The sequence below is a fragment of the Glycine max genome, chromosome 4 (genome assembly GCF_000004515.6).
Source record: "Glycine max cultivar Williams 82 chromosome 4, Glycine_max_v4.0, whole genome shotgun sequence".
In the NCBI taxonomy this organism is placed as follows: domain Eukaryota; kingdom Viridiplantae; phylum Streptophyta; class Magnoliopsida; order Fabales; family Fabaceae; genus Glycine; species Glycine max.
Window position 1 is genome coordinate 48,107,684 of NC_016091.4, and position 71,937 is coordinate 48,179,620.

The 71,937-nt window shown below is 32.8% G+C and overlaps 8 protein-coding genes across 9 annotated transcripts; 4 read left to right on the forward strand and 4 right to left on the reverse strand.

The window, feature by feature from the left end:
• Positions 1-244: 244 nt before the first annotated feature.
• BZIP85 (bZIP transcription factor 85) lies at positions 245-3,742 on the reverse strand. The gene is made up of 4 exons (NM_001358765.1): positions 3,300-3,742; positions 3,085-3,217; positions 1,347-1,431; positions 245-964 (listed from the first exon to the last, which is right to left on the reverse strand). The coding sequence occupies exons 1-4, from the start codon at positions 3,596-3,598 to the stop codon at positions 591-593; spliced, it is 891 nt and encodes a 296-aa protein (NP_001345694.1). The 5' UTR covers positions 3,599-3,742; the 3' UTR covers positions 245-590.
• A 6,154-nt stretch (positions 3,743-9,896) lies between these two features.
• On the forward strand, positions 9,897-11,862 carry LOC100808245 (RING-H2 finger protein ATL74). Its single transcript, XM_014774902.3, has one exon. It carries the CDS (start codon positions 10,847-10,849, stop codon positions 11,441-11,443), a length of 597 nt encoding a protein of 198 aa, XP_014630388.1. The 5' UTR covers positions 9,897-10,846; the 3' UTR covers positions 11,444-11,862.
• Positions 11,863-16,446: 4,584 nt separating this feature from the next.
• Positions 16,447-18,401, reverse strand: CHI4B (chalcone isomerase 4B). The gene is made up of 5 exons (NM_001255112.2): positions 18,042-18,401; positions 17,823-17,906; positions 17,390-17,545; positions 16,847-17,073; positions 16,447-16,756 (listed from the first exon to the last, which is right to left on the reverse strand). Coding segments are annotated over exons 1-5 (630 nt in total). The 5' UTR covers positions 18,043-18,401; the 3' UTR covers positions 16,447-16,594.
• Positions 18,402-23,463: 5,062 nt separating this feature from the next.
• Positions 23,464-24,668, forward strand: LOC100809314 (uncharacterized). The gene is made up of 2 exons (XM_014774903.3): positions 23,464-23,610; positions 23,733-24,668. The coding sequence occupies exon 2, from the start codon at positions 23,761-23,763 to the stop codon at positions 24,484-24,486; it is 726 nt and encodes a 241-aa protein (XP_014630389.1). The 5' UTR covers positions 23,464-23,610; positions 23,733-23,760; the 3' UTR covers positions 24,487-24,668.
• A 2,065-nt stretch (positions 24,669-26,733) lies between these two features.
• On the reverse strand, positions 26,734-32,163 carry LOC100791099 (U-box domain-containing protein 62). Of its 2 annotated transcripts, XM_003522461.5 has the most exons (8): positions 31,453-32,163; positions 31,053-31,353; positions 29,984-30,065; positions 29,014-29,071; positions 28,633-28,721; positions 28,383-28,472; positions 28,227-28,297; positions 26,734-27,178 (listed from the first exon to the last, which is right to left on the reverse strand). In XM_003522461.5, the coding sequence occupies exons 1-8, from the start codon at positions 31,916-31,918 to the stop codon at positions 27,055-27,057; spliced, it is 1,281 nt and encodes a 426-aa protein (XP_003522509.1). In that variant the 5' UTR covers positions 31,919-32,163; the 3' UTR covers positions 26,734-27,054. The 2 variants fall into 2 exon arrangements, with proteins under 2 accessions (XP_003522509.1, XP_040870948.1); XM_041015014.1 differs by lacking the exon at positions 26,734-27,178 and having other exon boundaries at positions 28,222-28,297; positions 28,383-28,477; positions 31,453-32,152.
• A 2,941-nt stretch (positions 32,164-35,104) lies between these two features.
• On the forward strand, positions 35,105-35,941 carry LOC102659582 (uncharacterized). Its single transcript, XM_006579265.3, has one exon. The coding sequence runs from the start codon at positions 35,105-35,107 to the stop codon at positions 35,939-35,941; it is 837 nt and encodes a 278-aa protein (XP_006579328.1).
• A 7,221-nt stretch (positions 35,942-43,162) lies between these two features.
• LOC100791629 (probable LRR receptor-like serine/threonine-protein kinase IRK) lies at positions 43,163-47,821 on the reverse strand. Its single transcript, XM_003522462.5, has 2 exons — positions 45,702-47,821; positions 43,163-44,893 (listed from the first exon to the last, which is right to left on the reverse strand). Exons 1-2 carry the CDS (start codon positions 47,186-47,188, stop codon positions 43,444-43,446), a joined length of 2,937 nt encoding a protein of 978 aa, XP_003522510.2. The 5' UTR covers positions 47,189-47,821; the 3' UTR covers positions 43,163-43,443.
• Positions 47,822-58,683: 10,862 nt separating this feature from the next.
• LOC100809851 (probable methionyl-tRNA synthetase-like) lies at positions 58,684-67,456 on the forward strand. Its single transcript, NM_001253949.2, has 12 exons — positions 58,684-58,843; positions 59,362-59,457; positions 60,306-60,476; positions 60,803-60,868; positions 61,399-61,464; positions 62,630-62,746; positions 63,346-63,509; positions 63,643-63,733; positions 63,829-63,897; positions 64,010-64,101; positions 67,083-67,146; positions 67,246-67,456. Exons 1-12 carry the CDS (start codon positions 58,775-58,777, stop codon positions 67,348-67,350), a joined length of 1,170 nt encoding a protein of 389 aa, NP_001240878.1. The 5' UTR covers positions 58,684-58,774; the 3' UTR covers positions 67,351-67,456.
• Positions 67,457-71,937: the final 4,481 nt, after the last annotated feature.

Consider the following 71,937-nt stretch of genomic DNA (forward strand, 5'->3'; position numbering starts at 1 on the left):
AAAACTTTGGGAAAAGACAGAAGAGAAGATAGAAGGCACCATGACATGATAGCAAGAAGCGCTTGCCATTTATTTCTCGCCTAACACGATGCCAACGAGTAAACTATGTGGACATTTGAGGCCCTCATTCAAATAGCTTCTTTAAAATTGACAGGAGGGTAAGCCAACAAAACATGTCTAACTTCTGTTTCCACAAAAATATAAATATGATGGTCCATCCATGGCACAACATGTCCATATGTATGAATAGTTGCAATTAAAATTGATAACAAATGATTCTTTGTGCAACATGGTAGAAAACGAGAACTGTCAGAAACACCTGCTAGTTTGTCTTAAGTGCAAGAAGTGTACACACAAGAAGTAAAAAAGTTGTGTGCGTGGAAGGTGCAATTAAGTACAAATTCTCCCAGTAATGTAAAAAATGGACCAGAATGGATTATATAACTTGAAAGAACCTCTCACATTTTTATCTACATAAATTAATTTGTGCCAATAGAAAACAAAAAATCAATACCTTTAGGTCTCACTCATGTCAGTCTATGAACACTCCAATAAAAAGGCTGGTCACATGTTGGTCAGTCTAATTTGCATCAAAAGGCATTGTTAATATTATTAACAGAAATGGAGGGACAATCAGGCATCAGATTATGCAAAACCCCGTCGCCTATGTCCAGCCCCTGAAATTGGCCGATAGATTCACTTGACAACATTTCTGACAAATCATACGGAATGTCTAGATCAAACAGAGGCTCATCGGAAGTAGGCACATTAGATGAGAGTGAATGCAACTGTGGCATTTGCATGGCCTGAAGTTCACTCTGCCCATGTTGTGACTGATGTGAGAAGAATGGAGCCTGAGAATATGTAAGTGGATGCATTCCCAAACCATGGGCATTATGCATTACTATCTCGCCAGTTGCAATCTTGAGCCCATCAACTTCTTTCTTCAGTGCTTCATTTAGAGCTGTATATATTTTATAATTTTTTGAGACAGGAGGGTTGAAGTCATGGAAATGAGTTGTAAATAACAATATATTAGCTGAAGTTTAACAAAACAGAAACACTACTAGTAGGTTATTGATCACAAGGAACAATTCGATTTCTGGAATGATGCAGTCTAACAATTATAAAATGACATTTAGAAAAGCATCAAAAGTTGAAAACAATTTCCAATAACTTCTCTGTAGGTAAATAATTCTACTCCTGCTGATGCAAAAACCAGCAAAATTTCTCAGGATATATGTAATGTAACTGATATCAAAGATAATCAAGATATATGTAACTGATGTCAAAGATAAACATGTACAGTGACTAAAATCTGTAGATTTACTATGGTTGAAACATACCATCACATAAGTTAGCTTGTTGTTCCATGGCTTGTAACCTAAGCTTCAACTCTGTATTTTCAGTAGTCAGACCAGTTGTATCTCTCTGAAAAAGATGTTTCAGAAAGAATAAGTCTCAGGTAGCATAATATGAATGCCGCTGTTACATATATCCAAATCAACTTAATGAATTGGAAACAAAGTGCAATACAGGAAACAAAGGAATCTTTATTTAAAGAAAAAGTCGTCTCAAGAATCAAAAGTAAACCAATTTGCAAAGAAAAAATCACCAGAAAAAAATAGGGAATTTACTATTCCTGGCATTGACAAGGCAGCCTATTCAAACTTTAAAGCAAGCAAATAAAGCAAATCCTACAGGAATTGCATCCTGTAATATTACAAGACAATCATGTTGATGAGACAAAGATCTAGAATAGACATCTAAAAGCCTAGTGTTTCAATTTGAAAAAATAAAAAAGGTATCTTATATATATAAGAAATAAAAAAACCCAGGTGACATTTCACACAAAAAAAGTGAAAGAAAGAGAATATAAAAGAGTGTAGAACAATGCTTAGTGAACATTACAACCAAACACATTCCCTTGCATATGTATGAGGGGATCAAGATTGCCAATGGTTTTTACAAAATAGACATGATTTCATTCATCCAAATTATTTAATTCCGCATCCATGAATAATCTTAAGTATATTTATACTATCCAAATACAAACTGCACGGGAGATAAAACTAGGTGAGACCAGCTAGCTACCATGTAGACGCAAATGTTAGTGATAAGTGATGTGACATTATGTAACTGAATGTGGGATACTGGAATAATAAATAATACAAGAAGGATAAATACACAATCTTATCGACACTAAATAGGTCCTGCATGCATTTCACATGAGTGTACCAGAGAGAGTCACTAGCATTTCTCATGGCACAGTAATCAGTAATTATTTGCATTGATTCCCTCATTCCCTGACTTTAAAGAAAGGGAGTATGACTTTTCAAGCATTACATATTGATTGCGTGATATAAGAGTTCTTTCGCATGCAAATATGTAAGCATTTCTTCTGTGCATTAACAACATTCACATCTTAAAAATACAATAAATTCCAAAAAACAAAACACAAGGACAACCGATAAAAGTACCTGCATCACTATAAACAACCAAGGGGACGCTTTAAAGAACTTGTGGGAAGCTTATTTGAGCTTATGAAAATAATTTGAGAATCATAACTTCTTTTTAAATTATCAAAATAATATTCTATATGTGGTCAAAGTCAAAGATATATTTTTGATTGAATTCAGGGTACTCCAGGCAGAAATCAAGGGTTTAATAATTCAAAATACTAAAAATTCATTTAAGGAACTGATATCTTTTCCACAAACAGACCTGAACATCAAACCCTTGATCACATGCTTAAATGACAAAATTATCCGTCAATTATGTCACAACATGTTGGTTGGTCAAATATATGACATAAGCTCTCATGTGATTAAAGCTTATTAAATAGAATTCAATTCATATGCCCCATTAGTGTAATGTTTTTTTTCACATAAGCTTCCAACAAGAATTCATCTTATTGTCACATCATATAAGATGATGTGACCATATAGTTAATTGGATGTCGACGTAATAAAATTTGTTTAATTAAGTTGTATCCCGAAACACACCCTAAAATAGACAAAATGCAGCTAATAATATTTGTTGAACAACGTGATGCCTTATGAATGAAGCAATGCAGATATGAACCTGAAAAAGACTTAATCGGGCACAAAGAGCGGTTGCTTCGGTTTGAAGAGATTGAAATTTTCTCTCAAGCTGCAACACGTAACAGGCTTTCCTCTCTTTGGAGCGAGCCGCGGATTGGCGGTTAGCCAGAATCCTGCATCATCATCACACGAACGATTCAATCGAAAAGGTTAATTTGAGAATGCAAAGATGAGAATGGGGAAAGACGTACGTACCTCTTGGCTCGTTTGGGATCAGCGGTCCACAATTCAGCGAGCTTATCAGGGGACAAGGCCTTCTTGGCCTCAATGCCGTCGACCAAGGAGGAGTAAGAGGCGTCGGCGGAGTTGCTTCTCTGGTGAGCGGAGCGGGCGGTTTCGGGTTGCGGAGATTGGGGTATGGATCCGGAATCTTGGAGGAGCGGGGCCGGATATTGGAAATGATGCGACGGAGAGAGATCGACCTCGAGGTCGAAGTCGTCGCTGATCCGGAAATGCATCTCCGATTGAGATCGACGGTGGTGAGAAAACGACATCGTTTTGGGTTTTGGGGGAATGAATGAGTGACCTTCCGATGATGATGGGTTTCTCTCTGTGTTCTGTTCTCACACCGAACGGCGTCGTATAGGCTTGTCAATGTCAATTAGAAATTGAATTTTACGAGAATGAATCCTCCTCCATTCTGTCGTTTTCATCTGTGTTTTTCTTCTTCCGGTTTTATCGTTTGTCCCTTAGTCTTTCTAGTGCTTTTTACTACCCGCCCTATTTTTTTTGTTTTCATTTTTAAATTATACTTCATTTTTTAGGACCAATATACATTAGATAATATTGTATATGATATGAAATTAAATTTATGTTTATATAATTTATTTTTAAATATATCTTAATTGTAAATTTGTAATTGTTCACATCTTAATATGTATGCAAATCAAGTTAACTTGATATTGTCTTAATTAATCGAGTTGAGTAAATAAAATGTCTTTAACAAAAGTTTGAGGTGAATAGGGACAAGGATAAAGTTGTCCCACAAATACTTCTAAGACTTTGTTTTATTCCTACTCTTTCAAAACAAATTTATGCTTTAATGTCACTGGTTAGTTTTATTAGAATGTTAGTTAGGAAAATTTAAACTCATAATCTCTCTTATTCTCTTTCTTTTTTCAACCATTAAATCAATTTTTTAATTTTGTATAGTTAACATTTTAGTATTTAAAAAAATCATTCTAATTGATATTTTTTAGTTTTCTATAAAACTTTAATTCTTTTTTGACATAAAAGTTTTTGAGGAGTCTATCCATTTTTCAATAACCAACATTAATTCCTTATTTATGACAATGATTATCGAAAAAATATATTATAGGTGTGAAATATATTCTAATCAACATATTAGTAATTATCTAATGAAATTCTCAATCATATTTTCTGTTGATAATATTTAAACTTAATATTTTACTTAAAAGGTACCAGTACAATTGCACTCAAACCAATAATTGTTCGTATATATATATATATATATATATAAAATAAGGCCTACCTTACGTAGGCTAGGTCGTAAGTCATGAATCGGCCACCTAGTCTGTTATTATTACCTCTATTTATTGTGAATGATTGAAAGAAACGCGAGGAGCGTGTAAAACAAATGAATACGTGAGTGTTGAGTGAGGAAAAAAGAGAACAAGTGATAAATTGATTATTCAAATGTATGTGCTCGTGTCGAAAGTGCATATAGTGTTTTTTTTAGGTACCTGTGTGTTCGGCATAAAGGAAATATTACATATGGTAGATAGTTTGGAATCTTTTATGTAATGTGTGATGATCTTACAGTTTTCAAATAAGGAAAAAAGAAAGATTAAGAAAATGCATGATTATCAGTTTTATATCAATTTTCAATTAAACTTATACATTATATTTTTTTGGTAGTTGAAATTTGTAAATATGTTACTTTTTTCTTTAGTCTATATATATATTTTTAATTTTCATTCATGTAAAAAAAATCTTCTATATTTCTTTTAGTCTATCTACTATTATAATGATGACATGATATTGTTAGATAACACTTTTATTGACATTAAGAATGGGAAGAATCTTCTTTGGGACCTAACTCAATTGGGGCCGTGTATAATGTTAAGCAAATTAGACATCAGTCTAAAATAAAATAAAAAATATTTTTAGGTTTCTAAATTTTTTTTATTACTAATTATTAATAAATTTTAACTGATCAAAAAATTATGTATATAGATGTTGCTATAAATCATTTAAAAGGTCTTATCACTTATTTAAAACATTAAAGGGAAAACGGGTTTGCATTGGCTTTAGAATCCACAAAAAAAAGGTTATCAACATGGGTATAGAACCAAAATTTTGTAAAAAACGTAAAATTCATAGAAAACCTCATTTTGATGAAAATATTAGTAATGAAATCACACATTCACCTAAAAAATCTTTTTGTATTGAGTATTTTTTATACATATTAGATTAATCAATTAATTTTATTGAGACACGATTTGAACAATTTTTACAATATGAGACTATTTTTGGTTTTTTATTTGATTCCAAAAAAATTAAAGCTTTAGATGAGGATGAATTGAAAAAATATTGTATTAATCTTGAAAAGTTTTTAAGGTTTAATGAATACTCTGATATTGATAGTCTTGATTTATTTTCAAAATTGAAAGTACTAAGAGAAGTGTTAAGAAAAGAAATTAGCACATCAATAGAAGTATTGAGTTATATTAAAACTTTAAATTCTTTTCCAAATGTTTACATTGCATATAAAATTTTATTGACAATCCCTGTAACAATTGCTACTGCTGAAAGAAGTTTTTCAAAATTAAAATTACTTAAATCATATCCAAAATCAACAATATTGCAAGATAGATTGAATAGATTAGCTATTTTATCTATTGAAAGTGAAATGTTAGAATTTTTATACTTGATAAAAATATGTTTATTTCCTTAAAATTGTCAAAATATCCACAGAAAATTTAAATATTTATATTTATTCTCGTAAAAATTTTGTTTTGCCTAAAAAAACTTAATGTGTCTTATATATATATTTAGGAAACAATATTATCAAAATTATTATATCTAATTTTGACATTATAAATCTTAATTATTTTGGCCCCTCCAAATATTTTTGTCAAGCTCTGCCACCACTGACAAAGACGTTATTTTACTGACATGGAGCATGTTGAAGCCAATGACTTAATATTTTTTAATGGAATTTGATGCCAACAGACTAAAAATAAAAGGCTTAGAATTTATAGAAATATTTATTTTAAAATAATTATAGGGACAAAAAATATATTAAATTAATGACAAAAAAAAACTTAATTAAACCTTTAAAAAGAATTGACTTTTAAGAGTGGGTGAGGAGCACATGCGTATCCTAATCTCGGTAAGTCACTGCAGGCCGCAATTATGGGCTTAAATAAATTTTTCTTCTACACGATAGTTGCTATTTCCATTCTCCTTTTTTTCTAATACAATCCTCTTTTCTGATTTTATAACTTTTTATCCCGAAATACCCTGATTCCAGAAATTAATCAAAAGAAAAACAGGGTTCTTTCATCCGCATCTTAGTTGCTTTGCAATGCATGGATCACAAAGAAAAAACCCAACAAAGACTTACTCTCTTACTCCCTTTTTTCCAATCACTGTGCTTCTGGAACAAGATCACGATTTTGATTATTATGGGAATAGTAGTCATAATGGGAGCAGAGACAACTAAGGTAGGCATTATTTATTTATTAGGAGATTTTTGGTTTATATGAGAGATAAGAGATATAATTATTTGGATTTTCGTTTTCCAATTGTAAGCCAGTGAGTGATTGGGTGAGCTTGGACTTTAAATATAAGTGTACCGAGGATGCTTTCATGAATAGGCAGGGGAATTGAAAATCACAGTAATGTGAATGTGCATAAAAGGGATGTAGAGGTAAATTTGTTGAAGAAGAGGTGGTCTCAGAATAGTTACAAGGAGGAGAAGAGTAATTTTAATGGGACACATGATGGAGGAGTGATATCAATCAATGCTGGGAAAGAATATTCAAAATACAATGAGTTGAAGAGGGAAAAGGGGAGTGTGATTTTTGAAACCAGGATAAGTTAGGGTGGAAATTATAAAAATAAAATAAAAAGGGAAGTGTATTAATAAATAGGGAGTGCAAATAGCAATTGCCCTTCCATATTTCCTCAAGGTAGGCTCTCACGAGACACAACCTAGATAGTGAGGGCAATGTGGTTTGTCTTTTCAACCCAAACCCTATTGTGCCGGTCTATAAAAGCAAAGACACTTCAACGGGAAAGATTAATTGCATTAATGATGCAATCAAATCAAAAACCAATTAGTATGCTAAGTTGTCAATTACACAAGCTATACAACAATGTGTTTATCTAGACTCAAATTTCCCTTGACACGATTGTGTGAGAGAGACTAGAAATTTGGTAAAGTAGCCGAGAGAATATGTTGCTGCTGGCAATGATGGAACTTGTGTATAGGGTAAAGTCAAATCCTAAGGGACATGTGGCACTCTCTGAGAATGATGAGGAATCCGATGAAGGAACAATTTTCCTTCGCCATGGAGTGGACCCTTTTCTTGCCATTGGGGAGGACAATGGCCCATGATGTAGAAATCTCAACCCCATCACCTCTCCCCATCCCATGTGCCTACTTTTTCACCAAACTTACTAAGGATGCATTATGAAAACAAACGTAGAGAAAGTGAATTAAATTTCAAAGTAAACGAGTGAGTCATATATTATTTAACTGTTTATTTCTCTCATTTTACTTTCTTTTTTCTCTACAAAGGAACACACCTTAAGCTTCATTGTAGATAGATTTGCCATACAATACACACCCTCCTCACCGTGATAATTCATAAAGATATGTCCCTGTCTAATTTGGAGATTATTTATTTAATTACTTCGATAAAACACGACAAAGGAGTTTGTATACTTGCAGCTATGTTTTGGCCTCTTTCGCTATCATCTAATCCGTAACACTCAGCCATAATGCCGAAGAAAAGTATACTCATAGAAACTAGAAATATCAAACACTCCCATAAATTTATGGCGTACTGCGTTGTGTTTGCTATTTATGGATTTAAGATAAGAATAACAAAGTTTAATTAGATTTAATTTAATACAGATAGCAAGCCAAACTGATAAGCTTTTAACGTTTTTTGGGTTAATAATGAACTTGCCCAAAGCAGTTTTAGCAAACCACATAACATTCTTGTCGAACCAACATATAACATTGTTGGGAAAAAAATGATAGATGCCAAATTCTAAAAAAATGATAGATACCAAATTCTATTCAACACTTAGATAGAGAGAGAAAGAAAAATGTATGTAACAAGTGATATGATATGATAAAAAAAAATAGATGCTAACATGTGTATGATATATAAAGATGTCAATAGTTTATCACTAATGTTCATTTATATTATACATAAAAGAATTCGTTTCATAATTTTGTTATGTACATTATGATTTTTTGTCATGTGGATTTTGACGTTATCATTTGATAATAATTGAAATACTATTTACTTGCATCATTAATTATTTTTAAATTATCAAAATCATTATCTATTTTTTTTCCTTGCCTAAATGCTTAATAAATATAATCTCTTACTTTCCTTACCACCACATTACTCATCACATCTATTTTTTTTTCATATCCTTTTCTTCTTTCTCAAAATATATAAACTTAAAAAAAATTAAAATTATTTTTTTCTAAAATTAAAGATTGCAATTTTCTTCAACAATCAATCATATACAAATTTAATTTATACATTTTTATTCCGTGGATTTTGTTTATAAGTTAATTTATATTAAATACATACTTTTAAATACTTAAAAATAATTTTAAATATTTTTTAAAGAAAAAAATGTATTTATAGTCTCCTATACTTTCAGCCATAAAGGTCTTCATACTTTTGTATCAACCAATTTCTTCCTTAAATTTAATCATTCTTTTAACTTAAAAAAAATACGATTAGTTCTTACGAAAGAAAGACTAAATTTACCTTTAAAAAAAAGATTTGAAGATTACTTCTATCAATAGGAAAGTATAGGGACCTTGACAACATTAGACAAAAATGATAGGGACTAAAGGATATTTTCTCTTTTTTATATATTTTTAAAAAAATATTTTTATTTTCTTGACATATACACTAAGTTTAAAAGTTACTTATAGACTTTATTTCTGATAAAATGAAAATCACAAAATTTTATTTATAACAGAAATTTAATGATTATATTGTAGTATGAAATATTTATTCTAAATTAATTAATAATAATATTTTTTGTTAATTATATTATAATTATTAATACTCTTACACTTTGCCTCAATAATTTATACTTATTTTCTCACTCCAAATATATATATTTTTCTTGTATTTCATAAGATTTCTTTCAACATTCTTTATTAAATTAAAAAAAACATATAACTGAACACGTTTTATATTTTAATTATCTTGACTTTATTCTTACCATACGTGGTTGATACACCACAACTCATAATTAAAGGCCCCATAATCAGCAGTAGTTCTAAATCTCAATGTAACACTGAACGTTGGATGAGAAAACACAACAAACGAAGGGAACAGATTGGCTCAACTTTAAATTAATGGTTGAGTGGGGGAAGGATTTGGTGCTGAGAATAAGTGCTTCTTTAAATAAGCTAATTTTGATTAGGATGGATCAATTTAGGTACCATAATCAAAATTCCCAACCGCTTTTTCCCCCCTCTATCCCGTTTCTAAAATTAAAATCATTATTATCTGCATGCCATATAGTATCTCTTTTGCAATAAATAATAAATGCAAGGGGACAACAAAGAAGCTGTATTGCTTTCACTTCCTAACATAATATCTATGTCCCAGTTGCTTCTTCTGCAGCTCCTCAAACACTACAAACCACTTCAAGACAAAAACAACACCCCATAATAATAATAATATCAACACAACATAAACAGCCACACCTATTGTGTCACAAAATTTGAGTCTCATATTTTGTGCTCTTCAATAGTGTGAAGAAAAATTCCCACCACTCCTGTTGGGAAAACATCACAATTCACAAGCTGGTAAGACCAATTAAAATCTTCCGCAGCCTACATAGTCGTGGTTTACATGATGATGGCTTTGGTCTATTATGTGAATTTGAATGGACTGCAAATTAGTGATTTGAGAGTCAGAGATTGAGTTTTGCGTGGTTCAATAGTATAATAGTATCTATAACAAAGTTGTTGTGTTGGTTTTCAATTTTCATCCTCCAAAGTCTCAGATACTATTCAGAATTCGGTGTCCACCATCCCATCTGTGGTTTCCTTTTCCTTGTAACCAAAGAGATGCTTCTTTGAGAGCCTTTATCTAGTGGGATTCCTGACAGATATTGCCATAACTCAAAAAGGTTTAGGTCCTTCTCTATTTCTTCATTTTCTTGCTGATAAGAAAAAGAAGAAAAAAAAAATCAGAACTTTTGTTTCTTGCTTTAGTAGTAGTACACTTCTCTGACAAGCACCAAAATTCTTCTGTCCTCAACAACACTCAAGTAATCATCCAGTGCAAGAAGTGTTACATCACAGAAAGGTTTTGAGTTTTTACAAGCCAGAAGATGTTTCAAGCCTCTATGTGGGTCTATTTGCTTCTAAATTTCCACGCTCAATTCTCCAAGCTTTTCAAGCAGCAGAGATAGATACTTCAACTGATTCAAAAGGGTACAAGAATTCTGAGTTTAACAATTGCAATTCTTGGTGTTTTTGAAGTGGCTGACACAAGATAATGGCTCTTCACCACCGCTTGTTGCTTGTCGACACAAATTCAAGCTCACCTGCACCAAGCAGCATGAATAAGACAAGAGAGACTTTCACAGGCGATGCAAATTTTGACACCAACATGGTGATTATCTTGGCCGCGTTGCTTTGTGCACTTATATGTGCTTTGGGGCTCAACTCAATTGTGAGATGTGCTCTAAGATGCAGCCGCAGATTTGCTTTTGAGACCCCAGAGGAGACAGCGGCACGTTTGGTGGCGAAAGGCCTAAAAAAGAGTGCATTGCATCAGATCCCTATAGTTGTTTATGGTTCAGGTAGTGCTAGTATTGCAGCCACAGACTGTCCAATTTGCCTTGGAGAGTTTGTGGATGGGGAGAAAGTTAGAGTGTTGCCAAAATGTAACCATAGATTCCATGTAAGGTGCATAGATACATGGCTCCTCTCACACTCCTCTTGTCCTAACTGCAGACAATCTTTGCTTGAGCATACAACTATTTCTGGAGCTGTAGCTGTAGCTGCAGGAACCAGTCATCATGCGGGGAATGCCTTGGGAGGACGACATGAACATGAGTCTTTATCTGTGGCTGTGGAAGTGGTTGGCTAATTGCAAACTTAACCCTCCACCCTCAGAATTCACTAGAGAGAAGTAGCGGATGAATAAATGGAGACTAGTAGGTTTTAGCCTTGAGTTTGGAACTATTTCTTTTTTCTTGTTTACCTTGCATTTGTGTAATTGTATGAGAATTGAAGATATTGGGGTAGATATTAGTGTGCGAATAGTGCATGTTTGGATCATGGTTTCATAGACCTTTCTGTGTTTGTGCATGTTTTCCTGACATGCGAAATAGTGCTCAATCTTGAATGCTTGTTGTCTGTAAATAGATTGAAAAACAAGGTGCACAACTAGTTGGATACTTGGATCAATGGCATTGTCTCCAGAAAATAGAAGAGAGAAAAAAAAATCTTGTTAATGAATGACTAGTTCAAACTTGGATACTAGGATGGCATTGTTTCCATAAAGTAGAAAAGAAAAAAAAGTTTTGTTAATAATGACTAGTTCAAAGTTAGTTTAATTACTCCCTCCTCTCCCTCTTGACTAATTCCCTAAAGTCTTTCCTTATCTTCTGAATTTGGCTCAAGTGGGTTTCAGAAGTTAATGAAGTAGTTAATGCATATTTAAGTAGATATTATATTTTTAGTTCAAGATCAGCATTTGGATCATTGTAGAACTAACTAAATTTATGACTGAATCCGAATGGCATGTGATTTGGCAATCAATGTCAGAAAACCATCAATCAGACATCCCATGAAAGATCATTTATTTGCTCTGCATGTCAAAGCAAACACCAATGCTCTTTTCCCCTTCCATGTGAGTAGCATATGCTTTGATAAAGGGAAATTCACATGGTCCAAAATATTTCAATCGAAATAACCTTAATTACTACATTAAACCAAGTCCTGAATAAGCACCTCAAAAAGACAGTTAGAAATCTGATTCCAAATCTAAATCATAAACTTGTCAATAAGCAATAAGCATAAAAGCAGAAGTGAGAACTTATATCTTTCCACGTGGGAGGCATGTGCCAGACTCTCTAGTCAATTATTATTCAAAGTGTTTGCACAGATAGATAGTTGTTACACTTTCGAAATTACTTTATATTTGATATTTAAAAGAAAAGTTCAAAGTTTGTCTTCTGTCCATTTTAATGTAGATCACAATTCACAAGGCATAAAGAGAAACATCTCTTTTCTTTTCACTTTACTTATCTAGTCAAGCTTCCATACGCCAACATTCTTTGAAGTACAACATCCATTTCATGAGTCAGGATTCAAGAGTATTATGGCAACCAATATGTTGTCATGGTGATGCCATCAATACAATTGAAAATTTGAAATCTGTCTTTATTCTTTTATAGTACTCTTGTCAATCAAGCGAAGCTTTATTTAAATTCTCTCTCATTTTAACCCACCACTTATAGGCTGAAAGACTCGGGCATTTATCCCAATTCCCATGTGTAAATCTTCTTTAGTATCCACTAGAGATTGATGACAAGTATCATATCACTAGATGAGTAGGGGACATATTGCGGTCAAGTTCTCTGGTCTTATTTTGTTGGACTTCAAGGTTAGTAATTTGCAAATAAATAGAAAAGAGTCACCTTGAGCATGGTTTGAACAGAGGCTCCTATAATAACCCTTAGCCTTGGTGGTTATATACTATGAACTGGCTTAGAGAGAATGAAATAACAGGTTCACAACAAGTAAATTGTTTAAACTTGCACAGATTTAGATGTATACATTTTGTGTTTGTCTTCTGATGCTGTTTCATGATTGATCTATTGCTGAAGCAGTTGACAAGAGTTAATTTTTATGGTGAAATTTCACACATCTATGCCCTGGGGTAGAAGTGATAGTGAAGTTAGCTGAGATGAGTGAGGTCTAGTTTAAACTCAATCTGATAAAAAAATTGAACTCCAACTGAGCTGTAAGTAACTCAAGAACTGGTTTGACTTACTAGTTACTACCAACCTAACTTATGTTAGAGATTATAAATCTATTTATGTATGTTCAATTAATAGCTGAAACTTTTGTGCAGGGTTGGATCATTGCATGGTATTAGATCATCTATAATCAAGTGGCCTAGAGTTCAATCCTTGCTACTCCCACCATTCACATGCCATCACGTAAAAGTTTAAACTTTTGGGACAATTAGACTATAAAAATCTGTTGTTTATTTATTAGAATGAACTAAATATCCGCTCAAAATAGCCGGAAATTTGAGTTTCTCTAGATCAAATGAATGAGGTCAGAACTACAATACCTTTTATTGAACTGGAATTTGTAGGCTATCATAAAGCCTACATGGCTACATGGAATTATTTAACCTATGGTCTACTCCAACATTAAAATCCTTCTTGGTTTTATTATAAAACATGATGTATGAAAGTTTTACCTACAGAAATCTGATGAGTGGAAAGCAAATGAGAAGAAAAGAGAACCATTGGCCAAATTAGACATTAGATAAAGGAGACTTAATTTTGCCCATTTAGTCTTTTTCCTTTCCCTGTTTGATTTGAAGGGCAATTTGAGTACAAGAGCATATAAAACACCAACTAATCATGATTGTTCTTCTGTTCACATAATGGAATCTCAATATTTCTTTCTTCATCTCCTATAAATATCCTTTGTGGGCTTCTTAGGCCCACATTTTGAAAATAAAAATTCATTCAGCACTGCCCGTGGATTGCAATCAATGAATGGGAATTGAGGATACTCTGCAGCTTGAAATGGACTTTTTTTAAAGCATTATTCAAAGATGGACCACTCACCATCGTCTCTCTTACCCTCCTTTCGTACCTGTTTGATAATGAATTAATAATTGCTCTTTTTCTACTATATTCTTTTTCCTTCAATTTGAAGATTATGGGATAAGGTTTTTTTATTTTTGGCTTGATTTCCTTTGTTTCCTTTAGGCTTAAGTTGGAAAAGAGCGTCCTATGGCCTACGGCTGGATTAACCGTGTTGGTCCACTAAGCACACAATCTTACAGCTACAAATGTATTAAGTAGGTAAACTGTTTATATTACATGACTAAGACAGTTGCACCTTAAGGTAATATTTGTTTGCATATGTTCAAGTTGAGTACAAGACTGAAACACTTACATATACACACACAAATGCAAGACTAACCCTGAAGAAACGAGCGCCTCCAAGTAGAAAATTAAATGCTTCTTGATCTTGACCCCAGGTTTTCGATTTGGAAATTGAAAAAATATAAACTAGTACTATAATTTATAGTTAATATATTGTGTGCTGTACTACCTTTTTTTAGTCTTCCTCACTGCACAAAGATTGACATATATTTTTCTTTACGATATATTATTAATATCTTTTAGATTTAAAAATATTAATTTGTTCTCTTTATTTATTTAGAATGTTCAATTAATTCCTTCTATTTTTGAAAGTTTTAATTATGTCTTTTGATTTTTTTAAATCCCTCAATGTAATCCTTTAATTCTTCAATTTAGTCCTTTATTTTTTAAAAATACCTCAATATGATTCTTTCCATTAAAATTTTCAACTTAATGTCGTGAAGCTTAGTTGGACCAAAAGGATCACATTGAGACATTTCAAAGAAACAAATGATTGCATTGAGACATTTAAAAAAAATAAAGAATATGATTGAAAGCTGAAAAAAAATCTGATTGAACATTTTAAATAAGTAAAAGGATTAAATTAATAATTAAACCTTTTTTTATTGTTTAAGTGGCTCTTGTCTGAGATCTGATGGGGGCTAGTAGATGGTTTTCATTGTTTCATATCAAGGTAGTTTATGGAGGTGGTGACAACATCCAAAGATTTCGATGCTTAGGTTAGAAACTAAGGATGGACAAGGTTTCATGGAGGGCAAATTCGGGATATTTGAAAATAACTAGGTGCAGTTAGCAAAAAGTTGAGTGCAGGATATATATGGCAACAGGACGGGGATGGGTATTGCCTCCCCACTCTCCGACCCCGTCGGATTCTCTAACATATATTCATACCCGTCCTCGATATCCGACGGATTAAAATTTGTTACTCCATTCTCGTACCCGTCGGGTATCGAATATCCCCGACTCCCGTCCCCGTCCTTGGTTTAGATTTGTAAAAAAACTTTTTTTTTTTTGTAAAAAAAGTATATTGAAAATCTGATTTAAAAAAATTGATTGTTACATATTTGTTTTTAGCTACTTGTATTTGCAGTCCATTTGTCTACCAAAATCATCAAGAAAAGAATCTTAAATTATGTAAAAATTATAAAAAAAATTAACAAGTAATTAATAAAATGTTAATAATTTCATCATCGGGACGAGTATGTGAATGGGTATGGAATAGATAATGACATCCCTGACCCCGATTAAAAAAATCGGGTAATCCCTGAACCCGAACTCGTACCCGATCAACTCAAGTATTCCTCATCAAAATCAAGACGGGTTTGGACAGATACCCATGGGTACGGGTTTCATTGCCATGCCTAGTGCAGGAAGCAATTGCATCACCTGATCTTATAGCATGAACTTCTAGCCTGTTTAGTCCCTGGTCGTTTTGTAGCTCTTTCTTAGAGGGGTGAAGGCGTTTTCACAGGTTGTTTTTGTTTTTTTTTTTGTTATGTTCTCTGTGTGCGTGTACGTCACAAGTTGGACAATTACTTCTTGCATCTAATCAATAATGTAAAATTACATTCTAAAAATATATTTTCAGAATGTAAATTTTTACATTATGAAAAAATCTTTCCAGAATGTAATTTTACATTCTGAATTAGGCGTTCCAGAAAAGTACAGGAAGAAAATCTGGAGGTGCGGGAAGTAACTGCCCGTTGGGGGGTTACGGTTTTTTATTTCTTTTGGGCTTTATCTGAACTTGTTTCATGAATCTTTTGTGTGGGGTGGGGTTGGGCACATCTTGTGCATAAACCTTGCCCTTTTTAGCAATAAAGTTATCTCTGTTTGCCTAAAAAAAATGTGTTCACCATCAAAAGTAAAAACTCAAACTTGTAGTGTAGGCGTTGGTTTATTATGTATGTGTTCTAACAGCATGAAGAATAACCATACCTAGAGCACTTAAGAATTTGGCAAGTCATAATAAGATTAACATTATTCCGAAAAGTTCAAAAGCAGAAATCCGCAAACACGGGAGAAAATTCCATTTACTACACAACTTAGCAACACAAAACACAGATCCCCAAGATTACACAATAATACAAAGTTATGTATGTTCACTTGGACAACTCCTGCGAGAAAGTGCTAGCCAGAGATCGAATGGTTGAGGAAGACACCGCACTTGAGCCACCAAGGTACCATTTCTTAACTGCCTCTACCACATTGGCATTCTCTATCACATACTTGGAGTCTTCTTTCCCCTCCAAAGACACCACAATCTGTACAACAAACACAATAAACAATTAAGCCACTTGCTATGGTTAACTAACTCCAATGTAATCAACAATATGCTGATTCTGCTACTTTACCTCAGCAGTGGCAGAATTTGTTGGGAAATGGTATGTGATCACTGAATGTTTCTTGAAGTACTTGGACTGGAAAAATTCAATAACTTTTTCCAAAGCTTCTTCTTCTTCCTCCTCATATTTGTCCTCAGCTGCCAACCTATCCCTCACAGCAGTCTCAATCTGAACCCCATACTGTGCACCCTTGATCTCTTTGATCACCACAAGTCTAATAAACTTCTCCACCGGAGCTGTACATTACATACATTGGTCATTCAATAACTTAGGACTTAGTAGTATGTAATTATGAATAAATAATATATGCACTAACGGTGTAAAGATTTATTACATTGTCATCTAATTACAAACTAACTGTATGATAAGTTTGTAATGATTTTTGATTAGTTGATAGTGTAAAAAAAATCTATACTGACGGGACATGCCTATTAAATTATATTGTTATATCATTCCTAGTCCATTGATATCGATTAATGAATAGATGGGTTCTTATTAAAGAGATATTTTCATATTTGACAGTACTTTAGGGATACTATGGATCATAATTACCAGAAATGAGAGCATTGAAGAACTCATCGTTCTCTTCCAGCTCCTTTGCAGATATTCCTTTGAACTGCTCCAAGTGGCCAACTACTTCAGGCTCCAAATAAATCCCGATTGAATAGAATTTCACATGGATAAAGTGGATCTCCATGTCGGTGATTCCTGGTCAAACAAGGAAATCAAGTTGTGTCTACTTGCTACTCATAAATGAATCAAATCCTAGCAAATACTCCGGTAGTTATATTTGTCTGGAATAAAAATTTGAAAGTCTATGCCTTTAGTTTATTACTTCGATTATTACCTAGGATGAAAACATTAGAGCATATAGGAACACTAAAAAATATAGACCTCATCCCATCTTCAAAATCAAATTAAGAAAAAAATAAATAGAAGAGCAGGGTAGGAACCTAGTTTCAAGTAGAGGATATAAGCAACTTACCATGGCCAAGCAAAGATAGGGGCTTGGTAGTAGTGATCTTGGAAGGGTAAGTGATTTCATCAACCAAAACCTCTTCAGTAGCCACTGAAATTAAATTCACAAAACAAACAATATTTCTCTTAGATATAAGCACCTAAAAGGCTAATTAAAATCAATAAAGAACAGTTAGCAACTCATTGGATTGAGGGAGAGAAAGAGAGAGAGAGAGAGAGATCTTACTAGTTAAATTTGATGGAGATGGAGATGGAGACTGGAAGAAGAGTTGGGGTGAGCAAACGTTGAGAGAAGTTTTGACAAAAAGGGTGAGTTAATTAGAGTCGTTATACAAGGCTATTTATTTAGACCCTTTGTTCCTCACAAGGCCGAAAATAAGGTGGTAGGTAGAGCAAGTTGATGATGCATCTGTGAGTTTTTTTTATCAATTGCTAACTTCTTTTGATTTGTTAAGGTTGGCCACTACCTAAACCTTTTATCCGAACATCACTTCAAGCTCCCTTCATAGTTCATAGTAAGACCAGGAGAATCTGGATCTTTTTGGTGTTTAATCTTACGGTAGCATGTCAGAAACAAATGAATAATATTTTACTTTCCTGAAAATATATATATATAATAGTGAAAATATAAGATGGGTCGGATAAATAAGAGAAAAATAAAGAGAATTATATTAACAAAATCTAATATTCTAATCAATTAGTATTTGTTCATAAAAAAATTGTATATTCAATTTTCTTATGGGGCTTCCAAATAATGGAATAACAATGTAACATTTAAATGGTGGAAAAATAGTTTTGTCCAAGAAATAAAAACTATAAAATGGCCTAAGTTGAAATGGTTACAACGAGTGTTATTTTCCAGTCAATTTGGATGCCTTTGACTACATGGGAAGTTCCTAGGCCACCCATGCGGTAGGTGGCACGAGTGCCACCGTTCATTGTACCGACCCATCTATAAACAAGTGTATTTCACTATTTTGTAGTCTTATTTGCATTATTATGGCCCTAAAATGCAATTACTCGAGTCAAATAATAACACCATGGAATGGGAACAAGTTGGGTTGGTGACTGCAAATATAAAAAACTACTTTACTACTATGTTGCCTTCAATGAATCCATGTCTCATTTCCTCCTGATTAGCGTCAAATCCTTTAGCCATATACCCCTGTTTAACATTTCCAAAATAACAAGAAAACAAAAAAACAAAAAAAAAATGGTTCAACATTTATTAACAACTGTGCTAGCTTCTTCAATCCATCCATCTGCCCTGTCTTACCTAACTTCCTAAACGAATTGTTGGTGGGATTTGGAAAGAGTAATTCTACATTCAATATCTTCGTTCACGAACATCATATGATCTTAACAAATTACTAACACTCTATGTATTGACCAAACACACACATATAGAGAGGAAACCTCTACTTATTCATCTGATTAACTAATATTTCATTTCGTTTGGATATAAAAGATTAGAGTTCTTTTTGTATAAAAATAACTTCATTTTAAGGATATTTTAAAAACATTTAAGTCATTTTAATAAAAAAATATTCAAAACTTAATTCAATGAAGAAAGATAATTTATATATCATAAAAATTGAAGAAAAAAATCTTATTTGTGTATATCAAATTAAAATTTATATTGGTGAGAATGAGTTAGAATATGTTTGTTTTTCCGTTTCATTATCAAAATACAATTTTGTGATTTCTTAGTTTATTCTTCTTAAAGATTGATATGTATTATTTGAAGAAAAAAAAATCAAAGATTCGCATGTCATTTAAAACTTTTTTCTTTTGAATTATTACTATCGATTAATTACTTTTATTGTTTATATCAAGTTTGTAAAAATTAAACAATAATAAGAAAATGAATTTTACAAATATACATAACGTTAATCTTGATGTATATAAATAAAATGGCAAGTAAATTTAAATTAAAAAATTTTGTAAACACGATTTATAAGATAAAGTATAAATTTTCAAATTAAGGGTGAATTTTGTCATGTTAATGGGGTTTTCAAATTCCACTGGCCACTGGTTTTTGTAAATCTGATGAGCCTTCAACTTATTTATTAGAGTCGATATTTTTTTCTTTTCCGGGGAGTTTGTACGTTTGTTTTAAGTTCATAAATAGTTTTGTTGCACGTAGAGGAATCCGCTCTTTCAGGAAATTGTTTTTCACTTTTTTGCATTGTTCTTTTTTTTTTTCATCAACTTTTAAGTTTTTTTTTTATAACTTTTATTTCAAAAGAAAGTAGGCAATATAATACACCAGTAGTTTCACATTATCACTATTCAATTACATTTGGCCATCTATGATAATGGTTAAGGGAGAAGAAAAAGAAAAAAATATCAAGAATTTGATTTTCTCTATTAACAAAACTAACAAATTAGTATTTATTAATAAAAATAATTATTGATTTTTATCATAATTATTTTAAAAATTATATCTATAATGATTGTCATGCATTATAAAATATTGTCAATGCATGCACTTAATATCTTTAAAATAATTTTAATTATTATGCATTAATAATGTAAAGTAATTTTATGTTATAAATAAACCACAAATCACTGTTAACATGATTTTTACAATAATTATGATAAAAGTTAATAAATTTATCTATACTGGTTTTTATGAGATAATAATATAAAATTCTATTATTCATAATTTATTTTATCTTTAAAAATAGTTATATATATATATATATATATATATATATATATATATATATATATATATATATATATATAAAACAAAACGTTTAAATTTACATAATATAATTTTGATAATTTCTGGAATTTAAATTCTAAGAGTGATTAATAAAACATTTTGAAATTTAATTTTGGAAACATATTTAAAATACTTTGGGAAACTTAATTTTGTATCACATTCAATTATTCGAAACACATAATTTTGAAATGTGAGAAGGGCTAGCTCTTCGAAAATTTAATTTCATAACATATTCAGAACTCTTTTTCTGAACATTAAATTTTAAAACATTGAAAATACTCTTCTGAAATTTTAATTTTAATTCAACATAGTGTTACATGGTACTTGATAAATACCCTTGTTGGTTAACTAAGTGGTAAGGATTTGATCCTAAATATGTGAGTATAAAAAAATATCTATTAAAAAAGATCAATTCTGTAAATGAGTTTCACTGTAATATCCTGACTTCATCCAAATTCATTTCCAGATTTTATTTTTAAAAGAAACATGAAGTCGCCTATTTCATCTTATTTTTAACAGAAACACTACCTCTGATAAAGATTGTATGATCAGTAAAGGAAAAAAGGAGTATTTCGAAAGAAAACAACCATCTTCTTTTGAGTTTTGAACTTTCTTTCCCACTTAACCGAGAGGCCCAAAATTTGGGCCTTGCCATATTTGGGCCTTTTCTGCCATATTTGGGCCTTGCCATCAGGCCTTGCAATGAATTAATTATTCTGTGCCGATCACATCTTAAAAAGGAATGCAAACATAACAAAATATTAAATCTTGTAAAAAAAAAACATAAAATATTCAATAATATGCAATATAATAAATAAATTTTCAATTTTATGTTTAAATAGGCAAAGCATTAGCCACTACTAATTTATCTAATGTGAGACTAAACCCATTCTGTTATACTCAGCCATCTACAATCAAGTTAATTTTCCCTTAACATGGGACCAAACATAGTATTTAATTTGACTCCATGCTCCCACACCGTATACACCCACACAACGTCACTGCTTTTCTTTCTTTCTTTTCTCTATCTCGCACTGCCACTTTGAGGCAATAGAAAGTGAAGTCATTAAAAAAAAATCAGAAGATAAAATATGAGTTGACAAATATATTTTTTTCGAAAATGATCTGACAATATTTAAAACTTAGTAAAATTCAAGTTAATTACCAAGAAATTGTTCAAAATTGGATAAGTTAAACAACAATAATTTGGGAATGTTCAAACACACGTTTTACATGTGCATATAAAAAATTCTTCAATAATCAATATAGATTTGAATGTTTTGTTGGTCCCCTCGTAAATAAAAACGTTATTCTTTACCATATAAGTTGTGCTCGTTAGATCGATCAATCTAACCCATTAAAAATGACAGTACAGGTTAGATAATTTAACCCACCGATATGTTTTTTTTTTTTTCTTTTTCCAATCAGTTTTTTAATTGGTGAACCAATCCATCCTAATCCACTTTAGACAAGTTATAGCAAGTTAGAATGGGTTGACTTGCTTTACCACCCTTACCAAAACAAAAATATTTAAAACTAAACACCATCGATTGAATTAATCAATCAGTTTTTTTTTTGTTATATCACACAATTAATTTAGTCGTCCTATATTGATATGTTTTCAATTTGCTAATCATAAAATTACCCACAATTGCGACAATTTGAAGCATCCTCATCAAATCATAAAAAAATACTAATTAGTTATTTAGCACATTTCAAAATCAAAGTAATTTATTAAAATTCATTAATAGTTCATCAATATTTTTTTATCCAATAATCTAATAATAAATTATCATGTATAATAAAATGATTGGTTTTTCTAATAATCATTTTAAAACCACGTGTAAGATAATTTTTTTAATTTACTGATAATGTAAAAAACTTTACATTATCAATAAATGAAAATGAAATTAAAAAATAATTTTTATATGAAAAATTATTAATAAAATTTTAATCATTAATAAAAAATTAAATTCAAATATCGCTCCATATCTTCAAAAAAGAATAGATAAAAACGAAGTTATAAAAAAAGCTAAAAGACGATAACAAATAGATTTTCCTCATGCTATCCATCTAAACTACTACTACTACTACTACAAGTTATAGCAGTATCCGTACATTATCTTATCACAAACCGAATAAAAGTGAAATGCTAGAGAAATTGTTATTCTGAAATTTTCTTCCCTCTTTCATGTACTAGCAGGGGATCTTACTTGAAAAAGGAAATCTCATCTTATCGCTTTAGGCATGAACTGTTGTTAGTATTTAAATAAAAGTTTCTTAAAAGATTTTTTTGTTATTTTTATTACTCAAAATTAATCTTAAATATAAAATAAGTAAAAGATTAAAAACTAATTTTGAATAATAAAAACAAATAAATTATTAAAAATGAATAAAATTTTAAAAGAACAAAAATACTGATAAAATTAATAAAAGATTAAAATTAAATTGTATAAAATTTGAAGACCTAAACTTTAAATATTTATATTTGTTGCTGTTATCTTGCCAAGAAACGGTTGCATTAATTAAAAGTAAGATCAAGTAACTCAAAAATCTCCGCAACAGAGTTAGTTAGATCCTGTTTCATAATGATTGTGTAGTGACTTAAAAAAAACACGCAAACACACGTGCTTGCATGGTTTAAAAAACAACAAATGATGACGTGGCAATCACGGTTCCGACATGGCATCCACATTGCACCCTATTGGCCAAGCTTTGCTCAAAGCGAACGCTCCTTGTGTGCCCGCCTTCGCAATCCATGCACTTTTCGCGTGCGTGCTCGTGCCACTCTCGTCATCGTTTCTTTTATTTACTCTTTTGCCCCAATTCCATCTCCACCGTCCATTCTGACCCTATTCACTCACAACGTGTGGCGATAAAGAACCCGAAGCAGAAATTCTTACTTCTAGAGTTTCCATGCAACACGGCCTCATTCCACCACAACGCAGAGCACCCTATTAAATACACCCTCACATCAAGAGTCGTCCATCTCATCCCATAAGCAAATAATTGATCTAATAGAAGATTGCAAGTCAGAATTGGAGTGAGCTTTGAATCATTACAAGTATTTATCCGCCTTCGATTTTGAACACCTTTTTATCTCTATTTTCTTTTTCTCGTTCTTCAAATCAAATCCTCATTTTTCACACAAACGTAACCAAAAACCCTTTCGCTGTTTCTCTCCAGTGTTCTCCAAGGCTTGCTTCCTTCTCCGATGGCGTCGTCTCTGGCCATTGCTTGCGGCGGAAACAACAACGCCAACTTAGGGATGCAGAAGCAGCGGTGCGCTCGGGTTCTCCAGCCGCCGTGCTCCGTCTCGATGGGCCGGTCTACGGCGAGGGCCGGGAGGATCACGGCGGCGATGCCGACGGTGAAGGAGCAAGAGACTACTCCGATGATCATGATGGGGGCAATGGAGCTGCTCGGGAAGCGCGAGCGAGGAGGAGCGAAAAACGACGCCCTCGAGGGACAGGAGAGGCTGGACAGGTGGATGAGAGAGTCGGTGGTGGAGATCGTGAAGAATTTGAAGGAGGCGCCGCTGCTGGTGCTGGTTTTTCCCAAATCGGCGACGATGGCGACGGAGAAGAGGGTGGTGGTGGAGGACTGGCCGGCGGTGAAGGAGCGGTGGGAATCCGGCGAGACGCCGGTTCCGGAGGGATTGATATTCGTGGAGGAGTTGGACGGGGACACGGCGGAGGACGGTGGCGGAGAGAGGACGACGAGGGCGTGGGGGGTGGTGGTTCAGGGGAAGGGCGTCGGGTGCGGTCCGGTTTGTTATCTTTTAAAGACTTGTCGGGTCGGGTCAGGACCCGGTAATGGGATGGGGATTTGTTCGACCCATTTTTGCTTGGTGAAAGTGAACGACTTCAGGGAAACGGTTCAGTCGCAGCTCAAGAATATTTGGCTTTTGCAGAACCAGTGCCAGTGGAATAACTATTAAGTGAATAAATGAAAATATTGTACATTTTTTCTTCTTATTGAATAATTTTATTTTTTTGTTGCCACGGTTTTTGCAATTATTATAGCCAATAGCTTATCGACTGTGAAAATGTACAGAGTGAACTACCTTTTAGGGAGGGGTTTCTTTCTCATTAATATGAAGACTGCACTTCCCCGTTTCTAGAAGGGTTTCTTTTTATTGAATTATTATTTGTTCTTCATTTGATCACAATTAACGTAGGGGTTCTTACTATTATATGCATTTTTTAGTGCTACAAGTATCTACTTGATATTGACCATTGTTTGGTTTATTTGTAGTGTGTTCTTCATAAAATTATGGTAACATCATGAAAAACTAAAAACAATTATTTGTTGTTTATCATTTTTATGAAAATTTAATTGATTCTTTTTACCATAAATTTAATCCAAATACACACTTAATCATTCGGTTCATTCAAGATTGAATAGATGCTGTTCCGGGGTAGTGCAATGATAGTATTGCTATGGCTCTGTACACACTACAGAGTGAATATATGATCATATGATTTCCAGGCGATTTTTCTTTTATTGAATATTCGATGATGGTTTGCCGATATTATTGGCTTTGTTTGTGTTTAATGAATAATTTGTGTATTTACTAATGGAAATGAGACTTGATAAACATCCATCGTATACACATGAAAAAGGAATAAGCAAAAAAGATAATGAAACCAGGTGGCTTGATAAACATGTACATCCTAAATTAGGAAGATAGGGTGAACGCAGTAGCATATGAAAGCACAAAGCATCACAGCAGCGGCAATCCCTCTCCATGGAATTGGTGTAAAAAAATAGAGGAGCAAGTTCAGCTAGGGTGATGAGGGTCAACACAAGAGGCAAAAGTTGGAGGAACAAGTTCACGTTGTTGGCGAATATCTGCATGGCTGATAACGTGTTTTGGTGTGAATATGATGAAATCCATATCAAGGACCACACGATGATGCCATTCCACTCTCAACTTTCTTGTGTCAGTCATGGGACACATTGGTGATAAGTTTTTCAACATTATTATGTGAAACATTACCCTGCCATAGTGTAATGTGTTTCCAATGCCAATAAAAAGTAATCCATCCAATGGTATTTAACATCCAGAAAACTGCCAAATAAAATGCGTCCCAAGCCGAAATATGCCTTGTCCCCGGGCTATCGCAAAGAAAACTATAACCAAAATCTTTTTTATCTGGCATTAACTTAGAACCACGCGCATCCAAAGTGCAGTTCCTTTGGTTACAAGTGACAAGGGTGATATATATAAAGAAAATTTTACCACGTGACAAATCCATGATATATATTATAGATAAAAGTTGTAAGAGTCTGCAGTCAAATGAGTCAAAACATATATCATTCAAGGAAACATGCTAAGATAAAATAGGATATAATTTATAAATATTTCTAGAATAATTCTATAAGATGGGATAAAAGTAGAAAAAGATAAGAATAGGACAAATTATTTTTCTATATAATAATAGTTGATATATTAAGAGAGTCAAACCATATCATTAAAAATGAGTAAAAATTTGTCTAAAAGAGTACTGTAACTCAATTAGATAAGAACATGACAATTTTTTTTTATATAATAATAGTTGATATATTAAGAGAGTTAAAACATTATTAAAAAAGAGTTAAAATTTATCTAAAAGAGTATAACTCAATTAAATAAACAAAGATATATGAATTGTTATAAATTTGTCAGAATTTTTAAATTGAGTCATGATATAGGAATAGAATAATAGTATAATAAGGTAACTGTATGATAAGTTGTTTTACTACACAATATTTGATATTCAGAGAGGGTTTGAACATATAATTCGCTGGACTTTATGGGATAAATATGATAAGATAAAATATGATATAAGAATGGAATAAAAGTAGAATAAGATAAGAATATGAAAAATTATTTTAATATTAAATGTTTGATATATACATTAAGAAATAGGAAGCATATTTAAGTAATTTTTATTGCAAGAATTATAAATATAGATGACTAATATATTAAATATTTATTTTATATTATAATTAAAACTTATAATAAATAAATATTCTTAAATATAAATTATATTTTAGTTTATGATAAATAATTTATATTATTGTATAGGACTATTTTTGACTATTAATTAATTTCTTAAAAAGTATTAAAATTTAATGATGGTACAATACATATGTTACAAGAAATATGTTCATATAGCTCATCAAGGTCTAAAGCCGAATATGGTTTAATAATGGTCACAACCATTTCCACTCAAACATTTATCTGTTCATGTAGAAAAAATAAAAAAGAGAATATATATTCTGTCAGTGTATCTATAACAAAATGATTACGCAGATACTAAAATCTTGACTAGCACAAAGCATGGTAAGGTTTCTATATTTACAAACTCAGCAGCTAGCAGAGTTTTCTCGCAAGGAATACAACAATGGAATTACAAAGAAGAATTTTTGTAGGTATGTAAGCATTGAACGCTAAAAATCTAGTGGCATCAGCTTGGTGTAGAAGTATTTGATCACGGAACTGTGCTGCAGAAGTGCAGATCTAAAGCCAATTAGGTGGCATCTTGCTGGAGGCTGCAGGTTTTGAAGGATCATCCATAACCTTGGCAAGGGATCGATACTGCAACTTTACACTCTCTGCATTGTCCAATGTCTTCACCACATACCTGTACACAAGTCTTTGTTAACAACAGAACCAAATTTTACGTATTTCCTTGAAAGTAACATAACAAGAATGTCAACCATGTTTCCTTTGTAACAGCGTTACATTTTAATCATGATGCACATAATTATTTCCAGATCTCAATCCACGAATATGCTATTAAGTTTAAAAATATGTGAAGAAAATTTTCTATTAACCCCCATCCCCTCTCCTTTGTCGAAACAAAACCAAATGCCACAATGAAATTCAACTCTCAGCATGCCAGCTCCCCAAAAAGGTTTGTCATATTTTTCTATATGGAAAACCACTAGAAAATTGACAGTTGGAATCATAAAAAAATATAGTGTTAAATCTAGCACTTTAATAGCAGTGGCAATGGGTCCAATTCAAACCAATGACCTGATGAATCCAAACCAAACCAAAGAAAAATTCGGGTTGGTTTGAATCATCAATTCGGTTTGGATTTAAAAATTGTGAACCTGGTGACATCAGTTCGGGTATTGGATTTGAACATGAAGAATCCGAGCTAACCCAAACTCATAATATTTTTTTAAAAAAAATATTTTTTTTATGTTGTGTAATTTTATAATTCTCACTTAATATTATACATTAATTTTCTTTTTTTATTATGATTTTCTAATTTTTCTCTATAATTTTTCTATTTTTCCTTATTTTTTTATTAGGTGATCCGATGATCCAATCCAAACTAACATGACTGTGATCAGGTTGGTTCGGTTCAAGTTGCCAATTTTTTTCAAAAAAACCAAACCAATCCAAGTTGATTAACATTGATCGGTTTGGACCAAAATATCTCCTAAACCCAAACCAACCTGTGGCCACTCAGTTTTTATATATAATGCCTTTTAATATTTCATTATAAATTATTTATAATATTGATAACAACAGAACTCACTCCAACTATATTATATTTGGTCAGTTTTATGAAACAATGAATAGATTAGCATGTTATATATTAAGAAAATACTAATTTAACATAGCAAACAAAGATTGGATATTAACTGCTTGAGGAAAAAATATATAAAGTCACTAACCATCCATTCAGGCATTGCGTTGTAACAATAGCTTCGCGCCCAACAAAGCGTTGTGGTGTCCTTTTATTTCCCTGATTCATTTTTTCTCTAATTATCTCCTTTTCAGAAAAAAGGTAAAAACACTTGTAAGTAAAATCAAGCCAGCTCACACACTACCTTTATGATAACCCGGTCCATCACAGCAAATGGAAACTGAACACCTCTACTCCTTGATGGTTCCATAACAACTGAATCTCCAAAACCACCCTGTCCTAATGTAAAATATATTTCATATTAAAAAATGGGGGAAATGTCAAGGCAAAACATATGAAACTTAAAGACAGCAAAATAGGTTCCTGATTTTCTTTTCATCTCCATTTCTCACTCTATAAAGGTATACACATGGTATGGGAATGGAGATAAACACCTGATCAAATCTCTCTCTTCTTCTTTTAGGTGACCGGTAAAATTGTGACTCCTCTTCACGACGATATGCCTGCACAGCAATCCGGAGTGCTGATCAAGGTAGCCAGCACCCCAAGAAAAAAAAAATGCAAGAAAGAAAATCAGAATTGCTCAACATAGTATTACTATGCATTGTACTTTTGAGATATCTTTTATGCAGTGTTATTGCATTATCATTTTCAAAACCAGTCAATATTCAAGGAATTAGTTGCATATCTTTTACTTTTTTCTTAAGTGCAAAATATATACATAATTTGCAGTGTAATGGATATATACAGTGCACTCAAGGGAAAACAAAATGGGGCATAATTTGCGTACAAATACTAATTGAATTTTTGCTTACATAGGTTTGGAGATATTGATTCCTCAGTTGTGGGTTGAGAACAAGTGCAGCAAGCTTTCTGAGAATGCATCACACAACAATTATATTAGCTAATTGACAACATGGTAAATCCTGAACAAGAAAAGTAATTTCTGATATGAAAAATGACTTTTTCTAATAAGAAACCTAAGTTGAAACCAGCTAGCTAATAGTCACTAACCAAAACAGGCCAGGTAATTTTAACATGTGGGAGCCATGTGTACCTCTCAACTTCTATTGCAACCAGTTTTGGGCTGATTAGCAACCCACAGATATACGGACAAGCGAAATCACCATATTAATTTGCATTTATAGTTTATTAATATTACAGATAGATAAATACAGGGAGTTTCCCAAACTTGTTGTCTTGGGTAATCCATTACAAAAATAAAGCTGCATACAATGTCCCTTCCCATTCACTGATTTTTTTTTATCAAACCTATTATATTTTTCACCTTGAATTTTTTTATCAACTTCGTTAATAATTCAGTACCTGTCTTCTCAAAATACATTCAATAATTTTCCATATTCAAAAAAAAGAAAAACACATTTCAGATTTTTTTTTATACTGTTGTGTACAGAGAAACTTAAATACACATGCAATGTGGAAAAAGTAAAATGTGATCAAGATCATATCAAAAGCACAAAAAACCAATAGATGATAAGTGTAAGATGCAGAAGCAAATCAGTTACACTAGATCAAAGTAGGATGCACAAAAGCAAGTAAATAGGCTTATTTCTGTGTCTCAGCTGAATTATTTTGCAAAGAAGTACAAATTTACAATATAGTCACTAGTAGCTTTGAGACTCCTGCCATTCTACTGTGTAGAGGCATATATATGAGAAAAAGAAGTTGAAAATTACCAGCTCCATATTTAATAACATTTTTCAGATGACTTAGTCACAGAAAAGGTCAGCTGAAAATTATGGCATTTGATGGCTTAGAACCCACCATTCTAATAGCATGCTCTATTCCACCTCCACCAAATGAATGTCCACATGGTAATATCATAGCATCATCCATAAGAGCACCCCTTTATTTTCAGAGTATGGCATCAATCAAATATAAGAAGTTAGTAATAAGAATGAATAAGCAAGATGCCAACAAGATATCAGCAGGTCAAACTTATGTTATTATGCTGAGCAAAAAAAAAACTTATGTTATTATATGCTTGCACAAAAGGAACACCTGTAAAAACACCATTTGTTAAATCTTAATTAAAAGGGAAAAATACACAACACTAGGACCTATTTTCAACAAGTTGGACAAAGATTTTTACACAAGGGATCAACTGATGCTAATAGATAATCCCGAGAAGTACCCAGTATAATGAGTATATTGTTTAGAAAATGCCCAGAATTGAAGCTTCTTCTTCGGTTTTTCCCTACTACACAAATTTTCTGTCTCACAAAAACACCAAACAGGTAGAGATGAGCTTATTCTAATGGAAAGAAAAAGGGTGGGGGGAGATGCCTACAAGGAAAGTGGTATGTATGGTTTCTCGGAACAGGCTGGGTAAGATGGGGATGTGAATGCACAATGCTTTTTATGTTCAAAACATGAACTTTACATGATTTGTAAATGACCTGAACTACAGCTGCTTCTTTTTTCTCATTACATAGGTTTTGTGAAAGACAACAACACCAAACTGCTAGACAAGAGCTTCTTCTAAAGGAAAGAAAAAGGGGGGGTGTTTACAAGGAAAGTAATATATGTATGGTTTGTAGGAACAAGCTGGTTAAAATGGGAATACAAGCGCACACTGCTTTTAAGTTCTAAACATGAACTTTGCATGCCATTTCAGGGCCAATTCGATTTAACTAAACGCCAAGGGTTGGTTGAAGAACATATGCAACAAAAATGAATAGCAAATCAGGAAAGCTACTCTTATCTTGCATAACACCACCTAATCTCAACAATCACAACATAAAAGAAAGAACCCATTATCCACTACAACTTTATTTATTTATTTGTTTGTTTGTTTGTGAATCCTCAGGCTATAAAACGAGTTAAGACTTACGTGACAGGATCTGAAAGAATTGCCCTGAGTGACTCCCCTGACTCGCTCGAATACATAGCATCCTTCCTCCCACTAAACCCACAACCACTATCATCCACCATCACTTTCTGCCCAGAAGCCCCTTCGCCGCCGTGAAGATAGTGCGAATAGTACTCCTCACAGTCAGTTTCAGCAACGGTAACTGAATTCTGAGACTTACCTAACCCCTCTTGCCGATGATCTTCATCACCACCACTCACATTGCTATGCACCAATTGCCCAATATCACCACCATCCTTCACCAATAGCTCTCTTCCAGAAACTACCACATTCAAAAACAACAAGAAAAAAAAATTAAAGAAAAAAGTCACATTCTGAATATAATTAATTAAAGATGCAATTCTATTTTCTTAATTCGTACCGTAAGAGTGGGCTTTCCCGTTTGCAACAGCAGGTAAATTAGCGCCACCGTTGTTGTTGTTGTTGTTGTTAAGTTCGCTTTTGGTTCCATCACCAACGAGTCCTCCTACTTCGGTGTCATCCGCTTCATCGTCGTCGTCATCTTCGTCGTCGTCGTCAGACTCTTCGTCATCGTCTGTGGCGCTCCAATTGCGGGCGTGGGGCGGGTCGCGGCGGGCGGAGCAGTCGGCGTAGCGGCGGAATTCGGGGTTCTGGGCGGCGGCGAAGAAGCGGTCGCGGTCGATGAACATCTTGTTGTCGTCGATGAAGGCGCCAAGTTCGCGGGTCTTCGGAGGCGGGTCCCCGACCCGACGCTGGTGCGGGGTGGGGCAATTGAAGCGGAGAGGGTCGTCTTGGAAGACGAGAGGGGAATTGAGACCGTTCTCGATCCTCTGGTCGGGTACGAGAGTGATGTCTTCGGAGGACATGGGAGGAATAGGGAACTAGGGTTTCGAGACTCTGTTTGCTGCGAACGCCGCCGTTTGGTGTTCACACTCGCCGCGAGCGAGAAAGAGTGCTTTCTTTCTTTCTTTCTTTCTTTCTTTCTCCCAGATGCTGCTGGGAGATGGATTGTACGACGAGTCGTTTTTGGCTTGTTGAGGAACGACGTCGTTAAGAAGTGTGCTGGGATGGGATATTAGTCCTCATGGTTGGTTGTCCATTTTTTTCCGCATGCTCGCAGGATCTTGATGGATTTTCACTTTCATAATTGTCCTATAATCATGACGGTAAGAGATTGGGCTTTTTATTATCACACTTTCATAATTGTTAAGTTCACACCCCTACTCTTTTTAGAAATTATTTTGAGTGATGAAAACATACTTTCGTTATGTATTTTGACAAAATTTTATCAGGTTATACAACAAAAATACAAAAAAAACATTTTTTTTATTGTTATTAGGGGGGGTTAAAGGTACTTTTATAAAAAAATGAAAATTGAAAGGTGTTAACTTAACAAAAATAGGTGTGAAAATAACAAGTTCCTAGGAGATTTCTACAATTCGACCCCAGATCTCTACTGGGCATAAATTATGGTGATAAAAATAATGGCCCAACCTTGGAAACTTTTTGTTCATAAAAGCCTGGATATTTTTTCTTTTTGATGACCATTGCATTTGGTATGCGGAAGCAGTAATTAATATTTATAGAGGACAGGTGAGCACACACAAGATAGGTGTCCCTACCACACTTGTGTGAATCATTGTTGGTTAAAAGCTTCGATATTTTGAACTATGGATTTTTCACCTAGTTCGTGTGTTTCATAAATTAAAAGTTCATTTTTTGCGAATGTAAACATGAAAAAGTTACATTTTTTTATTTGTTAGAAGTTTTGAAAATTATTCAAAAGTATTGTTGATTCATAACCAAGTTGTAACTTTTATTTTTATTATAATTTCCTATACTTTTATTCCCATGAGAAGGGGCGGAAAGTGATATTCTCAATATGAAAATTTATTTTCTAATGCACATATAACCTCTATTTTTACTTAAATTATTTTAAATTCTAAGAAATATTTCTATAAATATTAAAATGTAAATCAAACATGTTTTAAACATATTCAGGAATAACATTTCTTATTAAAATTATTTTTTTTGTTACAAAAAAAATAAGCTTTTTTTGTTTTAATAAAAGTCATATGTTTAAGATACTACTTGCATAAAGATTTTTTTAATAGAAGGGTTATCGGTTGTCTTTTGTAAAAAATAAAATGATGTGAGTCGTATAATACACAACTTACATATTTTTTAAATAAAAAACATATAAGTTGGACGATGACTTGCATTGAAACAAAGATTCGACCTATCACAAAAAAATTCAATGAGATTTTTAGAAACAAGGGCCATTTGTTTTCAATCAAAATGTTGAGAAATATATAAGAATGTTTTCAACTAAAATAATTTCATTTTTTATATATCTCTTACATTGTTGAAAGGAAGACACATGTTTCCATTGTTAGTGCATCATACATTGGAAGAAAACTATGGATGATACCCGGAGAAGCTCTTAAAAGAAGGGAAATTAGTAGCGGCAACAAAATGAGTTGAACTCCTTGAGTTAACTTGTTTAATCTATCCTTTTGAATGAGGTAAAAAGTCTTCAATCCATGAACTCGTTTTGAACTCATTGAGTCAACATATTTAACCTGTTCAATGATATTGTTATTATTATTAATGATATTTTTTAGAATCAAACATAAAATAACTAAAATTATCCTATCTAATATCACACTTTATCACAAATCAAACAGACTCGGAGTCATTTATTTTTTCAACTAAAATAATTTCATTTTTTATATATTTCTTAGCAACAAAAAAAATATATAAGAATGTTTTCACCTTGTCATCTAATAATAAACCGCTATATTTGGTAAAAAAATATTATATTAATAAATCATAAGTTTATTAATTTTATGATAATTACTTTAAAAATTATACCAATCATAATTTTTTTAATTGATAATATAAAAATAAAATCACAATTTAACCTAATATATCTATTAAACTTATTGAGGGGTAGGACTGGGGAGTGAAACTTAGACGATATACATAAAAATTAAAATAAGAGTATTTTTTTTATCTTTTCGAGTAACCTTTAATGAATTTATATTTTTATTTTATTATACTATGATACGATTTTAATTATTCACCAAATAAAATTGTACAATTTTAATTTTTGTATTTGATAACAAATGCTCTACGCTCTATAATGTAGTTGACACAGATATTAATGTTATCACAATTTTATTATATAAGCCTTTATTTTTCTAAAAATTACATTAACACTTTTGAATTTTTTTTCTAATTACACACTATATCTCTGATTACAACCTCTCTTATATAGAGATGTCAGTGTTTTTAAACATTAAGAAAATAATGTAATGTATAAGGAGATGTCAGTGTTTTTAAAAATTAGTGTAAAAATATAAAAAAAAATAGTGTATGTTTTGTGTAATTTGAAAAAAAATTCAAGAGATGAGAGTGAAGTTGTAGACAACAATAATCATTTGTATACATGAATGTGGAAGTCACTTCATAAATTCCTTTTTCATCTTAATCAATCGTTGCATCCATTACTTGGGAAGGAAAGAAATTAATTTAAAAATTAGATCATAATGTACATGGTTCCAAGTTGTCTGGGGGGGGCTACTTACGGAAAAACAAAGGCCATCAAGACAAGATTATATTGCATATACCCTAATTGATATTTTTCTACTGAAGAAATATTATTATGTCCAATTAATTTCAGGAGTACAATAAATTTCAAATATACCGACTTGCCTTCTAACGCGTTTGATATCATGTGCAAACTACATAAAAGATGTGATTTACTAACATCACTCGTGCCAAACTCTGGTTTAAACATGGAAGTTTTGGTGATTGAAGTACTTGTAAATAATACTTGATCTTTAGTTGATCTTTTAATATTTTACCCTGCACTAATTGGAAATAATAACGGTAACACGAGATTCTGTTCTTATTTATTGATGTAGATATGATAGCATTGATCCAAAAATAAATAACCTTGTCCACGCCTTCTCTTTGCATAATTCTAATTCCCAATTTCAAAAGATCCATATTGTCTTGATTTTTTTTCTCTCTCATTGCAATTTGTGATGAAAATCAGCAAGAATAAGGGTCTCAAGCCTGAACAAGAAAAGGCTTCTAATTCAAACAATGGGGTGTTGATGGATTTCATGAAGCTTTCAAAGGATGACAAGGCTCAAGAACAACCATCAAGTAAGGTGGTGGTTGATTCATCTCTTTGTGACTCTAAAGGTGCAGATGATGAGAAGAATACAAAGGAAGCAAAGACTTTCTCATGCAACTATTGCAAGAGAGAGTTTTCTACCTCGCAAGCTTTGGGGGGACACCAAAACGCTCATAAACAAGAACGTGCTCTTGCAAAATGTGCCCAAGGCTTTGATGTTGGTGGCTTTGGACACTTTCCTTACTACCCTTATCCTAGTTTTTACAACTCTCATTCTCCTTATGGAGGATCTTTCAATAGGGCACTCGGGGTCCAAACTGATTCCATGATTCACAAGCATCCTTGGACCCCAAGGTATGGTCATTCTTGGTTGAAACAAGATCGTGTGACGATACCGAATTCGTCAATATTTGATGGGTTTGAAATTGTGAAAGGTTATTATCCAATTATGAAGAGTGATGGAACTCTTACTTTAAGGCAAGAGAATGGTAATGGTAATGCCAATGTTGGAACACTTTCTCTTTTTGCAAATTATGCTACCAATTCATCAAGCCAAGTCATAAACAGTGATGGCAATGCCAATGTTGGAACACTTTCTCTTTTTGCAAATGCTGCCACCACTCCATCAAGCCAACTTGGACACAGAGCAATTCTTGCAACCAAAAAAATTGATGATTATTCCATGCCAGAAGAAACCTCCAAAGGAGTATCTTCCAATCTTGATTTGTCACTTAAGCTTTAAATGTAGAGTCTTTATGTTTGTTTGTTTTTTTCATACTTGTAGAGCCTTTTATTGTTCACAGTGCTTTTTAATTTTATGGAATAATTCATATATCTTCGTTTTTTTATTTTCTTATTTGAGTTAAAAATATATATAGAAAAGAAATTGTGACTATTTTTACCTGAAAATTGAGTGACAGGTTTGTGATTAATTGATAAATAAGTTCCAAGTAAAGATTTGAAAAAAAATCCAGCCAAATAAACTTTATATATTATTTTTTATAAAGCTTTTATATATACAATGAAAAATATAATTCAAATATTACTTGTTAATTTGTTGGATAGTGCTTTTACAATTTTCTATTTAAGTTGCAATAAATAGATATAAATGTTATACAATTTTGTCACATACGCAGATATTATACGACAATATTCATTTATTCTACTGATTTTTTAAATTTTAAGAATACATAAGGTATTTACGATTAATATATATTCTGATTTTTTTATCATTTATATATATTCTTATTTGAATCATTCGAGATAATTATAACTATTATATACATAATTAAGGTTAAAATCAAACTTTTCTTTTTAAGAAAAGTATTATAAACAATTAATTACTTATTAACAGTTAAGGGAGAGTTGATTCAATACAAACACAATGAAATTCTATATTTTTGTGGAATTAAATGATCTCCAACTATTTTTTCATCTTAATTATCTCAAATTTTTTTTTTGTTTAGATCTCAATTCTTCTTTTAACAATAAGTATTTCATTTGTCTATAACGTGAGATGCATTTTGTGCAAAAATTGTACAAATCGTTACAATACATTGCTAAGATATAAGAGAAATTGATGATTAGTAGCGCAATCGGCCAAAATAAAACTGTTCAAAAGTAGTTTTTTTATTTCGTTAAAAAAGTATTTTATTTATTTATTTTAAATACTATATAAAATAAAATTAACCGTTAAGTGAGTTGTGGGCTGCATAGTTAGTTTTTCATTTCTATTTAATCCTTAGAGATATTGAAGTACTGGTTATGGTTCTTGTACCTATCATCTATTTGTTTAAGCTTATTTTTAATAAATGAATCATATTTATTTCTTAAAAAACATTTTTAAAAAACATTTTTTATTTTTATTTTTTTTAAGTTTTGAACAAATCGACTCCTGATTGATTATCAAAGCAAAGATAACATGGGAATTAAAACATAACATTCAATCAACTCAAAGTTCAAAGTGGTCTTTCAAAGTTCCTAAGAACTAACCATTCCATATCAAAGCGTGAAGTAGAGTCATTTATATGTTGTAGACATCCAATTTAGAAATGTTGTTTTCTATGAAGATTATTTTCCCTACACTTTAGAAACTTGATCTTCATCAAGATTTTCCTATCATACAACCACACTCCACACTTATTACATATGATGACATTCCTCAACTTGAATTACATTCAGCACTTGATACACCTTTGCCTAATGACCTTGACCCTCATTCACCATTAGCCATTAACACTGAGCCTATTCATACTATTGCTCCTAGCTTTCTTGCTACTATTGTTGTTCCAAGACAGTCAAAGAGACAAGTTCATAGACTTGAGAGATTCAAAGACTTTCTCACACAATTCACCCCAACAGTAACCATTGATTCCTCAGTTAGTCATTATCCATTATCTTCAGTTCTTATTTATACCAAGTTATCACTTTCATATCGCCATGCTATCATGTTTATTTCTTCTCACACTAAGCCTAAGACTTATGCTGAAGCTTCTAAGCCTGATCAATGGATAGAAATTATGAATGTTGAGATTCAAGCTTTGGAATCCAATCATACTTAGATATTGATAGATCTTCCTCCAAACAAGACAACTATAGGATGTAAATGGGTTTATAAAATAAAACACAATGCTGATGGCTCCATTGAGAGGTTCAAAGCTCGTTTAGTTGCAAAGGGGTACCCTCAAGTAGAAGGACGAGATTATCTGGATACTTTTTCTCCAGTAGCCAAAATCACTATTGTAAGGTTACTTCTAGCATTAACAACAATGAATAATTGGCATATGAAACGACTTGATGTTAACAATGCTTTTCTCCATGGTGATTTGAATGAAGAAATGTATATGTTTTTACCTCCTGGCACAACTGCTGCAAAACCAGGACAAGTGTGTAGATTGCAAAGGTCCTTATATGGCTTGAAACAAGCCAGTAGACAATGGTATGTTAGGTTGTCTGCCTTCCTAATCTCTCATGGATATAGACAATCATCTTCTAATTATTTACTGTCTCTTAAAAGTCATCAGTCATCTTTTATTGCCTTATTGGTTTATGTTGATGATATAGTTTTATCTGGAAATGACTTGACTAAAATTAGACATATCACTCAGCTTCTTGATAATGTTTTCAAAAGGACTTAGGAGATTTGAGATTTTTTGTAGGCTTTGAAGTAGCCAGAAGCACTAGAGGTATCAACATCTGCCAAAGGAAATACACTCTTGATATTTTGCATGATACAAACATGTTAGGATTTAAACTTGTCTCTACTCCTACAAATTATTGCTCTAGACTTAATCAAAAACCTGGAACTCCTCTCTCTGACACTCATGCTTCTGATTATAAAAGGATATTTGGCAGACTCATTTATTTGACAAATTCAAGACCCCGATATCACTTTTGTTATATAGAACTTGAGTCAGTATGTGTCTCAACCACACATTATCATTAGAAAAGCTATTTTTAGAATCCTGAGATACCTCAAGGGTTCACCAGATTTTGGTGTGTTATTTTCAGCTGTTGAAACTCCACAATTAAAGGCCTTCAGTGACTCAGATTGGGCAGGATGCTTGGATACTAGGCATTCCATTACTGGTTTTGTTGTTTACTTTGGTTCCTCTCTGATTTCATGGAAATCAAAGAAACAAACTATTATTTCCCAAAGTTCCTCTGAAGCTAAGTATAAAGCAATGATTAGTGTCACTTGTGAGCTTCAAGGGTTCACCTACTTACTTGAAGATTTTGGTATTCAGTTCAATAGACCTGTTTTATTGTACTATGATAATCGTTCAGCGTTACATATTGCAACAAATCTTGTCTGTCACAAAGCACAAAAAATATTGAGATCGATTGTCACATTGTTATAAAGAAGATTCAATTTGGATTGCTCTAGCTATTGCCTATAGCTTCTGCTGATCAATTGGCAGACATTTACACCAAAGCTCTCCCACTTGGTGCATTCCAATTTCTCAATTGCAAGTTGAAAATGTCAAACATACATTCTCCAGCTTAAAAGGGGGATATTAGCCATGTTAAAAGTCAATTATTAGAAAGTCAACTATGGTTAGAAAGTAGTTGGTAGTTGGTTATGGTTGTTAGTAGTTAGTTAGATTTGTAACTAACTTTCTCTATGTATAAAAGCTTGTACTAACAACTAAACTACACAGAAGCAATAATTCATTGAATCAAAGTTGATTTTCTATCCCAAATTCTCTTCTTCCTTACGAAACTCTTTTATGCTTTGTTCAATTTCTTCATATTTCCATTCAATTTCATGACGGCCAACTCATCACTCCTCAACCAGACAATGCACATGTCAATATAAGGTTTTTACTAAACAACTGATGTATTGTATCATATTGAGGTAGTAGTACTTTACTAGTCCATATATGTTTTGGAATCTCAATACTTTGATGGGTTCTTTATAAGCTGGAGCTTGTTCTGGCACGAGCATTGAAAGTCTCGAACGATAAAATATACACATATTTTATCATATTCAAAACCTACGCGAGCCATTGCTATAGGGAACTGCAGTCAAAGCCTAAAAATTACCTTGTCCCGAGAAAGAGAAAAAAGTATTTAGCACTACTAGAAGTCTATTGCCGGTCTACCCTTCAAGTAAATTTTGAGGGCAAAGAAACATGGATCACGAAATTATGCATAATCAACATCACTTGCAATTAAAAAAAATGAAAAATGCTAATTTGTACCAAAAATCCAAGGTCATATGTATTGCGAATATAAAGTGACAGTGATAGGGGATAAAGAATGAAAAGAGTTGTAAATTCACTTTATATTTTGAGATGCATTCTCTCTTTAGTAAAAGATTCTTAAAATACCGTTTTTCTAAGTTTTGTAAGATGAAATTAGTGTGCTCAACCATTAGTATAAAGCATGTGAACAAAAGTAGAATAAAATTAAATGTATGTTTGAATTGAAGTTAGAAATATTATTTGCGTGTTTAAAAGTATAAAAAAAATCCTGACTTTTTGATAAATTATTTTTTCTTTAGAAGTATTTTTTTCACATAAAAATCAAACCTGCACAAAAGTATAGAACTCCATCCATTGACTCCTGGAGATATTCCATCTCGAAATAGTGGAATAAATGAATGGTCCATGTGCTTAATTGTTGACGATGAGAAAGCCAATGCATTAGGTTCCATTGGGCCTAACACCATTTGTGTTAGTAATTTATAGCTAACTGCATTAGGAAAATAGGGACAACTCACTGCTACCTATATATGCACATGGTTATCCTACCCGTAAAGCGTTCTTCTGCTTCTTCAATTCATTCTTTTCTCTTTTCTGTTTTGAGGGGAAGAATGGACTATATAGAATATGCGCCAGAAGCCTAGAAAAATGTGTATATGTGTTTTTTATTACCGTCGTTAGCCGTGTGATAGTAAAACAATTGAGTATATGACACTGAACCCAAACGTTCATTATCCTACAGTTGCAGACCAAGGTTAGGGTTTTTTATCCACCGTTAGATATATTGACATTAAAATCAACGGTTAAAATAAATATAAACTACAATAGAATTGTTCACACCAGATAAAATAAAAAAATATGAGATTTTATTTTTCTTTTTTCTCTCTCCTCATAGCTTCTCCCTTTGATCTTCAACCACTTATCTTTTTCCGACACCACCCACATCATCACCACCGCATAATCCTCTACTATCGTCTAAAGGATCGTTGTCGTTGTCACTACCCAATGGAGGAAGACAAAGCTTCCTTCTTTTTGACCACCGAACATCAAGCACCATCACTAATTTGTGATCGAAAACAAAGAGATCGATAAAATCTCATATTTGAGATTAAAAATGAAACAACCATTAGATCTGAAAACGAACCCAACGCAGGTTGTCTGGATTTGGTACCAAGGACATTGGGAGCAAATGGTTCCTCTTCAATGACAACGACGACAATCCTTTAGGCTACGACAGTGGAGGGTTTTGTGGTGGTGACGACAAGGGTGGTGCCAGAGAGAGATAGGGGTGGTTGGAGACTGTAAAGGAAGAAGGGTCAGTAAGAAAGCGCAACGAGAATCGAAGCTCTTGAACTGGGAGCAGAGAACGTGGAGCAACACGGTGGCGGCTCCCATGTTCACGAAACGAAAATGACGACGTCAAAACGATGCCGTTGATAAGGCGGGTGAGCATGAAACTCGAGGCGAGGAGCGAGCAAAGGAGGCAGTAGGAGCCGACGGTGAAGCGGAAGTTGTAGTGGCGGGTGGCAAAAAGAAAAAACAAATATTTGATCTGATGTGGACACTTCCACGGTATCTCAACTACCAATTTTAATTGAGCGGTGAAAATGACTTTCATACCGCACAAAATATCTTTCACTTTCGCACGGTAGCCTCCCTCATTGTTGCATGAGTGACCATCCTTTCTCATTTTCTTTGACGCTATGTTTGATTATGGGAAAGAGGAGAATTTTTTTTTTGTGCGGGTCACACGAAATTAATTGAGGTGATGGGTTATATCGATTGACAAATAATTGTTGTAATTTTATTGTAAACTAGTATTATGATGATTGCCTTAAACCACACTCAAAAACACTACATTATTACAATAAAATAATGAAAATACTATGTAAAAATATACTGATCACAAGATATTTTTAAAACTAACCCTGTCTTTGTTTTTATGCAGAAAAATATTTCATGAACACTCATAAAAAATAGAAAAAACTATGTATTATAAAATTGATGATGTGATAAAAAAAAAGAAAAAAATATTGATAATATATTCAAAATAAGTAAATATCTTTATATCATTTTTCTTTTATATATGTCAATCATTTGATTTTACGCTTGAAGCTAATATATCTTATCATTATTATATTTTTACAGATTATTTTTATTATTTTATTCTAATAATGTAGTGTTTTAGAGTGTGATTTAAGGCAATCATCATAATACTAATTTACAATAAGATTACAACAATTATTTGTCAATGGATATAACCCATCACCTACTAAATTATGTAATTAAGTATAAGGCATTCTCACAGGAATTTAATTTTCTGGTTATACACAAGAGAAAATTTTATTAAAAAAGATAAAATTTAGTTTGATGATCACTATATTTAAGGGTTAATCTCATAATTTTCGACTATATATATACTTTCTAAAAAATAAAAGTATAACAATATTGAGTTACAAAATAAAGTAAATTGCACATTCAAATATATTCAAAATCACAATTAAAAAAAAAAAAAACTAAATGAAAAGCTCAGCACGAGAGCTAGGAAGTAAGGAATTCAAAAAAAGAAAAAGAAAAAGCAAGAACATGGGAAGCAATATAACACTGAAAAGAGAGCTTCTATTCCGACAGCATCATATCGGGTAATATTCTATAATCCAATAAGAGAGATTTACTATTGTCGTCGTGATCTTTAGGCGTGCTCTCTGCATACGCTCACTTTTTTCCCCCACGACCTTTTTTCTTCCCATTCCATTATATGCAAAATGCAATGCTGGCATTCCATTATATGCATTGCTGATTAGATTTTAAATTAGGTGCTAAGAATATAGTAAGTCCCGAGGCTCTTCTTAAATCACTTTTGACTTCTAAATTGGCACTTTATTTTATTCCATAGTCAGTTTTATCTGTCAAATTCATTTTAGCAACAACCACATCATTCCAGCACGAAATCAGTGCAAGATCAATTTCAAACTAAAGACAATACAATGTTGATTCCATTTTTCTCTTGGGCAAGTTGACCTCTTGAATAACTCAAATTATTGGATGCCAATAACTTTTTCCCAACATTCCCTCCTCAAGTGGAATAAAAAGGCATAACAAAATGATGCCAATGTGTGCTAGTGCTAGAGCTTGCGCTCTTTGCATAAGCCTCATACCAAAAGCGCACCGACAAAATATATATGGATCATTCCTAGATATATAGAAAAGAAAAAAGCTGGCCAAAACAATAAGTGCGACACCAAAACAGACAAATCAGAATATGAAAGATCAGTAATTCAGCAACAATTTTCAAGGGGGGGGGGGGTACAAAACGGAACCCGGTGAAAAGGAATCCGGCATCCTAGGTGTAGTAGCATAACACGAGAAATCTTAAAACAAACAACTAGAGACTAATTAACAAGGGAAAAAATACAATGAAAAAGTAAACATTTTGCAACAAAATAATTCCTCTCTCTCTTATAATAAATAAAACCGGATTCTTCTTCCCCGGACAACCCATTGTCTATCCTCCTAATAAAGAAAATCGCAAGTTAATTCATGCCAATTCTTCTTGTCCTTCAGAGGGACATCTTATCAGCTCCAATATGTTAACTACCTCTCCCATGTCAGGCCTGTTAGATGGCACCTGAGAAGTACATATTAAGCCTAACTTCATCACAGGAATAGCTTCTTCTGCTGGGAACTTCCCTTGGAGCCTCTCATCAATGCATTCCTCCACCCTGCCCTCTTCCAAAGCCCCTCTCACCATGTCGCAAAGTACCACCACATCATCCTCCATGTATTCAACCGGCCTCTTCCCTGTAACAATCTCCAAGACCAAGACACCGAACCCATATACATCACATTTCTCGGTGATTTTCACCGTCTTGCAGGCAAACTCTGGTGCCATGTAGCCGAGTGCGCTTTGAATTTTGCTGCTCAAAACGTATCGATCAAGCATTGGCAGCAGTCTTGCCAGGCCAAAGTCCCCTACTTTTGGTTCACCATAACTATCAAGAAGGACGTTGGTTGACTTAATGTTATAGTGAATAATGTTGGAATGGTGCAAGTGTGCCAAGGCCTTTGCGGTTCCGAGAATCACATTAAACCTCTCGTTCCATGAGAGGAAATTTCCACCAGATCCTTCATGGAGATGCTTATAGAGACTACCACCAGAGAGATACTCATATATGAGGAGCTGCAGTGATGGAGTCCAATAATAACCCTCAAGTTCAACGAGGTTTTGGTGTCTGATTTTTCCTAATTTCTTCACTTCTCTTTCAAAATCTTCTTGAGACTTGACAAGGCTTGATACTGTGAGCTTCTTTATGGCAACTGAATGTCCATCTCTAAGAACTGTTTGGTACACTGCTCCAAATCCTCCACGTCCAAGCTCACAATCCTTATTAAGCAAAGCATGAGCACCAGAACTGAAATCAGGCTCACCTGAAAACATGACAAGCTTGCCAGAGTTAGCATCTGTAGTTGGGGAATGGCTGAATTCGTCCCCTGCAGAAAATGTGAGGGCAGCTGCATCACGAGATGTAGAGGAGCGAACACGGAGATTGAGAACTGTGATGCTTATAACACCAATTACAATGACAGCTGCTGCACCAATGGCAATGAGTGCAGAAATGCTGAGAATGATTCTTTTGTGACCCAAATTTGGAGGCAATGAACTAGGGCCGGTGTCAGTAGAAGTGTTGGGATTTAGAACAATAGGCTTTGGGAGAACAGCAGGGCATGATTTGTTTACTGCAGCGCCACAAAGAGATGGATTGCCAGAAACAGAGGAAGGCGTAATGGTGTTGAAAAAACCACCAGCCGGCAGTTCACCCTGAAGGTTGTTATGAGATAAATTGAAGGTAAGAAGATTGGCAAGGTTAGCCAATTGCTTAGGAAGGGCTCCAGTAAGATTGTTAAACGATACATCCACAGTTTGTAGGTTGGTAAGTTTTGCAACTGCTGCAGGTATTGGACCACTCAGCTTGTTCTGTGACAGAATCCTACAGAATGTACCAAAAGAGAAAGGGGTAAAGAAAACAAAGCAAATCCGGGGAAGTCAGAGCAATAATAAAAAAAGGAGCAGTTGGATCTCATCTTACTGTATGAATTTTAAAAATTTACCGCAGGACTACAAAACCTACATAATAGCTCCTACTAAAAACAACAATGCATGAAACTGCAATGCCATAAACATTAAAGCCACATAATAATAACAGTTATTTATGTACCAAGAAAAAAATATAATGAAAATCATTCATGTCACTGACACCATCCATTCCCCAAGATGAATTATTGACATCTTTTCTTCAACCTCTATGCTTTTTCTATTTTGTAGGGTATACAAAAGTTTAGAACTTAGAAGTATAAATGAACTTAACCAAGTTGCTGCTGCTAAATAAATAAGTATTGCATTGTGCATGTTTATGCCAAAATACCAAAACTACATGCTAGACTAATTCAAAGCCAAGAGTTTCAATTGTCTTGCATGTGTGTTATGTTACTTATGTATCATGTATTATCATAAGCAACACATCTCAATAGAACGTGGAATAAATTATAATACAAAGAAAAGCTTCCATCAAGGGCGTATGAACAATGAACAAACAGGCTGGCTTTAGTTAAATGCATCAAAAGGTATATTAAAGTGAGTTAAACACCTTTTTCACCAAATACATAGCATGCAGATTAGCTAAATCCGTCTGATGAAACTTAAAATTATAGTGAGAGCAATATAAATGTGTCTACTGTAAATACAAGCACATCTATAAAACGCCAAAATGAAAGATGGCACAGGGAAAAGGAACTTACAAAGTTGTTAGCAAAGAGCAGTTCTCAATTGACGTTGGAATTTTCCCATTTAGGAAGTTCTTTTCCAGTACAAGTTCTTTCAAGGACACAGCTCCTCCTATTTCCCAGGGTATGCTTCCATTCAGCTTATTATAGCTCAAATCAAGACTCGAACATGTTTTCAACTCACCAACGGCAGGTGGTATAGGACCTCCCAGAGAGTTATTTGCCAAATTCAAAACCTGCAAGCTGCTTAACCCTCCAACAGCAGACGTGATTTCACCAGAAAATGCATTGTGAGACAAATCCAAAACTTGAAGACTTTGAACGGCAAGTTCAGCCATGGCAAACAAAGGGCTTTTCTTGCTCCCACTCTGTACATTTTCTGACACCAAAACCTTGTCCAAATCTGACTTGAAAACCCACAACGGAAGCCACCCCGACATTGAGTTCCGGCTGACATCCAACACCAAAAGTTTCGTACAATTTGCCATAGACTCCGGCAGACTACCAGTGAGACCATTTCCAGAAAAATTCAGCATCTTCAACGACTGAAGATTTCCAATAGAGCTTGGCACCTGACCGGTAAACCCATTGTTTGAAAGGTCCAACGTCTCAAGCCCTCTCATCTCCCCAATCCACTGAGGAACCCCTCCCGAGAAAGCATTCCCGCGCAAGCTAATGTAACCACACAATGTAAGTTCCTTAAAATCACCAGGAATACTCCCAGAAAAAGAATTGTCCCCTAAATCAATGGACCTCAAAAGCAAACAACTTCCAAACCCATAAGGAACATTCCCAGTCAACCGGTTCCTCGCCACGCTAACACTCCTTAAATTCTTCATCGCCTCAATCCCCTTAGGAATCTCTCCCTCCAACAAGTTATCAGACAAATCCAGAGACCTGAGAGCACTCAAAGACCAAACCCTAGAGGGAACAGAACCAGAAAACTGGTTATTAGAAAGGTCAATAGCAGCAAGAGCAGAACATGCCCCCAAAGTAGAGGGAATGCTCCCAGAAAACCTGTTCCTGGCCAAGGAAACAGTCCTGAGAGACCCACATTGTCGGAAAACATCCTCAGACACCTCTCCTGAGAGACTATTCCCACTCAAGTCAATGACCCTAAGGTTATCTATTCGAGCAATGTTGGGGTTTATCCCCCCAGTGAGGTTGTTATTCGCCAGAGAAAGCTTTCTCAGAAACTGCAACCTTTGCAACCCTCTACCTATTCTCCCAGAGAGAGAAAACCCATCAAGGTTAACCTCCACCACTCTATTGGATCTAGGGTTGCACTTCACCCCAACCCAACTACCCCCACATGCGCTCTCATCGTCCTCGTTCCAAGACGCGAGCTTCCCCTTTGGATCTCGTATGTCAGCTTTGAACACAATCAGCCCCAAAACGTCGTCGTTCAGAGAAGGGTTCACGGCGGTAACCGCCACGCAAAGCAGCTCCAACAACCACACAAGACGAAGAAAAACTCTCATGCTTGAAAACAACGCTTGCATTTTGGAATACTAAACACCCATGTGAAATTGAGCTGGGGGAAACAAGTAACGAAGATTAAAGACTCCGAATTTGGACAAGGGAAACAAACCAAATTCAGATTAAGCACAAGCCAAAACCAAAAAAAAAAAAGCTGGTTATTTTTTGGTAACGGCTAGATTTGAGAGTGAGGGAGCAAAAGGGAATGGTGTGGAACACGACTAGAAAGTAGTATTTTCGGGTGAGGGAATTCAAGGAAACGTTACAAAGAACCCAAAAAAAAAAAAGTAAACTAAGATAAGAAATGGTCACAGAAGATAAAGACTAAAGAGTAACCGAACTCTAAATCCCACTTTGCAAGTAAGGTACTTTTTTTTTTCCTGGGTGTGCTTCAAAGTTAAACAAAGAAGAAAAAATGAAGAGAAACAGCACCAAGAGTGTTGTAGAAGACTCGATCCAGAAACCGAGAAATGCAGGAACGGGGTATTCGGAGTTCGCCGGAAGAGTTTTCAACTGGAAACGGAAAACAGGCTTTCCGGCGAGAGTGACCGAAAATTCCTCGCCGGCGTTAAAAAGCAACGTCTCTCTCTCTTTCTGTTTCTCTCTCTGCGTAGTGTCTCTCTCTGGTGTGGTGCGAGTAACATTCAGTTTTTATTAACGGCACAAAGGGGTCCCGGTTGGTAGATAGGAAAATAAATTAGGACAATGCCACGTGGCATATCCATGCCGAGGTTTCGGTCCTACTTGTCTGACACGTCATCAATCTCAGTTATGCTTTTGACGTGGAAGCTTACCTGGCCTTCCATTTTTCAACATTGCCCCTTCCATTCCAACTTTGTCTTTTATTTTATTTTGTTAATTAAAAATTGTTAAGACGTCACTTGGCTATGATTTCCGATTGGAATTAGAAATTGTTGGTGGAAAACAGAGATATTAAGTTGTTCTTTCCTTTATACCTTTCTGCTTAGAAAGGAATATTGCTAATTGTATTGACCACAATACTTTTTTCTCAGTTATCTGGAAAAACGCTGCACGTGATTGCACGAATAGAAGTGTGTTTTTTATAAGCATTTAGAAGATGTAACCATTGATCATTGATTACTTCTGGTAACATTACTTTTATTTTAAAGCTGGGAAAATAAACATAACGTAGTGTACTTAAAAAAAATTACTTTTGCCAGTCTCAAATATGTAATTTTTAATATATTTAAAATCTTTACAGCAATAGTATTTGTTCACAAATGACAGTAGTGTATGCTTTTGCGAAGTTTCGAAAGGTTTTTTATTTCTCTCCTTAAAACACATTGTTATTGAATATTAACCCAAATTGAAGATTTTTTCACTTTAACTATTACTTGCATTAAGCTTCAGTAGATACTTTGTATTTTTCTTGCTTAATAAAAGTAAAATGTTTCGTTTAATCTAGTATTTAATTCCGATTGCTTTTTTGGGATGACAGTCTTAAATTCTATCTCTTTAATCCCTATTGAAACGTAACTTTAGTAATTAAAACGCATAATTTAATGCCGCGGTACATGGTTATTTCACGAACAGGAATGGAAAAAGGAATGAACACGAGCTAGTAAAAGGCTATGAAGTATTATTATACTGTACTAGCTTATTACTAAATTTTTAGAGTGGCTAGGTACCTGCTAAATGACAAAATTCAAGCATAGGGTCTTGAACTACCACGACAAAGCATGTAGTAGTAGTTTTCTTCAAAATTGAAAGACTACCATAAACCAAAGTAGAAAATGTGAACCAGCTGAAAAATCCTGGTTGACTAGAGGCGTTTCCTTTGGTTGAGTGCTTTGAACTTTACCGCTGATTTAAGATATTATGTCTTAACAGAAAATGAGATTTTCAGTTCATGAAAAAGCTCCTCTTTGACTATATAATTGTGGTTTAGCTAATAGACCGCATAGGGTATAGTGATGATAATACTTGCAATGTAGATGGCATGTGAGTTTAATTTCGAATGGGGTGTAGTAACAATAGTAATATAGGAAAACAAGAAGAGCATTTATAAGTGTACTTTTAGAGTGAAAGTTGGTTGGGTTGAAAGTGTCCTGTAGGAAAGAAAAAGAAAGGCAATAAAAGCAAGTAGGTGGCTATGGTGGGTGGTGCAATTAAAAGAAAAGGGAGAAAGATGGTGGGGGATGAATGGTGTAGTAGTAACTGTGTTTCACATTTATCAGAGTGTTGTTTAATTTTACCATACCACTGCTCAGAATGATGGGGGTCATATAATAGGGTTGGAGTACTACAATAAAGTGCAGTTCAAAAAGAAAGATTTCATTAAAAGAAATAAGTTAAGTTTTTTAATTGAGAATAATTATCAATAAATTGATAGACATTTGATATCTATAATATTATAGTGAATTAAATATGATTTTGTTCTTTCAAATTTGATCGATAATATTGTAATGGATTGAACATTGATTTTAGTCTTCTAAAAATAATTTTATTAAATTTGGTCATTGAAGTTTTTAAAATTCTCTTTTTAAATTCTTTATTTAATTTTGTTAATTTTTTGTTAAATATAAACGATCTCTACCTATTGTAGACAACATACATGCTTGAGACTCAAATTGTTATAATTAATGCACTTATTTATGGTTGTTTCTAGAATCAGAATTTGCATTAGTTAACGAGAGATTTAAAAACATATATTACCAAGAAGTTATTGATAATATTATAACTTAATAAGTTATCAACGTATGTCACAGAATGACGTTGTTACTTAACACTTTGTCTTATAGGGACAAAAATATTATTTATGTCTTTCTTTTAATACAAACTTATTCCTCTTAAGACTTTAACAATTTTATTTATTTGTTATTTTTTCAACTTATTTTTGTTAAAAAATTTGTTTTTATAATAATTTATAAAAACCAAATTTATTGAATAAAAATGCTTAATATATTTTAAAAAAATTTATTATAGAATATATATACAGGTTCTCACTCCCTTTCAACGTGTTATTGATCAATACAACATCTTTTAACCATCACCTGTTTGCTAAATTTAGCTTATACAGTAGCTACAAGCTTATAAATTATATAAGTAACAATTAATTAAAAAAATTATATACTTATAAGCCAGCTAAATGTATTAAAATGGATTGATAAGATTAGTTGATAAATTAGCTAATAGATATAAATGACATTAAGGAAAACCTATTTGGTTATTAGAGGTAAGAAAATTAAAATAAATTATTAAAAATGAGAATGGAAAAAAAAAACTAACTTACATTTGATAAAATTAATTGATAAACTAAGAGTTAAAAAACTGAAAATTTATAAACTAATCAATTTAATTAAAAATCTCTGGTAGAATTAGTTGATTAGCTAGCTAATAAATGTCGAATGACTATATTTAACATTTAGGTAAATAAACTATTTAACCCCTAAATTATGCATTCATTAAAAATTTGATTCATATATTTTTAAAATAATCAATTTAGTCCATAAATATATAAATATTATAAAAAAATTTAGTCAAACTCTTATACATACTTATAATTGGATCCTTAAAACACGGACATTTAATGTCAAGATGATTTTCAAACTACATTACTTATTAACAAATTAGCACATGCATACATGATTTATAGTAAACGATTAACTAATTTATCACAACCTTATGATTAAAGTATCAATACATATAAAAGTACAGAAACATTGACTAAGTGTGAAATCTAAGACATGATTAAAAATATATTTTCCCTGTATGAAATGTGCGTAAATTTAATTTACTAAACAAAATTCTCAAAGGAGTACTTAAGAGTAGTGTGAACCGTGAAGAGGTGGGGAAAATGTAGAAGTGTGAAGAACACGAAAGCAGTTATTTGGATGTGAACTGCGAAGAGACAATAGAAGATAAGAAGATCGAAGCCCGTGAGTTCCATTCAGAGGCACCACCAACAACAACAGCACCATCTTCTTTGTAATAATCAACAACAACAACATATATGCTCGTACTCTGCCACTACATATATATTTTGTGGCTCTGTGGTTGACTCCTATGTCCTTTCCCTCTGTGCCTTATTCTGCAACCAACACAATACGACACCCAAATCAATTCTATATTTGCATCCAGTTTGTTCAGTCTTGCTCCTGCCATGGGAGCAGGTACCCATCATGTGGGTTTTTATTTAGTTCTAACAAAATGCATGCCCTCCCTCTTTTAATTAATGTCACATTTTTTTTAATTATTTAACATGGATGATGTTATTAATAACTTATATTAGTTTGTGTCTCTTAAATAAGTAATTCTAGTTTAAATCTTGATTAATTTTTTATTATGAAATAAATTATATTGTGAGAAGAATATTTATCTTGTATATATTTAAATTTTCGATAAAAACTAATCACCAACTATATGCTTTATACTAATACCATCATAAAAAATGAAAAACTTATTATATATGTTAGGCAATTATTTACACGTTACAACTAATAAATTGATGCTAGCTCAATTGCAAAGCATGTGTAGACCACATCAATTTTTAAATTTGGTTGACAATGACAAGTAATGAATGTAGAGCAACTTACAATGGAACTAAGTTTGTATTTGGATAAGTATTAATAAAATTGATTTTGAAGTGAGTAATTTATATTTAGATGTTTTATTATAAAATCTAATTATGAGTAAAATGTATTACAAAATTTTGAATCCAAACAAAAGTTACTTAAAATTATTTTAATCCGGTATAATTAATTCTAGATCCATAATCAATCATAAATTGTTCACTAAACATTTAAAAATATATCTAAAATAATTGATAAACTCAACATCAATTTTTTAACATGAAATCACTAACAAGAGTTTGTTTGGTTTGATTCACATAACTACTGAACGAACAAGTTGCAGTAAATGCCGTATGTGGGAGAAGAGTGGAGGGAGACAAAATCCGAAGAATGTCAATGGAAGAGAGATGGCGATAAAACGACCAAGCACTAAACGACAAAAGACTGGTGCCTTTAAGGGTCCTTTGAAATGAAAAAAAAAAAAAAAACAACATTTGCGACTTCCAAAATCAAAGTGGACGAGAATCTCACAGCTTTAGCGATTGTGTGCATTGGTCAATCCTTACGCTTGCAGGCTTTACAGCAATGCAATTTCTTGTCAAGCTTTTGCTGCTTTTCTATCTATCGTTGTCAAAAACTAAGGACCCTTCTACTTTTCACTGTTTGGGCTTTGGTCTTTCTTCGGAAGCTTTTGCTTTTTTATAAGTGCAAGTTTGATTAATGTCTTAGGATGAGTCGGACTTGTCAGCCGGAAATCTTTGGCAACATTTTCTTTTAAGAATATAAATTACACTTATATTTTTGAAAGATACTTACTTGAATTACATTATTACTATTACTTTTTTAGAGAGTGTCATTCTTCAAATGGTTGAAAACATTACAACTACATTTATTATAACATTTTTTCCAAATGAGACATTATCTAATTTATATAACTTTTGTATTTTGTCTTTTAAAGTATTTATTTTGATTCTTACTCTTTATTTAAACCCATTGATTTGACTGAAAATATAATATTTTCTTTGATAGTGAATGGAGAATTGATGGAGGGAGAAGTCGTTGTTTGAATACCCCTCCTAACAAAAAATGAAAATACTAATTTGAGCGTTAAAATACTTTTTAGTACATTTCATAAAATAGTACATTGCTTAATAGAACTGCGACAATAAAGAAAAATAGCATAGAAGCTATAAATTGTATCTTTCCTTTGAAGCATGTTGAGATATTTTTAGTCATTTTATTGGTGTGAATTGATAACTTAAAACTTGAAGGGATCCAAACCAATTCTACTAGTATGCACATTGAGATGATAAAACGATAAATATCAAACATGTAATATGTAGATAATCAATACCTGTGCTTTATCGCCAAGAAAAATAAAAACAAATAAAACTCTGCTTTATCCATTATATGCATGCTTGTTTGGTCACATGTGTTGGACATATATTTTTGCATCAATTAAGAAGCTGGGCTATGAATTGTAGCGTCCACGTCATTCTACTACTTGACAAGAATTTTGAGGCAAATTGATCAAATAGGTTTTTTTTACAAAATATTTCTCAAAATGGGTCCCTTTTCAAACAAATTATGCAGGGGATTCCTTTTTACACGGATTCCGCTATACATGTTTGCGAGATAAATGCTAACGTGGAGCACTGAGAGGGGTTTCTCCATTGACATTGGCAAAACCCATGACGTAGGTGCAGCAGGCAACACGTTGCACAGACAGGGGCAGTGCAACATGCCATGCACGTTTCGTCAGTGGTAATGGCAAAACTTGTGTAGTTTTGCTTTTGCCATTTTGAGTGGCGAAACATGTGGTGTAGACCCCTCTAAATAGTAAGCCTTCATTGATGTTTTGTTGTGCCTTGAAAATTTGTATTCATTTATGAAGAAAGCCTTCAAGTTTTTCAAGTTAAGTTTCTAAATAATTCTTCTCGCATCATTCACAAATTATTTATTTAAAGTAATAATTTTTTTGTTAGAATGAAATTTTAATCTGAACTTTAAGTGTAGTATTTTTTGTAATTAGATTTTTATTTTGAAGTTATTGTTCTTACGGTTAATTATTTATAAGCATTCGTTGATGCTTTATTCTGCCTTGAAAATTTCTACCTTCATTTCTGACCCTTCACAAGTTTTTCAAGTTAAGTTTCTGAATAATTCCTCTCGCATCATTTTTTTTTTGTTAAAATGAAGTTTCAATCTCAAGTTTAAGTGTAGTATTTTTTGTAATTAGATTTTTTATTTTGAAGTTATTGTTGTTATGATTAATTATTTATAATATTATTTTTGTAGGTATATGATGAATTCGGTTATAACAATCTTGTATTTCAATGAAAGAGTATATGAAGAAAATGATGGCGTAATATTTGAAGATAGTAAAAAAGCAATTGAAATTAAACATGAAATTAGTTTCAATGCTTTGGAAAAAAAAATTGGAGATAAGGTAAAGTTAGAAAATAATGAAATTATTTCTGTTATAAGTTGTAGATTTTTAGTTTCAGGAAAATATGTGGCGTTGCACATTTGTGATGACAGAGATGTTAAAACGACTAACATGTGGCCGAGTGATTTATTTTCTATTATGGGAGCAATCCTCTTTGGAGCGAAAGTTGTACATCGTTCTCATGCTCACATTTGTATTAAAATGTTTAATTTAATCATACTACCTTGAAGTTCACCTTCTTGTGGTCTCACTTCTAACAATTCTTCACATAAATCAGCCCAATTAAGATTTGTTGAACCAATTAATGGTGACCCATCAATACGGAGACCTAATAAAACAGAGACATCTTGGATACCGAAACAGATGAATAATTTCGTCTGGTATTTCTTTTCAAACCTTGATACGTGGGAACAACTCGTCTAATTTATAATTTTCTACTTTCTCATCCCAAATATGTTGTGAAACATGCTTATCTTGCATCCATAAAACGTCACCATCAATTAAACTAGACTTCATTTTTATATTTGGTGAACATGATGAGGAAGATGCCATTGATACTGCAAAATAAAATATAATACAATAAGTTGACAAAAAAAATTTATACATTATTTGTACATAATATAAAAAAATTAATATATATTTTAAAAACAAAATATATTATACAAAACAGAATATATATATTTTAATTTATATATTTTAATAACAAAATATATTATACAAATAACAAAATTTAAATATATTCTACAAATAAATTAAAATACATGCAAAGATAAATTTAAATAAATAACACAATATATATATTTGAATAATAGAAATTAATATGCAAAGACAAATTTAAAAAATATATGTACAAAATTAACACAGTATTAACACAATATATATATTTGAATAATAACTTAGAAGCTATTTGACACAAATAATTAACTAAAGGTGTGTAATATTAACACAAATAATTAACCTAAGGCACCAGAATATTAACACAAATAATTAACTTAAGCTATTTGATACAAATAATTAACACAATATTAACCTAAAACAAATAATTTAAATATCAACAACAGAATAAACAGAACACAAAAAATATTAACTAAGGTACCAGAATTTGACACAACCAGACTGGAATGACCACCACAACGTAACAGCACAAGCTATTTGCCATCACACAGCACAAACTTTTCGCCACCATCACAAGCCTAACAGCACCAAGAAAGTAGAAGATGAATGTGTTCATGATGAATGTGTTCATTCATTCGCGAGAGCATTTTACATAACAAAACCATGCACCACGTGAAAACGTGAAAAAGCTTATTTCGTCACTACCAATTATGCACAATTCTTTACTAAATATCTAACACTTTCTCTACATATATACATTATCAACGAATAACACAATTCATTATTTCATGTAAATATACAAATTGCATGAAAGCCTTTTCGTCATTTCATTACTACCAATTTCAATATTTACAATGCACTTCTCTTTATTATTTGGCCATGGCTAATATCATACATAATAATAATACAAAATAAATATATGATACATGTTTATAATAAAAAAATTTAAATAACAACAACACAAAAAATACTTGCCCTAGAAGTGTTTACCCACCACTTGAACCCGCACCTCAAGGATTTTGCTATCACCTTTAGCGAAACAAGGAAGGCAAAAAAATATTTTGAGCACGCAGCACCACCAGCGATGCGTTAAATAGCGAAATCTAGCATGACTTGTTTTGCTAGTGGGAATGGCGAAACCAACATGGCTTGTTTCACCCGCCGTGCTTACAAAACCTACTGCACCCTGCAATTGCAGCTGCACCTTGTGCGCCTACCACCTGCACTTTGTGCACCTAGTCCTGCATGCCTACCTCAGCTGTATTGCCAGGTTGATTGGCGGAATCACTATTTCGCAAGTGGCATTGGTGAATCCGCCATGTGTCGCGTTCCGGCCATGTTTCGCCAGTCTTCTTGGCGGAATGTGTTTAAAAAAAAATCTCCTTTGAAATTTCTTTCAAAAGAGACTCACTTTGAAAATTAGTTTGTAAAACTAACCCCATTATATCAATTTGCCTAATTTTTACATCTATAATAAGGTAGATTAAAACTATATAACTATACCCAATCGTCAAACACGGTATAATTTTGACTTTGGTAAAGCTCCGTTCCCCACATATCATGATCCACCAAACAATGTTAATATGAAATGTTTTTTTTCTCTGTCAGTTGTTTTGTTTCTCTCGATTGTTTTCACTTCCTATGAAAAAAATTGTAAAGTTGGAAATATTAGTATAAGCAAAGGGGAATTGGAGGTACGTATCGAATTTTAATCAGCAATTGAGGTCGATAGTTTGTGTACTAGACAGTCGTTCACTTCCATTTACGTGGTGACAGATCCACGTGTTTATCTATGGTACGTATCATATAATTTAAGTGTGTATACTGTATGGGGTACGTATTACTGTTAGCTTGTTGTTCTCTACGAAAATCCATATAAAATACCGATAAAAATTTAAAATAGTTCATATTGTGATCATTATTATGTTGGCAGTGACTAAAAAGGCAGGATAAAAAAAATACGAGAAAGGGAGTTAAACTCTAACTGATAAATGATCAGACATTTCGAAAAATGGATAAAAGTATTTAATAATCTAAGCTCACTTTAAGTCTAATGATGTTGCCTTTTTTTTTGTAAAAGTTTTATTTTAAAATTTACAAAACTATTATAAAATACATAGTTTAACTTTTTTGTTTAATCAACCAACTGACAATAAAAATAAAGAGATAAGAAAAACAACCACAATGTATATATTTTTTTATTCATCTTAAAATCATGTGAGTTGTAATCTTTGATCATAATTATGATTTTTTTAACTATACTATAGTTTACAAGGTAATAAACCTTACTTTCTCGAGCATTCTTAATTAGTTCCATTCAAGCTAAAATTTAAATATTGTTTTATAGCATCTTCAATAGAGTTGCTTAACTTGATTCTTAAAATTAAGCAACTTGCAAATATTATTGGAGGAAACAAGTTCTTAAATATATTTGGTTAACCGTTCAAACAATGTTTTTGGATACTAACATTTCTTGAGAATAAACTCAATTTGGTGACATATTTAGTTACTCTCAACTATATGTATTTTAGTATTTTAATTTGTCTAGAAATTCAGTTGTGTAGAAGTAAGAGTTGGATTGTTTTTTAAATTTAAGTTATAAATTTTAATCCAAACATACACCAGACTGTTTACTCTCACATAAATTACTTATATAAATAACTATTGGCAATGCTGCTTAACTATTATAATTTTTTAAAAAGTAAAAAAGGAAGTTGCTAAGTCAGTAAAAAGGTAAAATAGGACCCATTAAAAATAAGTTAAGAATTTAAACTGAGTTCTATCATTGAAGTCAAAATAGTAAACATTCTTAAATCTTATGCAACACTAAAAGATACATTTAAAAAAATTAAGATTTCAAATTGAATTCTTGTACTGGAGACACTCTTAGGTTTGTATGTTTACTCCCTAAGGTATGAAAAGTAATTATAAGTTATTTTTCAGATGAAATATAATCAACAAAAAAGCAAAGATAAGTCAGCAAAAGAGCCTCTAAAAGAATTAATTTGCATGGTATATAGAGAAATAAATGAAATTGTGAATGCAGAAGGAAATGTTAAGTGTGGTTCATCTAAACGCCCAAGCATCTAGCTAGGTCTCCATTTTTCTTAAATATTTACAAAACAAGCATATACGAGTAAAAATCGAAGACCATGAACTCGTTTGAAGTCTCAGATAATTTGAACGCTAAATCTTGCATTAGAACGCTAAGTCTCCTTTTGTATCAAAGATGGTGCTCAAGAATTATCTAGCGCTAGAAATAAATTTTTTGTTTATGGAAGTCAATTTTCTTCCTTTTTTTTTTCTTTTAGGTTAACTTGCAATTTTGTTTTCCCTTTAATTCTTGATATGCTATTTGAGTTTCTTTATTTTTTTTTTTGGTTTTAGTCTCCACATTTTAAAAAATTCTCAATTTTGCATATATTTTTTATTTTTATATTTTAATTAATCAAATTATTTCTTGATTTTTTTGGTACATCTTATCTATTCTTATACAATATTTTTTATGATATCTTAAATAAATATGGTAAATTTAGGGCTTTATTTTATTTGTTCGGCAATTGTTAAATACACCCTACTAAATTAATAAATATTCCCCTTCCCCCCCTTTTTTCACTATTTTTCCTAAAACATCCTTACAATTTCGTTCCCAATTTCAATTCCTTTCCGGAACCCTTTATCCCCTCTTTCCTCCTAAACTCACCCTCTTTCTCTGTCCGAAAATTTCTATTTTTATCAAGTGTGACGAGCCTTCCCTTCAGCCCATGCAATTGTTATTGGGCCTAATGACCATACTGGACAGGCCCACTGTTGAAATGCAAAGGATGTTAACACGACACCGTTTTTGACAGCGAACAAAATCCCAGAACAATTAGGAAGACAGAGAAATCGGACAAAAACCTAAACCTAAACCCTGCAAAGTGTTGAATTTACAGTTTAGTAGTGAGTGAATTGAGAAATCGAAGTTAAAAAGATAATAGATAGTAACAGCACCATTCAATCACTCATCAGAGATGGCTACCATTGAAAGTAGAAGGAAATCAGTGGCTTTGGCTCTCTCCAAGTACTTTTCATTGGATCCTGTAAGTGCATGCTATGGTTTCCAATTTGCCACTCATATTTTCATTGAGCACTTCAAAACCAATGCAGAAAAGTTTCATGGGGTTGGGGTCGCATTGCATTTACCTGTTAGTAAAATTTTGAGTTATTATTGACTTGATTTTACAGAAAACCAAAACGGTGTTTTCTCTTTTCGAAATATCCAACCAAAATCGAGACAAGGCTCTGTTTGTATAATTTTTTCTATAATCACTTAAAAGAAAAGAAAACAAGAAGGTGAAATGAAGTGAGTTTTTTTGGAGAAGTTAGATGAGAGAGTTTCTTTCTATAAAAGTTAAGTGCATATATTTAGCTTACAAGAGAAGCTCAATTCATTTTACCTTCTTATTTTTTTGTCTCCTATAAGTGCTTATGGAGTAGTTGATTTAAACAGGACCCTAGATAGATAGTAAAAATATTAGTTGAGTCCTGTGTATGAGTTCTCCACTTCTGTATGATAAATATGATGATGCAAATTCTGATGCTCTAGCTTTGCTTGCAGAGTGTTGTTCCAGCCGATAGTTCAGACAGTGATATTAAGAGTCTTTACTTGAACATCATAGCGGTTTCTGGACATAGGGTTAATCACTCTGATGAGGTAACCAGGTTATAACTCAATTTGATTAGGCCATTAATATCATCAGTGCCACATGCTTCTGCTTCCCTTGCTTTTTCCCTTCTTTTCCTTTTTTTGGATTCATAAGAATACTGCATCTGGTTATGCCCTTGATCCATCAGAAATAATATGATATGCTAACTGTGGTTGTTGGACGCTAAGTGTATGTTTGGATTAGTTGTGATTTTTTTTTTTTATTTCATTTCAATAATTGCTTATATGGAATAAGTTTAATGTTTCATTTGGATTGTTTGGAAGAATCTTTTTTATGTAGTAAAATTACAAAAATGATTTTGAAGTTTTTTGAAGTAGTTGGTTTTGTATTTAAATTAATCAATTGTTGGGGATAAAATGGAAAAATAAAGGTTAGCTAAAATATAAACTGTTAGCTTTTCATCTAAGCTCCCAAAATTTGTTTATCATCAAAAAACTATTTCCTTTGTTGAGATTATAATGTTTGATTGTAGTCCAAATTACTAAACATATTTTGAATAATATCATCAACACTTTTTTTCTTCTATCAATCAGGTTATGTGTCCATTTGGCAAACCTTCATAATAAATTCCTCCCATTGTGACACACGTTTGAGTGTCAAATCTGTGGCTGAGATTAATCAAATCCTCATTACATTCAATGCTAAAAAATAATTCCATGAAAATCAATTTCACCTAATTTTAACAGGCCCTGTAGTCTTTAAAAGCAATCTAATCCAAACATGTTATATATTTGAATGTTCCTTTAACAAAATTGATATGCTCCCCAGAACTTGCATGTTTTGTGCTTTTCCTGTTAATTATCCTGAGTTGTATATTATTCAAATTCAAATTTAGGTGTTGAAGTGGGTAGCATTTGCAGAAGCCTTCCCCGTGGCCCTTGATGCATGCTTTGAGAATCTCAAGAGATTAAATGATGAACTGTCTGGAAAGGCTGTGCTTCTGGGCAATGGATTGAACCCCTCTGAAGCTGATGTTATAGTGTATTCAGTGGTTCATTCTTCCCTGGTATGCATTGTCACATTCATCAGACTCACCATGCTTTCAGAATAAAGGACTGCTTCCTCACCCCCCATGAACTAAAGTAGTTGGCCAAACAGGATTTTTTGGTCTTTAATGCTCTTGCTTTCTTGTTTTGTTAGGATTTGTGTATCTAACATATCAATTTGTATAAAATTCTTGATTCTTGATTTGTGTTGAAGATATATCTAACCATTTTGTTGGACTAATGTTATCTTAAATCTTCTTTTGTACTGAAGAGTTGATGATAATCATGCTATAATTTTAATAATCATTTAGGTTTTAATTAGATATCTCTGGTTGCTTATTGCCAGATCAACCTTTCAGATACAAGCAAGGAGAAACTGCCACATGTCTTGAGATGGATGGATTACATCCAGGTAATGCTACACCTTAAATGTGCTTTATGTTCATGGCTATTTATGTGTAAGAGATTATACTACGTTGCTACTCATACATGATATATTCTGCTAATTGGTGCTACTTCCACAGTAAATTTTAGTAATCTTGAGAATCTGTGACTGTAGTTGGTTAGATGAAGGCCATTTTTATCTTTTCATCTCTACAACAGATGACAAAGATCAAAAGCTAAATTATCCTATCAAATAGTACATAAATTGAGTAGATTGTTATTTACTGAGGTGACACCCCTCCGCATTATAAATGAACTTATTTTATTTGCATTTTTATGCTTTCAACTTTGTTTCCAATGGGACATTAGGCCATGTAGGACTCCAAGGCCACAGTTTTAAATGGTTGAGATACTTGCATCAAGTTTCCTCTGAATTGTGGCATATGTTGTCTAGTTATGTGGAGTTTACCAAAAAAATGCATTTATGTAAATTTTACTCTCAACTTTGTAACAAGACCATTTATTAATTGTTCTGACTGTATGTTATTCTTTTACCAGCACAAGCAAGAATTTGTAGGTTTATTTGAGAAAATATTGTTGAAGAAGCCTGAATTTGAGCCTCTGGTGAGACATCATTGCATTTTTGCTTTTTGATTTTCTACATATAGATTAAACAAATGTAATCCACAAAGTATTCAGCTGTAGTCATTTAAGGCATTCCTTTAATAACATTTTTGGAAAATAAAGAAAAGATTTAAACAAGTTAAATTTGTATTTTTGTTTGTTGTTTTAGATTTCAACAATTCATTAAAGAATTAGATATCAAATGTCAAAATAAAAATAGGTTAAGTTTCGTGCAAATATTCCTTAATTTTTTTTTTATAACTAATTGGTCTAATTCACAAAGAATTTTAATGGTATTGACATGGTAGTCGGCATTGCCCAACAATTTGCTGATGTGTCAGTCAATATCTATCTTGACAGTTTTGGTTCCAAATTCCAATTGAAATGAAACATTTTGAAAAACCAGTTGAATCCTTTTCATTGATGGACTAAAATGAAAAATTACATACTTTTTGGGGACTCTGTAATTAAATCTTCTGGTTAGATTGATTATAATATAGACATCAATGAGTGCTTGTATCAACTATCAAGTTCTGGATTTTTATGTACTCAGAGCGTCCCATTATAATTGTCATGTAAGAGAAAAAATTTGTCCCAAAATAATTGTCATTTTAGCTTTTCAATGTAACATTAATAATGTTTTTCCACTCACATCCCTTATAATATTAATGGCGGACAACAAAATCTATAAATGAATTAATGATGATACAAGGTTAATTTTGTGAAAGTAATACTCTCTTTCATCTATTTATTGCTTTTTCTTGGTCTATCTAAAACAACCTATGATGTCTATTATTTTGGGACGGAGGGAGTATTATTTTGATTTAATCTGACCTGGTGCTAAGTTCCTTAAGTATAGCCTTTGTATTTTGGCATGCAGAAGCTACTGTTAACTGTCTACTGCTAAGTGATAACTAAGCTGAAGCAGTGTAAATAAAAAAACTCAGCATGTCCTCTTCAACTTAATGGTTTTTTCTATCTAAGACAATGAAAGTTTCCTTAAAGAATTGTGAAAGCTGATTGAACTTTGAAATGAACATTGTGTATATGCCCATCAACATGCCTTAAGAAGTTCAATCATGCACCCTAAGACAGGCATATGTAGATTTGTGATGCTGATGCCTAATAGCTGCTTTGTTTTTTTATTTCCCTGATATTTTTGAAGGTAACAAAACCTGTTGGTGCTGTGGAAGCTGATTTAAAATCAAACAAGACTGAGCAAAGTATAAAGAATGTCAACAAGTCCGAAGCAGATTCAAGCAAGGATAAAAACAAAGCTGAGGTAAATTAATGTATTTCTTTTTCACAACAGTTCCAATTCAATATATATTTTTTGCTTTTATTTTTCTTTGTAGGAAGACAACCTAGATAATGAGATATGACAGGATGAGGTTATGACCAATGACAATGATAAAAAAAAAGCCTTTTCTGGAGAAAAAAATTGTAGGTTAACTAGTATTGTAAATGTTGGGTAAAACATCTGTCTTGATCCATATATAATAATGTATAACAAATTAACCGTTTCTTAAATTTGAAAGTAAATTTTAGTCAAAACTGATACCAGTAACTTCATACAAAAAAAAAAAAGAATGACAGAAACTAAGAATACTAAATTGATTTTAAATACAAATTTAGGCTATCAATTCTTGATGCACAAGATTGGAATGGTGATAACTGGTAACTTTTTCACTCATAATTTGAATATCCCTCAAGGTTGATATTTATTTGGATAAAACAATACAATCTATATGTTACTCTAGAAGATTGAGTGTTATAAATGCTGATTTGTATTACAAACTCCATGTACTTTTATAGCTATATTAAAATACAGTTTTTTCACTCTGGCTTTACATTTGATTTCATTTATTTTTGGACAATAAGGGAAAGGCAACAGGAGGAAAATCAACTGGAGACAAAGAACCTACCAAAGGCAAGGCAAAACCTGCTGACAAAGTGGCTGAGAAAGAGAATGAAGTTAGCGTCAGTTTGCTTAATATTCAAGTTGGATTAATTCACAAAGCGTGGAAGCATCCATCTGCAGATAGGTCCTTTGACAAACTTATCTGAAAAGCTTTTATAAATAAACAGAATGTTAAACTGACAGCAATAGAGTCTGATGCTTCTGTATTTTGATAGGTTTGAGGTAAATATTAATATCATTGAACTTAAATTATGCAGTTTGCTAGTTGAGGAGATAGATGTTGGGGAGGCCAAAGTGCGGCAGGTTGTTAGTGGTTTGGCAAAGTACTACAGTCCTGATGAGTTGATGGTATTGTAGTTTCCTAACTGCGTGCAATGGTTGGTTGTATTGATTTTGCATTGTAATTAACTCTTATGTTTCTGCTGTTTGATCTCACTATACAGAATCGTCGTGTTGTACTTATAACAAATGTCAAACCTGGAAAACTACGGGATGTGATGTCTGAAGGACTGGTATTGATGCTCATTCTTGTTGCATGTGTTAAATTTTTTTGCTGTGTGTAGCTTTTGATGGTCAAGCAATCTTAAGGGACATATGTATTTGGCTCCCCGTTCCTCTTTACAGGTCTTATGTGCTTCGAATGAAGGTCCAACCATTGTGGAGCCCTTGCTCCCTCCAGAAGGAGCAAAAATTGGTGAACATATTTCTTTTTCTGGGTAAGCTGTTAAAAATCTTTTAGACAAGGCAGTCAGTAATGTATTTCATGGTGGTATATTTTTTTTATCATTGAGTAAGGGCCAGTTTTAGAAAAAAAATTGTTTTCTTTAACACTTGGTTGGTTAGCAGGTGGGTTAGTGGGTCACATCTGTTTAATCTACAGGTTAAATGAGCCGGGTTTGTAAACTTGTGTTTACATAGACCTGCTAATTGCCCAGTTTTAATGACCCCCAAAAAAATGCCTAGTTCCTATCCGTGCTGGTTGAACAATGACAATTTTTTCCCGTTTGATTTCTCATTGCCCTTAACTGAAGCAATTTATTCAATTGTGTCAAAGTATTAGCAAAGTAGGAAAGCAGAGACAAATTATGTTTGGGAACCCATTTAGTTTTTTTGATATATCATCTTTGTGACACCCTCTACCCCTCACGTATATATTAATAAAGGAATAAAAATTCAAATATTAATTAAAAGTATTTTTAAAACATTTTTAAATACAAGCTTTTCAAATGGGTAAAAGGCTCACATTCACTTTCTTCTACATCATATTCAAACTTGTCCAAATAAATAATAAAGTCATTTCGACTCAAAGAAAGTCATATAAGTCTCATACAATTAATATAGAACCTATATCCTAATGTCACATCCTATCAGAGCGTGGTGTTCCCGTGTCCTCTAGCATGAGGTTCTTCATAGTCATCCACCTATTCATCTGCTCCCCCGAACACAAGTTCAAGATCATCACAGGATCCAAACACAACAACACACAGGGAGTGAGTTATCACATTCCTAGCTAATAGAGAAACAAGACAATTAAATATACATATTATATAAATGAGATACCACTTGCTTAAACATAGCTCACGTAACTTCACCACTTCGTCATTCAAAATTCACTTTTCAATTATCAATCACATTACACAAGAATCCCACACTTCGATCAAGATATAATAACACATCAATTAGCAAGCATATGCAATAGTTATGCTAAGACTCAATTTTATATGCAATGTGGTACCATGTCAGTGAAAAACCACCCTGGGGCGCTTAGGAGTACATAACAAGACACACCACACAATAGGTTTGTCAGGTCACTCTCACTAAGTAAGATCATAGGGAGACCAGTCAGGGTCACGATGTTTTGCGAGAATGCTCCAACCATATGAGATCAGCATAGGCTTAAAGGAGCACTCAAACCCGGTGACCCCCAAGGCCTACACTCTGAAGAGTCCGTCAGGGCCTCTCCCTCCTGATTCAGGTCCAACCCCTAAAATAATTTTTTTTACATGCAGACACTGCTCATGAATTATACAATACCCACGACCTTACACTCGTGTTTTAAACACGTTCAACACAATCGCACTATGATTTAACACTGGCTCCTAAATAGGAAACCTACATTTTCTCTTTAACACTGCGCATCAACGCTTTTCTCAAGATAACACTGGTCGGGTTATTGTACAATTCATAGCTTACAACACAAGTAATTTCACATCAAGTGTTAACTACACACTTATCCACAACTAGAACTCATTCACAATTTCACATCTCATAGTGTCACAATCCACCATCACATGTTTACACGTATCTCACAAATTAACACATGTTCAACTTTACACTTATACTCAATCTCAATAACAATATTATAATCTCAAAGAAACATGTTATTCTACAATTCATCACATACTCACAATTTGAATTATCATTTCATATCCTCAATATAACAATTTATATAAAAGACTATCACAACATGAGGACTAAAACCCCTCAAATAATATTACACAATTATATCCCAATCATAGGTCCAAATATACAAATATCAAGAGCACAATTTATCAAGAAATTTTCATCAGGACATCAATATTTTATTTATAATCATAAAGGAAAAATTGCAATTTAACAAACATTCCAAAATAAAATCCCAATTTAATCCTCTAAGGATCCCTACACATGTTCTCACTAATCCCCAACTGTGAATAACTCATCCCTTACCTCTAAGCGGGCTCACGTGTCTTCAGCCAGCGATAGCAACATCTCTAGCGGTTCCCGGAAATTCTTTCAATTATTCATCCGACTGCTCCGATAGAATTCCCAAACGTCAGAGAGACGGAGAAGAGATTGAAACCTCCACTTGTACTGTCTTCATACGATTCCTTTTTCTCCCTCCACGAATATTATCTCGCAAATCCCAACGGTGGAAGCGTGCGGAATTGAATTTCGAACAACATATCCAAATTTCACAATAATCCAACGGTTAACGAAACCGGGATCGTAGTTTTACCAAGACAGCTCTGGATTTCTGCGGGAAAGAAAAAGACTACAATGCGAAGGGTTTTTCTCTCAGTTCAGACATGATATCGAAATTCCCAACGGTGAGAATGCTCGGAATTGTGTTGCGAACATGATACTCAAATTTCACGACGATCCAACGGTGAACGGGTTCGAGATCGTCGTTTTTCTGAGACTGGTTTGATGGGCTGCGGGAAAAAGAAAGGGTTTTGAGAGGAGAAGGGGAAAAACGAAAATGAGGCCAAAAAGGAGGCAGCTGACTTAACATAACTATTTATATCTAGGGTACTCAGCCTATTATTTGCTCTATATTTATTTATTTATTTATTTTTTTCTAAAAAACTTTTTAAATTTATTTACGAAAAATTGGGATGTTACAATATTCATATCATAGTTTGCCAAATACCTCATCACTTTGTTTTTTAACTATATGCCTTTCGTTGGGTCTGGAGACATCACTTTAATAATCATGATAAGATTGAATTTAATGTAAGCATCACTGTGCCAGCCATCAGTCAAACTGAAGTATCAAACAATAGATATGTAGTGGCCTCATTCCAACTGTATAGCACTTAACTAGAAACTTGCATGTGGTTCAAATTTAGTTTGTAGCACTTGTTGTCTTATTGTGCTATAGATATAACTTACTTGAGATGATTCATTATACCTATGCTTTGTCGTTCTAATATAGGATTGATGGAAAGCCAGAAGATGTACTAAACCCAAAAAAGAAACAGCTGGAGAAGATTACACCGGTATTTTCTTTGCACTCGTTAACTTTGCATTTTTAAACTTCATAATGTTCATACTAGAAGTGATGATGTTCACAAGCTCATGATACTTTTTCCATGCAGCATCTTTTCACTGATGACAAGGGGGTGGCCACATACAAGGGAATACCATTTATGACGTCTGGTGGACCATGCACATCATCCATTCCCAGAGCAACTATTAGATAACGGAGATATGGCCCATTCATTGTTCTTCACCACTACAGATTTATGGTACCACAAAATATTTAAAAGTTTTAATTACGTGAATGAGACGTTACTATCCTGTTGGCAAGTTTATGTTGCAGTTGCACTTGCATGGTCTTAAATGCTACAAATATAATCTTGAATCCAATTATTCTTGAGTTAATACCGTAGTAACTTCATACACATTTTGAAAAGAACGAAAGACTATTTTAAAATTATACAACCTACTTCCAACCAAGGGTTATTATGGCTACGAGGAATTTTGATCAAACATTATTAAGATGAATTTACCGAAATAAAGGGGGAAAAAAGAATTGATTTGAGGCTGCAAGATTGAGGTAATTTTTCTCAAGTTGGTATGTTGATAACTTGATTTGGTCAAAGGTCTACAAAAATTATAAATTAGGTGTAGCAAATATGTAAGGACAAAGATGTTTGAGCCGGTGGAACAACATTATTAAGATGAATTTACCGAAATAAAGGGGGAAAAATAATTGATTTGAGGCTACAAGATTGAGGTAATTTTTGTCAAGTTGCTATGTTGATAACTTGATTTGGTCAAAGGTCTACAAAAATTATAAATTAGGTGTAGCAAATATGTAAGGACAAAGATGTTCGAGCCGGTGGAACAACATATTCTGTTTTAAAAATGTAGAAATAACAAAGCGGTTCAATTTGTGCTCACTCTTTCCACATAATTCACCCGTCAATAAGAGTTGAAAAATATTATTGTTGATATATGAATATCTTTTCGTTATAAACACTTCGTTAACATCTATAATTTTTTTACTGTCTATCACGTTATGATACATATTATATTTATATTTTTCTTTCTATATCTCTTTATCTTTTTAGGTGTCGAATAGGATAGAAATGCCCGTTAATCATTTTTCAAAAATATTATTGATAAATGATAATTCACCCCTTTTTTTTAATAACCATAACAGCTGTACTAATTTTTTATGTTATGTGGAACGGTGTCATTCGAAATCATGTAGGCAACAAAAATATATAAGTTAAATGTTTTAATAATAACGTTTAAAATAAAAACCAAATTGATAGATTTGTACGCAAAAATTAAAAAAAAAAATATTACTTTTAAAATAATAGTTTTTATAAATGTATCTCTGGAAGACAGGGCCAGGGTGCAGTACGTATCATTCTGGTCATGACATTGGGAAAAAGAAAAACCGTGAATGAATGACATATCTTTCCGCATTTCAAAGGTGTTTGTTTGGCGAATCTCTGTCAAAACTGTAGCTTTGGATTTGATTAGGGTCAGCCAACTTACTTTCACAGGTTGACTGTGTCACTCCAAACATTCACAAAATGTCAATCCAAATATATATTCATATTTCATCCACTTACACCCTTCGTTATTCGCTTCTTCGTGTCTTTACAGATTTAGAAATAAAAGTATAAGCGACCATATTGTATTGTGAGGCCAGTGCTACTCTGCCTCAATCAACTACTCAAACATTCAAGATTCTATAAAAAAATAAGAGGAATTCTATTTTGTTTGCTTATGAAAATATTCATATTCATATCCCTTATTGTATTCGGAATGTTGTTTTAATGGAAAGAATATTGTATCCCTTATTGTAGTCTTTTCATCCACTATTTACCTCGGTGTACAAACTACGGAGTGCTTATTAGAGCATAACAATGTCAATTATGGTCCGTGAGTATTTTAAGTAACGAATGATATGTGAATATTTATTTTACTTTAAACACTTCATTGGATTTTGGGTCCTTTAAATATTATTTTATTTGAATTGTTTTAAAAATCATTTTTTATGATGGAATTACAAAAGGAACACATGAAGTTATTTATAATATTGATTTTGCATTTTTTTTAACATAATAAGTGAGGAATAGGATCGAGAAAAAATTTAATTAATTAAAAATAATTTGATAGCTTCTAATCATATAAATTTTGCTTATCAAAAAAACTTTTTCCTATATAAAAGCCTTTTTATTACTTCGAAGTGAGAATCATTTTCGACGCCAAATTTTACCAACCAGTAAGCACAATTTTTAGCTTACCTCAACATGTGCTCCCAAAGGATATGATGTTCCAATTTCTAGAAAGGAGATCTCTTACGTGAGCAATAATCCATGCATGTCCCACAGACTGATGGACGTTGTTCTTGAACAGATCAATAGCCATCTTTTAGTCACAATTGCAAACTAGGTTACGAAAAAATAAAAGAAAATGAATAAGAAATTTAATGTCTTTCTTTGTTCTATTTATAAAATGAGAATGATCATGCTAATTTCATATCAAATGAGAGAAATAAAAAGATCATTAAGGAGACAATTTTCTTATTTATGCAAATCCCACGTTAATTTGTTTTCTTCTTTTCCATTGTCTCTAATATTTTCTAAGGCTGTGTTCGTTTTCTAGCAAAGAAAAGGAAAGAAAGCAACTCCAACAATGAAAAGGGATGAAAGACGGACTTTCACTTGTTCGGTTGAGTTCAAAGTTACAGGAAAAATGTGATTCGGTGGTTTTCCAAATATAACCCTGTCAACCATATTCGATTATGTGCAGCCATATTCGATTATGTCATTAAACTGTGATATGCCAAAATCGAATATGTTATCCGCTTGTTATATATGCCATATTTGAATAGGCTTTGTTGATTTTATGCACCGCAACATGTGAATATAATTATAGAAAATAAACTATTATTTAAACGTAAAACTTAAAATAAAAACTGTTAAAGCTTTAAAAATATACAAACATAAGGATAAATCTGAAATTACAAATTTGCTTAAATTTTATTTTTTATTATCTATTATATTATTTTAATTTAAATCTTTGTTCTCTTTTTCTCTTCATTTCATCTCAGACTAACAATTTCATTTTTCATGTCTCACTTTTACTTTTTTTTTTTCTTTTTCTATCCTTTCGATCAAACATTACCTTAAGATTTGCACTCTCAGTTTTACACGCCTGATGCAAAAAAGGAAAAGAAAAGAAAATTTCATCCTCTCTGTATCTACACTACTCTGCTCTGGATTCTGATAGATGGGACCATGAGCTAAAGTAATTTAATTTCCCCAAGTAAAACCAAGTTTTTGATACTGTTTTTGACTCTTATATGATATATAGCACTGACACGTTCAAATTTCAATGGCTGTTATTGACGCAGGAAGAACACTTAGACACGGATTTGATACTAGATTCTATAGACTGAATTTCTCTCTTATTCTGTAACTAGGTATAGTAGCACCTTGATGACACAATCACACGCTCACGTTGGACTTCATTTCTGCATCCTAAGACGTGATCATGTGATCTGTACGGTTAAACACTCAGTGGAGTCATAATTCCAGAAAAAAGAAAGGAAAGCAAAAACAAATTAGAGATTTCTGATCCACAAAACATGTTTATATTTTCTTTCTTTTGAATTCTACTTTAAAATCATGTGCACGTTTTATTACCATTATATATACAAATATGATATAATATACACACATCAAAATTCCGTCTGACAATGAAACCCTTGATATGCATAGATTCTATCCAGATGCTGGAAGCAACTTAAGATACGATCTTTTGTGTTGGACAGATCCTATATGAGAAAATATGAAAACATCAAATCAAATGTCCCAAAACAGTTTGATTTACTTAAGGTACGGATAGTGCACTCCAATCATAGAGCAAAGTAGCATAAGTCATTTCTACCTAAAAAAAGTGAGCACATGGCATTTATCTTTTATACGCGCGTACCTAAAGTGATCATAATAATAATATATTCTCATATTAATATCTTAATTCATTGCTGCTACTTTCCTCCCAGATTCCACTTTTTATTTGTTTTCCAACCTATGGATTTGTTTCGGCCTCTTTTCCTTATTATTTTGAGTTGACTTTTGGGCCATTCAAAAAAGTGAAATTTGATTTCCGATGAATCTCCGTGTCCCATGAATATTGTTTTCGTGATGAAACACTAATGAAGTTACACGAAGAGCTATCACTTTCTTATTAAGGTAGAATTGTTGGCAGGCAAACTTAGTTTGTTGAGTTAGTTAATGCATGTTTGGATTATAATTTGTAAATTTAAGTATTTCACTAATTGTTTCTCTCAAACTGAATTTTCAGCTTAAATTTTAGTCCCAACTATTTTTTTGAAAAAAAAATCAAATATGATGTCAAATTCTTTTTTTTTCTTCAAACTGAATTTGAAACTTCCCAACCAACAAATCAAACATTGTCTTAGTTGAATACGTATGATCATAAGGGATTTAGAAATGATAATTCAAAGAATATGTGACCATGTGCACTATTATTGGTTTACATGTATGAGCATGTGTCAGAGTTATAGGAAATTAACACACAATACTCTATCATTTAATGAGTGAAAGAAGACCCTTGGGATTCTTGAGTTGGACCTTGAGAATGTGTGGACACTTAAAGGCCAAATTTTCCTTTGACCCGCTTAAGCTGTGATAGAGGAAAATTTGACCTTCAAGAGATTAGAGTTGGCTTAAGCTACAAAAATTGGCTCGCCTGAGCTACGGTAGAGGAAAATTGGCCTTCAGGGTAAGTTGGCTTAACCC

Excerpts from the sequence above, each read along its gene's own strand:
- BZIP85 (NM_001358765.1), bottom strand. The coding sequence starts at position 3,598 with ATGTCGTTTTCTCACCACCGTCGATCTCAATCGGAGATGCATTTCCGG. Across the intron at positions 3,218-3,299 it reads GATCCCAAACGAGCCAAGAG|GATTCTGGCTAACCGCCAAT; the intron begins GTACGTACGTCT and ends ATGATGATGCAG. Across the intron at positions 1,432-3,084 it reads CCCGATTAAGTCTTTTTCAG|AGAGATACAACTGGTCTGAC; the intron begins GTTCATATCTGC and ends CATCTTTTTCAG.
- LOC100808245 (XM_014774902.3), top strand. The coding sequence starts at position 10,847 with ATGGCTCTTCACCACCGCTTGTTGCTTGTCGACACAAATTCAAGCTCA.
- CHI4B (NM_001255112.2), bottom strand. Across the intron at positions 17,074-17,389 it reads CTTCAATGCTCTCATTTCTG|CTCCGGTGGAGAAGTTTATT; the intron begins GTAATTATGATC and ends TGTAATGTACAG. Across the intron at positions 16,757-16,846 it reads CAAATTCTGCCACTGCTGAG|ATTGTGGTGTCTTTGGAGGG; the intron begins GTAAAGTAGCAG and ends TTTGTTGTACAG.
- LOC100809314 (XM_014774903.3), top strand. The coding sequence starts at position 23,761 with ATGGCGTCGTCTCTGGCCATTGCTTGCGGCGGAAACAACAACGCCAAC.
- LOC100791099 (XM_003522461.5), bottom strand. The coding sequence starts at position 31,918 with ATGTCCTCCGAAGACATCACTCTCGTACCCGACCAGAGGATCGAGAAC. Across the intron at positions 29,072-29,983 it reads TAGAGCATGCTATTAGAATG|AAAGCTTGCTGCACTTGTTC; the intron begins GTGGGTTCTAAG and ends ATGCATTCTCAG. Across the intron at positions 27,179-28,226 it reads ACGCAATGCCTGAATGGATG|GTATGTGGTGAAGACATTGG; the intron begins GTTAGTGACTTT and ends ACTTGTGTACAG.
- LOC102659582 (XM_006579265.3), top strand. The coding sequence starts at position 35,105 with ATGAAAATCAGCAAGAATAAGGGTCTCAAGCCTGAACAAGAAAAGGCT.
- LOC100791629 (XM_003522462.5), bottom strand. The coding sequence starts at position 47,188 with ATGCAAGCGTTGTTTTCAAGCATGAGAGTTTTTCTTCGTCTTGTGTGG. Across the intron at positions 44,894-45,701 it reads TGCTCTTTGCTAACAACTTT|GATTCTGTCACAGAACAAGC; the intron begins GTAAGTTCCTTT and ends TACATTCTGTAG.
- LOC100809851 (NM_001253949.2), top strand. The coding sequence starts at position 58,775 with ATGGCTACCATTGAAAGTAGAAGGAAATCAGTGGCTTTGGCTCTCTCC. Across the intron at positions 62,747-63,345 it reads AGGATAAAAACAAAGCTGAG|GGAAAGGCAACAGGAGGAAA; the intron begins GTAAATTAATGT and ends TTGGACAATAAG. Across the intron at positions 67,147-67,245 it reads AGCTGGAGAAGATTACACCG|CATCTTTTCACTGATGACAA; the intron begins GTATTTTCTTTG and ends TTTTCCATGCAG.